Source organism: Schistocerca serialis, chromosome 4 (genome assembly GCF_023864345.2).
Source record: "Schistocerca serialis cubense isolate TAMUIC-IGC-003099 chromosome 4, iqSchSeri2.2, whole genome shotgun sequence".
Lineage (NCBI taxonomy): Eukaryota > Metazoa > Arthropoda > Insecta > Orthoptera > Acrididae > Schistocerca > Schistocerca serialis.
Window position 1 is genome coordinate 201,306,257 of NC_064641.1, and position 72,089 is coordinate 201,378,345.

General features: G+C 44.0%; 1 non-coding gene across 1 annotated transcript; it reads left to right on the top strand.

The window, feature by feature from the left end:
- Window positions 1-31,093: 31,093 nt before the first annotated feature.
- Window positions 31,094-31,168, top strand: Trnal-caa (transfer RNA leucine (anticodon CAA)). The gene has a single exon. It is a non-coding gene; the product is annotated as a tRNA-Leu (tRNA).
- Window positions 31,169-72,089: the final 40,921 nt, after the last annotated feature.

The following is a 72,089-nucleotide window of genomic DNA, read 5'->3' on the forward strand; positions in this document are numbered from 1 at the left end:
TTACATTTACGAAATCAGAGGAACCCGTGGATCTGTCACAATTTGGGAGAAACGGTGACCATGAATGGTTATAACCTCTACGTTGTATTCAGTGTAATTTACTCGGGCACTTTGACCCTTGTGCTGAATCAGTAGCAAAACTGCTTTACAAGCAGCTCTTTTGGGCACACGGCACTGTAGAGAGTCCAGGTTTCTCATGAGTAGGAAGAAGAAGTAATCTGATAAAACACTTCGGGACTAAAAGCTCTGTGCATATTGTTATGTTGTAGTGTAATCTTTATCGTGACTAATGGACGCCGAGGCAAAATCAGAGACAAGAGGTATCACCAGTGAAGAAGCGGTGCGGCCATTAGTGGGTCATGTGTCTCAGTTGAGAGCAGACAATGTGGTTCTGTTTAATGAACTAGCAGGAAAGAAAAGCGAGACAGAATTGTTGAAGTGACAAACTCTAGGAGTAGATCCGACTGTAGCGAATTTCGTGTCTCCTTTCCCTGATATAGAGTCGGAAGATGCGTTGGCATTTATAGAGGATCCTAATTCACCACCTGACATAGGGTGTTCGTCAAATAAGAATTCGTTCAGATGGCCACGGTACGTTTGTCGGGAGAAGCTAAATTACTCGTAAGCTGCACAGCTGCATTTGGAAATGTGGAAACTTCTGACCGGCTGAGACAGGAATTGGAACAACAACACATGGAGCATAATTCTGCACAGTTTTTTCGCGAGCAATTAGGGACGGTATTCTCGATACACAACGAGGCCGTAGACGACTTCGCGGATAGAATTAGGAAAATGAATTTTAGGACGTACGAGCTCTCATTAAACTAGGATACAAGTGAAGTAGTGCATGAAGAGGTTTAGCAACGAGCGCTCGATGTTTTTTTAGGGGTTTGACACCAGAAATGTCTAGGAGAGTGCGCAAGAGGACGCCTGTGGTCTTCATTGAGGGCTAATGTTAGCTTTGGAATACGAAGAAATCCACAAGTCGACAGGTGTAAGAAAGTGGAAACACATATTCACATCGACTGTGTTTTAACGACAGACAAACCAGACATGTACAAAGACGATTTTGAAAATTACGGAACCCACTTCACAATTGCAGTAACATGGGTCGCCTACAGTTTTGTGCAAATGAGAAAAGAGGAGGTTTTGGTCAATGTTAAAGTTATAAGGATTATGGTGAAGATAGTCCAAGGAATAGAAAGCGCTTGTTAAACTCGGGAGCCCCAGCACCACCGACTACGGTTCCTGGTAGGAGTAAGTTCAGTCAGAACTGGAGCAGAGGTAGAATGTACCATAATGGGTGTTGTGGATGCGAGAGAGTACTACGTATTGTTGGACACAGGAGCGTATGTGTCAGTAGCCACGAGAGAATTAGTGGGTAGGAGGCAGAGGAACCTGCAATGATATTATTTACTAGGGATAGGAGATAATAGGACAGCCAAGATTACACAGTGTGTGGAAGTGGTGTCTCATCTAAGCGGGGACTACAGTATGATCCTTGGGTTAAATAAGCTAATTAAACTAAATTATGCTCGGAACAACACACACACCAACGGCCGAGGGAGGACTCGAACCTCAGGCGGGAGGGGCAGCACAATCCGTACATGACGCCTCAAACCGCGTGGCTACTTCACGCGGCGAATATTAATCAGCCGCGAGGAGTGTCTAGTACACAAGACGGTTTAGTTAAACCTTGATCAATAGTATTAAAGCTGGTTTCGCATGACTCTGTTTCGCAAGGCACCGAATAATCACTATGAGTGAATGAAGAACCGAACTTACCATTAGTTGTAACATGTGTAATAGAACCATTCGAGGGTAGTGAAATATTAGACACAGCGTATTGTTTGATGTTATGTAGTATGGTACGCATACAAAAGGGTCGGAGGAAAAGTGGTAGCCTTCAATACGGATAATTTTGGCGCCGAAAATGTGAAGTTGTTGATGGGAAAATTATTGGCTACACTGGAGATTCTACAGGGTGATACAAAAAGGTACGGCCACACTTTCAGGAAACATTCCTCACACACAAAGAAAGAAAATATGTTATGTGGACATGTGCCCGGAAACGCTTACTTTCGATGTTCGAGCTCATTTTATTACTTCTCTTCAAATCACATAATTTATGGAATGGAAACACACTGCAACAGAACGTACCAGCGTGACATCAAACACTTTGTTACAGGAAATGTTCAAAATGTCCTCCGTTAGCGAGGACACATGCATCCATCCTCCGTCGCATGGAACCCCTGATGCGTTGATGCAGCCCTGGAGAATAGCGTATTGTATCACAGCCGTCCACAATACGAGCACGAAGAGTCTCTACATTTGGTAACGGGGTTGCGTAGACAAGAGCTTTCAAATGCCCCCATAAATGAAAGTCAAGAGGGCTGAGGTCAGGAGAGCGTGGAGGCCATGGAATTGATCCGCCTCTACCACCGAATGTATTGTTGAGAAGGGTACGAACACTTTGACTGAAATGTGCAGGAGCTCCATCGTGCATGAACCACATGTTGTGTCGAACTTGTATTCTAGCAGCACAGTCAGAGTATCCCGTATGAAATCATGACAACGTGCTCCATTGAGCGTAGGTGGAAGAACATGGGGCCCAATCAAGACGTCACCAACAATGCCTGCCCAAAAAGTCACAGAAAATCTGTGTTGATGACGTGATTGCGCAATTGCGTGCGGATTCTCATCAGCCCACACATGTTGATTGTGAAAATTTACAATTTGATCACGTTGGAATGAAGCCTCATCCGTAAAGAGAACATTTGCACTGAAATGAGGATTCACACATTGTTGGATGAACCATTCGCAGAAGTGTACCCGTGGAGGCCAATCAGCTGCTGATAGTGCCTGCACACGCTGTACATGGTACGGAAACAACTGGTTCTTCCGTAGCACTCTCCATACAGTGACGCGGTCAACGTTACCTTGTACAGCAGCAACTTCTCTGACGCTGACATTAGAGTTATCGCCAACTGCACGAAGAATTGCCTCGTCCATTGCAGGTGTCCTCGTCGTTCTAGGTCTTCCCAAGTCACGAGTCATAGGCTGGAATGTTCCGTGCTCCCTAAGACGCCGATCAATTGCTTCGAATGTCTTCCTGTCGGGACACCTTCGTTCTGGAAATCTGTCTCAATCCAAACGTATCGCGCCACGGCTATTGCCCCGTGCTAATCCATACATCAAATGGGCATCTGCCAACTCCGCATTTGTAAACATTGCACTGACTGCAAAACCACGTTCGTGATGAATACTAACCTGTTGATGCTACGTACTGATGCGCTTGATGCTAGTACCGTAGAGCAATGAGTCGCATGTCACCACAAGCACCGAAGTCAACATTACCTTCCTTCAATTGGGCCAACTGGCGGTGAATCGAGGAAGTACAGTACATACTGACGAAACTAAAATGAGCTCTAACATGGAAATTAAGCGTTTCCGGACAAATGTCCACATAACATCTTTTCTTTATTTGTGTGTGAGGAATGTTTGTTGAAAGTTTGGTCGTACCTTTTTGTAACACGCTGTCTATGAAGAAGATTGTCACACAGGAGGTGTGAGATACAAGGGGGACTGGACACTGCTGGTACTGCATTTCGTGCGAAGTTGAAGCACTTTAAAGGAGCTGTTGCTTGCCACGCCTGTAGCACAACACAAGATTACAACAGAAAATGGAGTACCAGAATAACGAAGACCATATCGAACACCACGGTCGTTGCAAACTGTTTTAGGGATTTTCATAAATCAACAATTAGCTGTCATAATAATAGAAGAAAGTAATAGTGCACGGGGTGGGGGGGGGGGGGGGGCAGGAATTGAAATTGTACCTAAGAAGTCTACAGAGAGGTCACAGAAGTATCAGTTTTGTTGCGATTATCGCTATTTGAACAGTAAGACCAAGACTACAACAGATGCATACCCTATTCCGAATATCACGGATACCATAGAAAACGTAGGCAAATGCAAACATTTCTCGACGTTGATCCTAAAGAGTGGATACCATCAGCTACAAGTGGCTCCTGAAGATTGAACAAAAACAACTTTTTCAGTAAATGGGGAAACTACCAGAATAAGGGAATTCCTTTTGGATCGAAAAATACACTGGCGACACTCCAACGGTCGTTGGACGGAGTACTGAGAGGACTGAAACCACATCAGTACTTATTATATCTTCATGACAAAATCGTTCATTCAAGGGATATGCAAGAACGTAGAAAAGGTCTAATACAAGTAATCAGGAAATTACGAGTAGCACGTCTCACACTCAAGGCTGAAAAATCTCATTTTGTGTAGGAGGAAGTTAACTATTTTGACCATGTCATAAGTATTTATGGTGTAACGACTAATCCAAGATTAATGCAGTTGTACAAAAATATCCAGTACCAGAAATTGCTAGGGAGCTGCAATTTTTCCTCAGTCTCGCGAATTGTTCTAGGATGTTCGTGAAGGGACTTGGAGAAGATACAGAGAGACAGGAACTGTCGATGACATGCCTCGCTCAGGCCGCCCACGGGCTGCTACTGCAGTGGATGACCGCTACATACGGATTATGGCTCGGAGGAACCATGACAGCAACATACCATGTTCAATAATGCTTTTCGTGCAGCCACAGGACGTCGTCTTACGGCTCAAACTGCGCGCGATAGGTCTCATGATGTGCAACTTCACTCCCGACGTCCATGGCGAGGACCATCTTTGCAATCACGACACCATGTAGCGTGGTACGGATGGGCCCAACAAGATGCCTAATGGACGGCTCAGGATTGGCATCACGTTCGCTTCACCGATGAGTGTCGCATATGCCTTCAGCCAGACAATCGCCGGAGACGTGTTTGGAGGCAACGTGGTCAGGCTGAACGCCTTAGACACACGGTCCATAGGGTGCAGCTAGGTGGAGGTTCCCTCCTATTTTGGTGTGGCATTATGTAGGGCCGACGTACGCCGCTGGTGGTCATGGAAGGCGTTGTAACTGTTGTACTATACGTTAATGCAGCCCTTCGACCTACAGTGCAACCACATCGGCAACATATAAACGAGGCATTCGTGTTCATGAACGGCAATTCTCGCCCCCATCGTGCTTATCTTGTGAACGACTTCCTTCAGGATAATGACATCGCTCAACTAGATTGGACAGCATGTTCTCCAGACAAGAACCCTATCGAAAACGCCTGTTGTAGATTGAAAAGGGCTGTTTATGGACGACGCGACTCACCAACCACTCTGAGTGATCTACGTCGAAATGGCTCTGAGCACTACGGGACTTAAGTGCTGAGGTCATCGGTTCACTAGAACTTAGAACTACTTAAACCTAACTAACCTAAGGGCGTCACACACATCCATGCCCGAGGCAGGATTCGAACCTGTGACCGTAACGGTCGCGCGGTTCCAGACTAAAGCGCCTAGAACCGCTCGGCCACAACGGCCGGCGATCTACGTCGAATTGGCATTGATGAGTGAGACCAACAGTGCCTTGATGAATTTGTGGATAGTATGCCACGACGAATACAGGCATGCATCGATGCCAGAGGACGTGCGAATGGGTATTAGAGGTACCGGTGTGTATAGAAATCTGGTCGACCACCTCTGAGGGTCTCGGAGTATGGAGGTATAACATGAAATGAGCGGTTTTCTTGAGCAATAAGGAGGGCGGAAATGATATTTACGTTGATCTCCACTCCATTTTTCTGTACAGGTTCCGGAACTCTCGTAACCTTGGTTATGCAAAACATTTATGGTTGTCTGTAGAAGTAGGAGCTTTAAACATACCATTATCTGTTGAGGTTCAGAAGCACTTTGATATTAAAAGAACGATCATCTGTATTGCGTGAAAATTACTTCCCGCCAACTGATTTGAGCGTTGTTGAATGGATTATTGCCTGGACTGGACCGGAGACGTACAACAGCATCTCAAATATCAACGACACTAACATCAAACTGCATCTGAATATCAATGGCGATAAAGACGTTGTGGAAATAGAACTGGGTACATACGATATCGATGATTTAAATGAAGTCTTAAAAAAGTCTGGAAAAGGTATTGAGCTACATGTAAACATAAATACACTTCAATCTGAAATAAGGGTTGTACGAGAGCAGTGTACGCAACTCACGGCACATCACTTCGCTGCCGAAGAGCAAAGTGGTAACACGTGCGAACTACGAGTTTCTTAAATCCGTTGGCTTGAAACTTCGCAATGACATCCTCATTCATTATAACCAGTCCAGTAGAGTATTATGAGCGAATACTTCTAGCATAAACCTTATGATTCAACCACATTTAACAAGAATGATGAAATTAGGATCGTCATCCAGCACCAAGACGCCCAGATGCTTCCGTGCAAGAGTTTTTATATTTAAAGGGGTCATTCGAGAAAACCGATGGCAGCGATATAGTGGGTCAAAGCTTACATGTAACGCATTACCATTCCTGTTTCAAGATATTGGCTGTGATCTCAGTGGGTCTGAGATCTACCGTACAAGCAGTCTCGGCATATCATGAACTCTTAAAGCATAAGTGCGTGCATCACCCACGGATTTGAATAGTTTAGAAAATGCGGGATGGTTCGTAGACGATCCAAAGGATACAGCAGTTGCAGAAGACAAGCGATTTACTGCATGCATACCTGTAAAAATGCTTTTGGGCAACTCTGTGGACATGAGGCAGATTATTATGAATGCTACACAGGAGCTCATTCTGGTACGGAGTGCGACGGATAATAACTCTTACATTCAGAGAGCTCAAGAGGAGAATAGGAGCAAAATCAGCAAGAGAATATGGAAAATGCCTCACGTCAGTGTATGAGATGAGGAGCGTTTGAAGCTTTTAAAAGTCCTGAATTCCGGTACAATTCTATCGCTAACATTTCGCTCGTGGGAGGTTTTCGCGTACCCAGTGCTACCGACTGCAAGAGGACGAACATGGGCTACTGAAACCTCTTCGCAGCTAGAGACCTACATTCTTCAGATTTTCGTTTCAGACTGATAGAAGACAGAATATAGCAAAATGATACCACTGTGTTCGACAACTGCAAGTTAACCCATTTGGTCAGGAATTACTTTTTCCCTGGAAAAAAATGATGTCTTTCATGTCCAGTTCTTCGAATTAAATTGATTTTTCGGATGTATAAAATATGCGGAGGTGCCAGCCAAGGTGGAATACAACGCGTCCCCGAATGGGTGCAGTGCAAGTCTAGAAGTCAAAGTATTTTATTTGATTTTATTTCACCAAAATACATAAATTACGCAAACCTTACTTGATGATTATATGCATAAACTATGGTTTTACACTTGTGAAGAATGACAATCAAAGAAACATTTTTTTTCCATACCGACATAAGTGAATGTTACATTTTACACAATAAAATTTGGGTTTGGCTTTGCAACCCGTTTTCTTGCACCTTTCAAATGATTTTTGGTCGCTGACCAATGACAGATGCCCAACGTTGTCCAAACGAACTTCAGCTTCTGCAGAAACTTCCGCTTTGGCTCGTTTTGAAGTACTTGGAGATGGAATTGGACTCTCACTAGTGTGACGCCTCCTTTTCCTGGTGCCTGGCTTATCTACTTTTGTTAGTACTTTGGCCACACTTGCCCTAAAGTGAAGCAAATGAAGGGTCTTATTTTTAGGATACCTAATTCTAAAGGCAAAGGGATCTCCAGAACCTATAAGAAAAAGCGTACATCTGAGTAGCCCTGATGAAATACCGCTCAATTCGTTCTATGTCAATTTTTTCAGCGTCTACATGATATAACACGTTTCAGGTTGCAGAAACGACTATAAACTGTTGAAAATGGTTGTCGAAAATCGTGTTCGCTTTCAAAAGGCAGCTAACTCTATGTTATCTTCGGGTGCAAAGCTAACTAAATTCCCAATAGGCGTGGCTTTTGCCCTGCCGTGTCCGGATGCAAAGCACGTGAATAGACATCAGACTTATCAATCTGGACATTCAAAGCTACCCGTTAGTCTGCTACTATTAGAATTGATATTTCTCTTATTCAGCTTTAGGTTGGCTGCGCTTTAACAAATTCGTACACAACAATAACATTCTCGCTGGCAATGCATTGTCGTTTGGATGGGACGAGTGTTCCGTGATTACCTCAGTATCATTTACCATGCAGTTAGCGAGCTTTGTGTCTACGCAACATAGCTTACAATATACCATGTTATATGAAACGTCTAACATTACTTCCATCATTGTCCTCTTCTTCAAAATTATCGCACGAATCATCGGATGGATAGTAAATTTCAGATGAAGTAAGGAGCTCTATAACTTCTTCATCTTCTGTAAGTGGCGTTCGTATATCTTGGACTCAGGACATTGTGAACCCACGATAAGATGACTAAAAAGACAGCGAAATAATGTCCTAAATTTCTATGATATTACAACCTTTCAATCACAATGTTCTTATTTAGAGACATGTTTAAATTTATAAATGTCACTTACCTTTCGTTCCAAAAGACACCTTCAGTTTTCAACTTGAAGAATGCACCTTCCTACCCCCAAATATATTTTTCTACCTAAACTCAGTAAATAATAACCGGCTGATGGGAGGTACAAAGATTACTGGGAAGCGTCCTGGAGGGACTATGCTAATTCAATTTTGTTTTGTGGTACCACAGATTGACAGGAGATGTCGACACTGTTCTCAAATAAACTCTCTGGTTGTATCAATCTGAAGACAACAATCGCAAATGGTAAACATTTACTAATTTTAATATACTAAGCATTTATTTAGTATGTCATTATATTAGGATGCCATGACTGAAAGGGTTAACTATTGATAAAGTCTATCTGAATTCATAATTCTTCCCACCTGTCAATTTACACCTCGAGTGGAATGAAAAGGTATACAGTATAGCATATGACATGTATGCCCGGCTTCGTGCTTCTTGCAATGAAAGTTCCGAAGAAGGAGGAGGAAAGTGTCTGTTCAGTCCACAGAAGTTCAAGGAGCTGTCATCGATGATCATAACAGGCTGCTCGAAACAGAACGAGGTAATTAAGTGTGGACCTCTAGATGTACGAATTGAATATGAATCTTCGAAAAATTTCCCAGAACACAGTGCTGCATATGCTCTTGTTCTACATGACCGTGTGATTAACGATTGCCCGCTCACCAGCGTTGTGCAACGAGCTGTACAGTATAAATGAACAGGTGCTGCGCCATACCTAGAGTATTCCACAACGGCATCTCAAGGTGTGAAGATCATTGTAGACTCTCAGAGGTTCAATAATGGTGAGCGTAGACAGTTCATATTTAAAGATATTGCATTCATAGCGTACACAGAAGATGCAGGAATAATTTATGATTGTCTCAGAAAACACTGCATCACCCAGGCCTTTCAACTATGTGAAGAGTGCTTAAATATGGAAGAGTGAAAAATGGTTAACACGCTTCTACCGTATTATTCACTGGGATGATCCTGACTTAGTCTTTAAAGATATGGTGACGTCGCTTCAATCATTCAACCACACGGATACCATCATCTACGTGAAGGAGAAGATGTCATAGATGCGGCGAATCTTCAAAATTCCTGCTATTCAAGAGCAGGAATTATACTGGTGCCCTGCTCTCCATCTACGGTACTCAAGAAGAAGACGAAGAAGAAGAAGAATAAGATGTGTGAAAATAGTGTCTGCTTGGGAAATATATAAATTACTTATAAGTTGGATGAGAAATAAATGAATTTTTCCCTCACAACCTCTGTGTTCGTTTTTTTTTTTTTTTTTTTTAACCCTGTTCCCCCTCTGACAGTGTACAGTTTTAACAAGATGCTATTTTTGTGGTTTTCCTCAAGCACAGGAGAAGTAACATTACACATGTCTGCTACATATCTTTGGAAGCGGACATGGTCACGTGCCTCCTGCTCCCATAATCCAATTCGTGCTGCATGACATGTGTAATCTCATCACCCTATTCTACATATTTTGTTATCTTCCATCTTAAACGTCATATAGGTATGAAAAGAGGGTCGCTACGTACGCACACAGAGGTTGCGAGAAAAAGTTCATTGATTTCTCAGTAACTTTACATTTTCATAAGCAGACACAGCAACCCTATTTTCACACTTCTTCTTCTTCTTCTTCTTCTTGAGATGAAGCAGAGCAGGACACCCGTGGAATTCCAGGTGTTGAATTGCAGTAATCTTGAAGATTTGACTCATCCACGAAATCTTCTCCGTCACATAGATGATCGTATCCGTGTGGTCCAATAATTGAAGCGACGTCATCATATCTTTATAGGATATGGCAGGATCATACCAGCGACTTCCATGGTAGAAATGTGTTACACCCTTTGAGCTCTTTTGTGACTTATTGCACTTCACATACTTGAAAGACCTTGGAAATTTGCGGAGAATGTGTCTATTATTCCGGCATCTTCTGTATACGCTACGAATGCAACATCTGTAAATATCCCCGCTGTTTAGCGCCCGTAAACCTCAAACACACACACACATCTGTAAATATGAACTCTCTACCCTCATTATCTTTAAACCCTACGAGTCTTCAGTGATGTTCACAACTAGAGAAGCCATTGTGGAATGCTCTAGGTATGGCGCAGCACCTGTTTGTTTATACAGCTCGTTGCACAACGTTGGTGAGCGGGCAGTAGCTGATCACTAAGTCATATATGGCTCTGAGCACTATGGGACTTAACATCTATGGTCATCAGTCCCCTAGAACTTAGAACTACTTAAACCTAACTAACCTAAGGACATCACACAACACCCAGTCATCACGAGGCAGAGAAAATCCCTGACCCCGCCGGGAATCGAACTCTGGCGTGGGAAGCGAGAACGCTACCGCACGACCACGAGCTGCGGACTAAGTCATGTAGAACTAGAGCATAGGCAGCAGTGTATTCTGGTAGCTGATCACAGCTAACTATATTTTACCTATGAAGGGTAACTTCATCATTCATTTTGTCAATTTCTGGTAACGAGTTGTTTGGGAAAATTGTCTGCTGCTGTATTATTAAAGGCGTAGCACTACAAATAATGATATTAATAAGTGTAATACTTGGACTATAATGAGAGAGGTGTGAAATAAAACAAAAATACATTTTGAGATTATATATGCATACATTATTTATTTAAATATCGTACACTGGATGCAATAACTCATTAAAATCATCAGGCTTTTTCTGTACCTTTTTCTTCACACCTGTACAGTATTTCCCAACCAAAACGTTTTGATATGCAATAAATCCTACGCGTATCTCTCTCAAGCCAATGGCTGTCTCACAGTATTCGGGTTTTCCACAAGCATATTTAATCAGTTTCTCTTTTGATTCTGCATTCATGTGCAAACAAAGGTACTGCTTCAGATCATCAACATGTACACCATGCACGCGTAGTAAGTTTACAACATTATTGTATTCAGGGTCTATGATCAGCAACTAACGACTCAGCCTCTGCAATGCGAGGTGTAGCGCAGTATTCAGATCATATAAGTTCATAACTGAGGCATGCTGAGATAAACACACTTGTCACCCAATTTCACCCATAGTGCAGAGCCATCATACACTGTAGTAATTGACACTGACACACCAGTAAGGCGAATGTCGGGGGTTTGGGGGTCGGGGTGGGGAAGGGGTGTACGAGATAGATAATACTCTGTAGTCATCTGCTGATTGATGTAGCTCTGTACACGACATATTTCATCGCAGCTGAACTCGGAAATAGGCACTTTAACATCCATCTAATCATTTTCAATTTCAGTTCTTGCATGCAAGTCCCAGTCGTGATGTGCTTCTATAACGGCGTTTACACGTTTCATTCCACTGGAAGTTAAGTGTATGTAGAACTGAAAATCATAGTTCTTCTTATCCACAGCATCTGCACTCCGTGCCTGCACTAGCGCAGGAAAGTTCTGCTGGGATGGGTCGTACGTCGGTGACCAGTATTGTCTTCCATCTTGCTGTTGTTTAGGACCACCTGCAGCATTCGATGTGTTGGGAGCAGAGTGCGTGTCCTCATCAGTTAAATCGATTAGTGGGACAGACAACATTAGCTTTGTATCCTGTTCCAGCAAGTGGACCATGTGCTCTACAATATCCCCCGTGTCCGCTACACATTCAGAGATGCTGGAGGTTGTTCCTGTTGCAGATACAGATGTCGGTGCAGGTCTCAATAAGATGGCAGCTGAGAATGCTGCAGGTCTGGACGTGGCAGAGGTCGACATGTAGGCGGTCATCCCTTCTGATGTGTTGGTAAATGTGCCAACACCTTGTAGATAGACGGGGCCGAAATGCACGCTATCTAACGCAGACGGGCGTGAATTCTGGAACAGGATAAGTAGTGAATTCTAACATGAAAAGTATGCAGCTCCTCGAATACTTAACTTTTATTTATCCTTGTTGTATACATCGTTCTTCTTGTTGAGACATTTCATACGATCACTATCAAACCATGTAAGGCTAATGGCGCCTTGCTAGGTCGTAGCCATGGACTTAGCTGAAGGCTATTCTAACTGTCTCTCGGCAAATGAGAGAAAGGCTTCGTCAGTGTAGTTGCTAGCAAAGTCGTCGTACAACTGGGGCGAGTGCTAGTCCGTATCTCGAGACCTGCCTTGTGGTGGCGCTCGGTCTGCGGTCACACAGTGGCGACACGCGGGTCCGACATGTACTAAATGGACCGCGGCCGATTTAAGCTACCACCTAGCAAGTGTGGTGTCTGGCGGTGACACCACACCTTCAGGCTAATATGTGTTGAATGTTACTGTTGAACAAAGTCGAGGAAGCATTACATGTGGACCAAGATGCAAAAACATCCAATAATAATAATAATGCTAACTGCAGACAAAGATGTGATGTGTAATACTTACTTTTCCGTTTCTTCCTGTTCTGCAGGGCAGTGCAGGATTGCGACTGCTGTTGACAACACATGGTTATTCTTCTCCTTCTTCTGCTGCTGCTGGCTGACTGAGCGAAACTCAGTGACAGAGCTGCTGAGCCTGCCATATACCCCTCCAATGCCATTACCAGATATCGCTATCCTACTGGCAAAAGTCTAATAACTGACTGGATTCAGGTTCAAATGGCTCTGAGCACTATGGGACTTAACTACTGAGGCCATCAGTCCCCTAGAACTTAGAACTACTTAAACCTAACTAACCTAAGGACATCACACACATACATACCCGGGGTAGGATTCGAACCTGCGACCGTAGCGGTCAGGCGGTTCCAGACTATAGCGCATAGAACCGCTCGGCCACCCCAGCCAGCCTGGATTCTGGGTTCCTATTGGTTCCCACCTTTTCCCCCCAGACCACCATCTAGGATTTTGTCGTGGGGAGTGGATAGGGGGACGGAAGGCAATGCCCTCTGGTGGTGGTGCTGTATGTTATGTCAATTGTACTCCGGACCACATGGTGAACTGACTGGATCGAACTACTGTCTATAACAACTTAATTAGCTTAAATAAACAACGCATGCATTCTGTCCAGCAGCCCAGCACAGGCTGAATCGTTTTCCCAACAATTCCAAGGAAGAAGTGGTGGTTGGATTATTTCGATTAGTGAAGGTCGTCTGATTGATCTATTTTTCCCGCTATAATTTGCACTTACCACCATGATGTCGTTGCGACGTCTATCTTCTTGGATCCGCCATCTTGAATAAATTTTGGAATAATGCAGAGTGGGTCACAGTGGCCTTCCCCTGCTACTGACGTTTGTGGCAACGTTCCCATGATTTTTTTTTCTTTTGCTTGTACTGCCTACCGAACGATTGCTGGAAACTTTAGATTCATTAAATAGCTAGGAATACTCGTGCGCAACGATTTGAAGTGCAACATTCTTAAGACTGTCACACTCTTTGAAGTGGTAGTCCACCTACTATAGATGTAAACGCGCAGAAGACTCATACAACCGATACTTCATTCTCGCTTCTCGTATTAGATTTGGCTGATAGAACAAATAATGAAGATGCAAAGTATACCGTCGTCTTGCGTGACGCGTTCGTGTAGTAATGGCAGAAACGTAGCAGAGACGATCACTCATCTCCCGTTGCAGACGCTACAAGAGAAGTATTATGGTGCGCCTTATTGTTCAATTTACGGTAGCATGAATTCCTACATATATCTCAAAAAATGACAATGTCGATAAAATTGGAGAGGTTCCAAGTTGTATGGAGATTTAACCAACAGTCGTTCTAAACTGAGATGACGAATGTCAAAGGACATCTCCTACTCGTTATATCGTTTCACACCTCCTATCGCCCGGCGTAGTGCATGTGCTTGAGATGGAATGAAACCTATAAGCCTTTGGAAATTCCCTGCAGAGATTCTGAGCCACGCTGTGACTAAGCCGTCCATAATTGCGGAAGTGTTGCCACTGCAGGATTTTTTTGCCCGAACTGACCTCTGGATTATATTCTACGTCTGTATCTGGGCTGCCAAATGTTTTTGTCTAACTGTCCACAATGTTGTTCAAACAAATCGCAAAAAATTATGGCCGAGTGACATGACGCACTGTCATAGATAAAAATTTCATCATTGTTTGGAATCTTGAAGACCCTGAGTGGCTGCGAATGACCTCCAAGTACGGATCATAAGCATTTCAATAATCGGTTCATTTGGACCTGTGGAACGAATCCGTTAAATGTAAACATAGCCCACACCATTAAAGTGCCACCGCCAGCCTTCACAGTGACTTGTTGGCAACTCGGGTCAATGTCTTGGTGGGGTATGCGCCACACTCGAACATTACCATCAGTTCTTATCAACTGTAATCGGGACTAATGTGACCAGCCCATGGTTTCCCAGTCGCCTAGGTTCCAACAGATATGCTCATGAGCCAGAAGAGGCGCTGCTAGAGATGACGTGCTGTTCCCAAAGACACTCGTGTCGGTCGTCTTCTCCCGTAGCCCATTAACGCAAAATATTGCCGCACTTATAACTGATACTTTCGTCGTACGTCACTACGATTGCTGCGTTATTTCACGCATTGTTGTTTGCCTGTTAGCACTGTCAACTCTACGCGGACGCCACTGCTCTTGGTCGTCAATTGAAGGCCGTCGGCCAATGCGTTACCCATTGTGAGAGGTAATGCCTGAAATCTGCTATTCTCGGCGCTCTCGTAACACTGTCGATGTTAGAATATTGAATTCACTAACGATTTCTGAAACGGAATGTCCCATGCTTTTAGCTCCAACTACCATCCCACATTCAAAGTCTTAATTCCCGTCGTAGGGTGATAATCACGTTTCACACCTTTTGAGCCGGACGGTGTGGCCGTGCGGTTCTAGGCGCTTCAGTCTGGAACCGCGCGACCGCTACGGTCGCAGGTTCGAATCCTGCCTCGGGCATGGATGTGTGTGATGTCCTTAGGTTAGTTAGGTTTAAATAGTTCTAAGTTCTAGGGGACTGATGACCACAGATGTTAAGTCCCATAGTGCTCAGAGCCATTTGAACCATTTGAACTCCTTTTGACAAGAATCACCAAAGGCGACGTGACAGCTCAGGCAATGCACAGCTCTTTCATCCCTCGTGTACCCAATACTACCGCAGTCTATATAATTGCAAATCGCTACCCCATGACTTATGTCACCGCAGTGTATGCGTTTACCATTCGCACCAGGAGCAAGAGATGGATGAGACGACAGTCGCACTCCGGTACGCTAAGCCTCGCAGCGTAATGTGTCTTTTGGAATATGCGTGCAGGTATAGTTGTTAATGCAACAGCGATGCCGATCACAGGAAGGTGCAGGCTTATGTCAGGCCCACAACGTCCCTAAGCTAATCCAGCATAAAGGGTGAAGACGAACTTCATCGACAACATAACGGAGGTAGTTAAGTTGTATTTTCTGAGTACATTGGTACAAGCAAGCTTTGGTCTCCTTTGGCTTGTGATTGAGTCATTTCAATTGCTATGACTTCTTAGAGTGATATATCTTCATATCTACACTAATTAATACATGTGCAAAACAGTCCAAACGTAGACGAGCTGTACAGCGTGTCTTGTCTGGGAAGAAACGTGTTCTTATCAGTGACGAAAATTGCTGTTTGTCCTCAAGCCTTCTTCATCACGACTCGATTATGTCTTGGAAAGTCATCAGAAGATCAAAGCCAATTGCAAAATCATTTAGGGAAGATATCTGTATTGTGGGAAACGAGGTAATTGACTTCAAATAATGAATATTATGAAGCCATCCTTTTGGGTACTAAAAGGATTCCGCTATGTTTCAGTCACACAAAACTGAAAGCTGTGAACTCAACTAAATACAATTTACAGTTACGATTAACTTAAACTATAATCTTCACAGATATATCATTGTGCATAGAGCGAATCAAAGACTGCAGTTTATTGGCAGAACCGAGAAGAGATCATCATTATAAAATACAGGAGTCAAAACTAGTACGAAAGGTTTAAGTGTTAGACTACCCCGCGCTGTTTGAGGATGGAACGGTAGAGAAATGGCTTGAAAGTTGTTCGATGAGCACCCTGCCAGACAATTGTGAATAGCAGCTTAATCATATACATGCAGATTTAGATGTAGGTATTGTCTTCGGTTTGCTTCTCCAGCCGAGTTAGTCGTACGTTAACGGCGATACTCACAGTATGGACAGATTTACTGAGGCAGAGTTTTCTGTTATGTACCTTCATCGCTGATTGCAGTGGAAGAGCAGGACAACAAGGCTGCACTCAGCTGTTGGATCAGCATCAGTAAACTACTACTCAGTACTTTTGCTTCTGAGACTATTGTAGTACTCTGCGTTTCTTGTTGTTCGTGTTGATGACTGTTACAGGCTTTTCACTGCTGTGAAAGCATTTTCGCGTCATCAAATGTAACCGCGAAAAATCAAGATACGTTCATAAGATTTGTCGACTTGGAAAAAAGGCTTTTACAATGTCAGATTGTGCAAGATTTTCGAAATTCGAAGAAGAATACGGGTTATCTATATAGAAAGACGGGTAATATCCAATATCTCCAAGAGCGAAGGCGGAACAGTACGAGTGGAAGACCAAGAACGAAGGGCTCGCATTAAAAAGGGTGTAAGACAGAGTTGAAGTCTTTTACCCCTACTCTTTACTCTATACATCGATAAAGCAATGACGTACATAAAGGGAACATTCAAGAGTAGAATTAAAATTCAATGTAAAGGTATAAAAATGATACGATTCGCTCATGTCACTGCTACCCACAGTAAAATTGATGAAGGCTTACAGGATCGGCTCGACAGAATGAACAGTCTAATGAGAAAATTGATTGAGAGTAAATCGAACAAAACGAAAGTAATCAGAAGTGGCCGGAATGAGAACAACGACAGACGGGTGATGATGAAATAGATGAAATTAAGAAAGTCATCTACCTAGTCAGCAAAACAGCCGGTGACAGACAGAGCACGGAGGACATAAAAAGCAGACAAGGACTGGCAAAAACTGCATTCCCTGCCAAGAGAAGATATTTTCGAGAAGGTACGTTTGAGGCACAGTATTGTGTGGTAGTGAAACATGGTCTGTGGGGAAACCGGAAAAGAAGAGAATCGAGCATTTGAGATGTGATTTAACAGAAGAATGTTGAAAATTAGGTGGACTGATGAGACAAGGAAAGAGGAAGTTCAATGCACCATTGGTGAGGAAGGGAATATACAGGGTGTTACAAAAAGGTACGGCCAAACTTTCTGGAAACATTCCTCACACACAATGGAAGAAAATATGTTATGTGGACATGTGTCCGGAAACGCTTAATTTCCATGTTAGAGCTCATTTTAGTTTCGTCAGTGAAGGAAGGTAATGTTGACTTCGGTGCTTGTGTTGACATGCGACTCATTGCTCTACAGTACTAGCATCAAGCACATCAGTACGTAGCATCAACGGGTTAGTGTTCACCACGAACGTGCTTTTGCAGTCAGTAGAATGTTTACAAATGGGGAATTGGCAGATGCCCAATTGATGTATGGATTAGCACGGGGCAATAGCCGTGGCGCGGTACGTTTGCATCGAGACAGATTTCCAGAACGAAGGTGTCCCGACAGGAAGACATTCGAAGCAATTGATCGGCGTCTTAGGGAGCACGGAACAATCCAGCCGATGACTCGCGACTGGGGAAGACCTAGAACGACAAGGACACCTGCAATGGACGAGGCAATTCTTCGTGCAGTTGACGATAACCCTAATGTCAGCGTCATAGAAGTTGCTGCTGTACAAGGTAACGTTGACCACGTGATTGTATGGAGAGTGCTACGGGAGAAGCAGTTGTTTCCGTACCATACACAGCGTGTGCAGGCACTATCAGCAGCTGATTGGCCTATACGGGTACACTTCCGCGAATGGTTCATCCAACAATGGGTCAATCCTCATTTCAGTGCAAATGTTCTCTTTACGGATGAGGCTTCATTCCAACGTGATCATATTGTAAATGTTCACAATCAACATGTGTGGGCTGACGAGAATCCGCACGCAATTGTGCAATCACGTCATCAACACAGATTTTCTGTGTACGTTTGGGCAGTCATTGTTGGTGATGTCTCGATTGGGCCCCATGTTCTTCCACCTACGCTCAATGGAGCACGTTATCATGATTTCATACGGGATACTCTGCCTGTGCTGCTAGAATACAAGTTCGACACAACATGTGGTTCATGCACGATGGAGCTCCTGCATATTTCAGTCGAAGTGTTCGTACGCTTCTCAACAACAGATTCGGTGACCGATGGATAGGTAGAGGCGGACCAGTTCCATGGGCTCCACGCTCTCCTGACCTCAACCCTCTTGACTTTCATTTATGGGGGCATTTGAAAGCTCTTGTCTACGCAACCCCGGTACCAAATGTAGAGACTCTTCGTGCTCGTATTGTGGATGGCTGTGATATAATACGCTATTCTCCAGGGCTGCATCAGCGCATCAGGAATTCCATGCGACGGAGGGTGGATGCATGTATCCTCGCTAACGAAAGACGTTTTGAACATTTCCTGTAACAAAGTGTTTGAAGTCACTTTGGTACGTTCTGTTGCTGTGTGTTTCCATTCCCTGATTAATGTGATTTGAAGAGAAGTAATAAAATAAGGTCTAACTTAGAAAGTAAGCGTTTCCGGACACAGGTCCACATAACATATTTTCTTTCTTTGTGTGTGAGGAATGTTTCCTGAAAGTTTGGCCGTACCTTTTTGTAACACCCTGTATATGAAAACGGTGACAAGAAGAAGTGACAGGATGATATAACATCTGTTAAGATATCAAGGAATACTCTCCATGCTACTAGAGGGAGCTGTAGAATGTAAAAACTGTAGACGAAGACAGAGACAGGAATACATCCAGCACATAATTGAGGACGTAGGTTGCAAGAGCTACTCTGAGATGAGCAGGTTGGCACAGGAAAGAATAGTTGTGGGTCGTGCCAAGCCAGTCAGAAGACTAATGAATATATATATAAAGTGAAGCGACAAATGCTCGTAATGGTACAAATTTTTCGTTCGTCGCTTCAGTTATGTATGAGACCTCAAACGCTCTTTGGAAACCACGGTTTCGCTTCATGATGACTTGCAATTACAATACATTTGGAGTACGTATCCGATGCTGTTCGAGTCAGAGGGAATACTAAGTGGGTATTTATGCGCCATTTGTAGTGGATTCGCACAGTTTATAGCATGTTCAGCATATGTAAACACTTGTGCTGTTGTGTACCGTGGTTGTATGTTGCAACAAGCAACTGTTAACATTATATTTATCGATATAGCCTTTTGCCAAATACACTTCTTGTTTTCTGAAAATTTTAGATATGACAAAGCTTTCATAATGTGCTTTCTTAACCCCTTGATCTCTTATGTGGTGTCAGCGTAATATGAACATGTCGTATAATATAAAGAATTTAATGTTATGTAAATGTACAGGACCACTTTCGGTTTTTGTAATACCAACAAATACTTTTATGTCAAATATTACACCTTAAATATGAGATAAATCCCTTGTGCATGCAATTTCTTACAGACATGAGGATGACAGCGTAGCCTCTTGAACCTGTATGTTGTAAATAAAAATATATTTTATGCTAACCTGGCTGTTCAACGGCTTTTAACATTTAAGCAGATCGCCTTTCAGCTCTCTCAAATTGAGATAATTCACTTCTATGAAAGCCAGCCGCGGGGGTCTAGCGGTTCTAGGCGCGCAGTCCGGAACCGCGCGACTGCCACGGTCGCAGGTTCGAATCCTGCCTCGGGCATGAATGTGTGTGATGTCCTTAGGTTAGTTAGGTTTAAGTAGTTCTAAGTTCTAGGGGACTGATGAGCGCAGTAGTTAAGTCCCATAGTGCTCACAGCCATTTGAACCAATTGTATGAAAGTGTTTTGATTTTTCTTCCATTATCAATTGAAACCGCAAAATTGTCTCCCTGATACCCTTACCTTTCGTAAAGCCAAACTGATCGTCACCTATCAGATTCTCAATTTTCTTTTCCTTTGTTCTCTATATTATTTTGAACTACTGAGCTTTTAAGCTGATTGTGTGATAACTCTCACACTTGTAGCCTGTTGCATTCTTGGGAATTTTCTGGTGTTATATCACCAGTCTCATACATTCTACACATGAACGTGAATAATTGTTCTCTTGCCACTTCCCCCAATGATTTTAGAAATACCGATAAAATGTTATCAATTCAGTCTGCCCTATTTCGTTTCAAGACTTCCAAAGCAGTTCTAAATTACGATTCTAAAACTAGACTCCTATCACTTCCCTATCGACTGCTGTTTCTTCATCTATCATGCCATCAGTTAACTCCTCCTCTTCATACTGGCGCTCTATGTATTCTGTCTTCCTATTCGCTTTCCCCTCTTCATTTAACACAGGAATTCTCATTGCACTCTTAATGTTGCAGCCCTGCTTTTAATTCCACCGAAGATTGTTTTTTACTTTTCCGTATGCTACGTCGTCCTCCCGACAGTAAATTTGTTTCCGATTTATCACATTTTTCATGCAGCCATTTCACCTTAGCTTCCATTCACATCTTATTTATTTCATTCCTAAGAGACATATTTGCGTATTCCTGAATTCCCCTGAACATTTTTACACTTCCTTCTTTCACCGATCAACTGAAGCATTTTTTCTGTTACCATTGTTTCTTCGCAGTTACCCTCCTTGTACCGACGTTTTTCTATCCAGGACCGAAATCAAGGACAGTAATGGTGAAAGGCTAATTAACTCAAAGATACGAAGCATCGCAGTGCAGAGAGGCAATGGGTCTCAGTGACATCAAGCACCTCGATGTGAACAGAAAATTATTACATCTACGTCGTTGCTGCAGAATCACGCTAAACGAGTTTCTAATCAGACATTGAAACAAATTTACAACACTGAAGGAAATTTCAAACATAAATATCAACCTCTGCAACGCAAAAGTCAACCACTGGAGCCGCGCGGTGCAGCCGCGTGGTCTCAGGTGCTCAGGTGCCTGCCAAGGTTCGCACAGCTCTCGCCAATTCCCCCCCCCCCCCCCCCTCCGGTGGAGGTTCGAGTCCTCCCTCGGGCATAAATGTGTGTGTTGTGTGGTGTGTTGTGTGTGTGTTTGTGTGTGTGTCTGTGTGTCGAACTTAGCGTAACATAGTTTAAGTTAGATTAAGTCGTGTGTGAGCCTAGGGACTGATGGCCTCAACAGTTTGGTCCCATAGGAACTTACCACACATTTCCAAATTTTCGACCATTAGGTCACAAATGTTTGCATTTACACCGTAAATAAAAATGCAGAATCATATACGTCGCTTCTTAATTGCAAGAACAGGCACACTTGATGTTGCTCGATTATAACGCCATCTCCCTCAAATGACAAACGATGACCTGTTTGGCGTAGAATCCGAATACGCAATCAAAAGGGGATGACAATGATTCACATTTCAAAACACAAAATTCGCCCCGACTACACAGGCTGGGTGGCTAGCAGTTGGCGAGGCAGATGTCCCTCAAATGGCGCCCAGAAATTCAGGATAAATTTCGTGGAAGCACTGGACAAGGGTTCACGTAAACATCATTCATAATTTACAAAACATTTCTTATAAAAGAGAGCAAACATCATGGTTTAGAACAGGCATTTCTGAATACACCCAATGGCTATTTCCGCATATAACGGACTCAAACCAACCAAAATTCTCTGGTAATTTAAGAAGAAGCCGACAGGGCACTTAAAACTTGAACAAGAAGTAACGGAATTTATTCTAGTTTTGAATTTACACATTTAGGGAAAAAAAGGAAAAAAAACTATCGATGCCAACATGCAGCGTAAACATTGTGATAAAGAAGACCAGTTGGTCTTCTAGAATCTTCTACCTCAATTCAGATCTACAAACGGGATCCTAACTAATGTGAAACTAAGAATGTGATGGGTAACAAAGTCAGTTAGTTATACTTGTAAAGGCATCCCATTAATATATTGTCTCTACATCAATAAGCCCATGTAGTTGAAAGAAATTGGCCACAGCCAGAAAATAAAACCCAAAAAGAATTTTAACAAATTAAGATAGGGTCAGTCAGAGATCTTCAAACATTTAAGCCTCGCCAGAGCCAGATAATAAAATTTAAGGAAGTCCAACAATCTGGGAACGGGCGTCCACGTGCCAGTAAAACATGAATCCAACAGTGTGTCAGTCTCCAACTCGCATTAATTAAATTCGAAATAGGATAATTAAAAAAAGCGAAAATAAAATGAAGTATTTACAGTTATTGTGGCAGAAGCCCAAAGCTGGGTTACACAACTAATCTCTGCGCCATGGTGTGGTGCAGGACGCTGCTGTCTTGGCGAAGACGATGTCGACAGTTGGTGCACGCTGTCAGCCAGTACACAAGACAGCGAAGGGACCAACAGCTTTGATGTCCCCTGTAGGGGACTACGGAAGCGTCTAAGTTGCGGCCCAGTAGTCCCTTTTATAACCTCATGTAATCGGGTGTTCAGTCAGAGGGACTCTTCTAGTGGGCTCTTACTTCGAGGAAGTCGACAGTTCTCTGTGTAAAGAGTCACCAATCGTTTATACAGTTTTAAATACTTTCAGCCTGTCGCGTTCAAAGCTGAGCATTTTTTTGTGTGTCATGAGGCTTCTGACTGGTTTGTTGCGACCAGCCACAAATTCCTCTCTTGTGCGAACCTCTTCATCTCAGAGTAGCACTTGCAAACTACGTCCCCAATTTGCGATGTATTCCAATATCTGTCTTCCTTTACAATTTTTCCCCATTGCAACTCCCTCTAGTAACATGGAACTAATTCACTGATGTGTTAATAGATGTCCTGTCATCCTGCCCTTCACCATGACAGGGTTTCGACATATTCCTTTTTCTCCGATTCTGCGCAGAATCTCCGCGTTCCTTACATCATAAGTACACCTAATTTTTAACATTCGCCTGTAGCATCACATCTCAAATGCTTTGATTCTCTTCTGATCCGGTTTTCCCATAATCCATGGTTCACTACCGTACAAAGCTGTGTTCTAAACATAAATTCTCAGAAATTTCTTCCTCAAATTGACGCCTGTATTTGAAACTATTAGACTTCTCTTGCAAAGGAATGCACTTTTTTCCAGTGCTGGTCTGCTTTTGATGTCCTCCTTGTTCCGTCCGTCATTTGTTATTTCGCTGTCTTGGTAGCAGAATTCCTTAACTTCATCTACTTCATGACCATCAATCCCGATGTTAACTTTCTTGCTGTTCTCATTTCTGATACTTCTCATTACTATCGTCCTTCTTCGATTTACTCCCAGCCCATATTCTGTACTCATCAGACTGTTCATTCCATTCAGCACATTGTGTAATTCTTATTCAGTTTCACTCAGGATAGTAATTTCATCACCGAACAGTGTCATTGTTAATTTCACCTTGAATTTTAATTCCACTGCTGAACCTTTTGTGTATTTCCATTATTTCTTCTACGATGTTGAAATAACCAGTGGGGTCGAAAGACTACATCACTGTCTTACAGCCGGCTGCGGTGGCCAAGCGGTTCTAGGCGATTCAGTCCGGAACCGCGCGACTGCTACGGTCGCAGGTTCGAATCCTGCCTCGGGCATGGATGTGCGTGGTGTCCTTAGGTTAGTTACTTTTAGGTAGCCCTAAGTTCTAGGGGACTGATCAGCTGAGATGTTAAGTCCCATAGTGCTCAGAGCCATTTGAACCATTTGAACTGTCTCACACCATTTTAATCAGAGCACTTTGTTCTTCGTCGTACACTCTTATTACTTCCTCTTGGCTCTTGTACATATTGTACATTACCCGTATCTCCCTATAGCTTACTCCTATTTTCCTCAGAATTTCGAACATCTTGCACCATTTTACGTTGTCGAACGCTTTTTCCAGTTCGACAAATCCTATGACCTTGTCTTGATTTTCCTTTAGTCTTGTTTCCGTTACCAACTGCAGGGTCAGAATAGTCTGTCTGGTGCCTTTACCTTTCCTAAAGCGACACTGATCGTCATCTAACACAAACTCAATTTCCTTTTCCATTCTTATGTATACTGTTGTTGGCAGCAATTTCGATGCATCAGGTGTTAATTTGCCTGTGCGGTAATTCTCGCACTTATCAGTTCTTGCAGTCTTCGGAACGGTATGGGTGATATTTTTTCGAAAGTCAAATGGTATGTCGCCAGAAACATACATTTTACACACGTGAACAGTCATTTTCTTGTCACTTCCTCAAGTGATTTTAGAAATTCTGATAGAATGTTATCTATCCCTTCTGCCTTATTTGATCTTAGGTCCTCCAAAGCATTCCTAAATTCTGATTCTAATACTAGTTAACCAATCTCTTCTAAATCGACTATTGTTTCTTCCTCTATCACATCTGACAAATCTTCACCCTCGTAGCGGCTTTCAATGTATGCTTTCTGCCTATCCGCTCTCTCCTCTGCATGTAACAGTGGAATATCCGTTGTTCTCTTAATGTTATCACCCTTGTTCTTAATTTCACTGAAGATCGTTCTGACTTTCTTATACGCTGAGTCAGTCCTTCCGACAATCATTTCCTTTTCGATTTCTACACATTCTTTAAGCAGCCATTTCGTCCTAGCTTCCCTGCTCTTCCTGTTCATTTTATTACTCAGCGATCTGTATTTTTTTTATTCCGAATGTAGCTGAACATGTTTGTACTTCCTTCTTACATCGATCAGATGAAGTATTTCTTCTGATGCCCTTGGTCGTTTCGCCGTTACCTTCCTTGTAACTATGTTTGTCTTTCAACTTCCCTGATTGCCCTTTTGGGATATTACCATTCCCCTTCGACTGCTGTGTCTACTTAGCCCTTACTTCTAGCTGTATTTGCAGCCGTAGAGAGCTTCAAGCGAATCTCGTCATTCCTTAGTATTTCCGTATCCCAATTCCTCCCTTATTAATTCTTCCTGACTAATTCATTAAACTTCAGTCTACTCTGCACCACTACTACTTTTTGTTATCGGAATCTATATCTGCTCCTGGGTACGCCTTACAATCCAGTATATGTTTTCGAAATCTCTGTCTGACCATGGTGTAATATACCTGAAATCTTCCCGTATCAATAGGCCTTTTCTAAGTATACCTCCTCCTCTAGTGATTCTTTAAAAAATTGGTTCAAATGGCTCTGATCACTATGAGACTTAACTACTGCGGTCATCAGTCCCCTAGAACTTAGAACTACTTAAACCTAACTAACCTAAGGACATCACACACACATCCATGCCCGAGGCAGGATTCGAACCTGCGACCGTAGCAGTCGCGCGGTTCCGGACTGCGCGCCTAGAACCGCTAGACCACCGCGGCCGGCTGTGATTCTTAAACAGGGTATACGCTATTATTAGCTGGCATTTATTACAGAACTCAATTAGTCTTTCTCTCTCTCTCATTCCTTATTCCTGTAACCTGTTCTTCTTCTCCTTCCCCCACAATTCCATTCCAGTCCCTCACGACTATTACATATTCATCCCCCTCTACCCAAGTATTACCCTTTCAGTATCCTCATATACTTTCTCTATCTCTTCATCTTCAGCTTGCGACGTCGGCTTGTATACCTGGACTACGGTAGCCAATGTTGGTTTGCTGGGGATTGTGATAATAACCAACCTGTCATTGAACTGTTCACAGTAATACACGCTCTGCCCCAACTTTAGATTCATAACGAGTCCTACTTCCATTATACAATTTTCTGGTGCTGTTGATATTACCCTATACTTATTTGACCATAAAGCCTTTGTCTTCTTTCCGTTTCACTTCACTGACCCCTCCCATTTGTCGAATGAGCCTTTGCATTTCCCTTCCCTACCACCTTCAAACTTTTGACATTCCATGTCCCAATTCGTAGAACATTATCGTTTCGTTGGTTGTTCAATCTTTCAATCATGGCCACCTCTCCCTTGGCAGTTTCCTCCAGGATATCCAAATGGGAGATTATGTTGGAGTCTTTTGCCAATAGAAAAATGATCATGACCGTTTTTCATTGCTAGTTCTTCCGCATTTAGGGGCAGTTTTCCACCCCAAGGAGAAGAGAGTGCCCTGAACCACTATGCTCTCCGCCGCCCTCTGAAAAGGTCGTTGGCAGAGTGAAGGTGATTTCTTAAGCTGGCGTCTGGTCACGATTCATGCGGCTCCCTCGTCGGAGGTTCGAGTCCTCTCTCGGGCATGGGTGTGTGTGTTGTTCTTAGCGTAAGCTCGTTTAAGTTAGATTAAACATTGCGTAAGCTTAGGGACGAATGACCTGAGCAGTTTAGTCCCATAACACCTTACCACAAATTTCCAATTTTCTTATGCTGGAAGTCTGCGGTCGCCAATGCTGAGCAAAAGAATCAACAGTACGATGACTAGAACGCCATCTCAGTCATTGCAGCCGCTTGATTCTGCCCAGCCGAGGCAAGAGCCTGGGACAGGAAACAAACCCAGACACCACCTCCCACCTCTATCTCCTTTTTCTGACTTAGCTCATCTAAAGTACTTAACGCGTTCGAGGCTCATTGTGCCGACGGACAGAACGGTAATCCCTTAACCCAATGGCCATGCAACTAATGAATCAGAATCTTCTAAACACCAGACCCTCCGTACATTTATTCATCCTAACTGAAACCCCAAATGAGAGGAAAACGACTTAAACGTACGAATGAAACAAATTTTGAGTTTCAAGGACCACAGAGGGCCAACACCGCATACAATGTTACGCACTCGGGAATAATGTCGGGGAACCACCGTGTCGAAAGACCTCGCACGAAATGCTAATGGCCAATTTGACCAAATACAGGCCGCACACAGCCCATCACTCCCAGCCGAGCCGCGTCCGGCTACATGCCCCAAACCACACTGCCGCTGACAGCAACCACACGGCCGCCCGCAGCGGCGAGGAATCTGTAGTTCTCTGGGAACGAAGGAAGAAGCCAAGGCTCGGCGCCCCGTTGATAATTCGAATTTTCTGCTACAACATTTTTATTCGTACAACGCACCGTTTTAGAGATATTAAATTTTTTGTACTTACGGATTTATTAAGCTGCCCCTTCCGATCGGTTTTATGCAACCCGCAGTGCCTTGGAAAAACACACGAAGGGTTTTCATAAACTCTAGCTCGCTATGCGCTAACTGTTAGCCCTGCAGCAAAACTGAATAGGACCTTTTTGTAGGAAATTTTATGTAGTAAGTTTTTGTATTTGGGTACGTTTTCGCTGGAGGCTACAGTTTTGGATTTATTCAAGAAAAACGCATTTGAAGGCCACTTTTATGGGTTTTCTTTTGAATAATTTTGAAACTGAGGCCTCTAACTAAAACATATCGCAGTGCAAAATTTAAGTACATTATATTTCCTGCAAGAAGGTCCTGTTCGTTTTTACTGCAGGAGTAATGATTTGGGTGTAGCAAGAGAGAGAATATGAAAGTCAGTCGTTCTGTATACACAGGGTGGCCCAACTGACAGTTCTAGCGCGAATATCTCTGGAACAACAATAGATATTGTAAAACGAATTTCACGGGTATGAATGTTAGGCAGGGATTCATGAAAGTAAATTGTTTCAGACATTCTAAAGCGTAATCAAATATTATTTTCAACACAAAATTACTTTTTAAAAAAGTAGACCCCCGTATTGTTTGTCACGTAATCAGTAACGTGAAAAATAAGATAAAGAATGGTATTGGTTGCATTGCAATGCGTCGGTTACACCCACAGAACTTGCAAAGCGAGGTTGACTCTTGAAATAAAGGAAACGCTCCGCTGTTGCACATACCGAGATGCAAGCGTGATGGCCACGTTGCAAGTTGTAATTGACATTCGTAATCGTACTGTCACTGTTATTTTGAATGCCGAAAATGATAATAGAGTTTTGTGCCACGAACAATGATAAAAATAACGGTTTTCTTGTTGCATATGTTATTTGTCTACGTATGCATTACGGAACAGTGCAGACCAGTGTACTAAATTCAGTTCCTAAGTCGATAGATAAGACGGGGCATTTCTGTACAGAGATTTCCAGTGCAGTCACCGAATCTCATGTCCATGAACTGTTTTGCCTGGAAACGCCTGAAAAATGTTGTGTATCAGAGGTTTCAAACGACAAGGACAGCACGCAATCCCGTAGTACGGCTGCACGTGTCGCAGTAACACCAGAACCACTGATAGCAGTCGATCAAAGTTGGAACGCGCTCAGCGGAGTTGCGATGTAACAGGCGATCTCTTCGAGCATAGGTTGTAGCGTTTCTACCGTGATATATGCGACTGCATACCGGCGTATATTTTGTGTGTATGTTTGTTTTGTAGGTACTGCTGTACATTTAAGTAATCGTTTCATCCTTTAAAGAAGTTCAACTCTAACGTATTCATCTAAAGCGTTCAGTGACATGTCGTGTACGTGTCATGCACCATTACGTACAACTAGCATCAGACTGATGATGTTGCTAGCTAGGCAGACTTGGCAAAGACTGGAACGTGTTTCATTTTATTTCTGACCTGAGCATAGCTGCTTTAAATTCTGAACATTGCTTTTTCGGAATGTAATTCTTCGGATTCCCAAAACCCTTAATAGGTGTCGAAACCTAGAACAATGTACCAAACAGTTATTTGAAATCAGTTGGCTTTATAATCCTATGTTGATCTTTGGTCAGCTATTAATTACGTTTACACTGGCGGATGACATTCGGTATTTCATTGCCTTTGTGTTCATTCCAGTAGAAAGCACGAACGACTACATCCTTTTCTTTCTTTTTTTCTTCATTGTGTGTGACTGGAAATCTCTGTTGTTTCTGTTGAATAGCAATAAGTACAGCGTTTGTCACATCGCGATTAAGGGCAGCTCTGGGCTCAGTCTTGCATCACAGGATGTGGAATAGCGGCGCGTTTCGTTTTCCTCGGGCGTCAGTTTCACTTTGCAATTTCTCGGGATCTTATTGAAGTATTGCTATGCACCCAACACCATTTTTTTGGATTCTTCAAGTTACTGATTGCGTAAGAAATATTATGGGTACTCCATCTAAAAAGCATAAGTTGTGTTGGAATAAAAATATTTGCTTACTCTTTAGAATTTCTCGTGGCATACTATCCACAAGTTCATCAAGGTACTGAACCAAGGTGATGCCAAACTTTTTTGAGAGATCAACTTGAACAGCATTACTGCCTTTTCACCGCTCGTGAAAACCAAACATTGCATGTAAGACCACCATACAGCGAGATCTTCATAGGTGGTGGTCCAGATTGCTTTACACAGATTGCTTTACGCAGTAGAACGTTCTCTTGCACTGTTGCCTGCCTGTATTCGTCGTGGCATACTATCCACAAGTTAACCAATGTACTGTTAGTCCAGATTGTCCCCTTCCTCAACGGCGATTCGGCGTGGATCCCTCAGTGTTGTTGGTTGGTCACGTCGTCCATAAACAGCCCTTCTCAATTTATCCCAGGCATGTTCGATAAGATTCATGTCCGGAGAACATGCTGGCCACTCTAGTCTAGCAATGTCGTTATCCTGAAGGAAGCCATTCACAAGATATGCACGATGGGGGCGCGAATTGTCATCCATGAAGACGAATATGCTGGCGATATGGTTGCACTATCGGTCGGAGGATGGCATTCACGTATCGTAGAGCCCTTAAGGCGCCTTCCAGACCACCAGCGGCGTACGTCGGCCCCATGTAATCCCACTCCAAAACAGCAGGGACCTCCACCTTGCTGCACTCGCAGGACAGAATGTTCTAACATACTGCGTGGAGTCTGTTTGTTCTAAGTCGTGTCTCCCTACCACTTTCGCGCAACGACGTTCTGAGCGTGATTTTTTAGGGAATTGACTAGTTAGAACCTGGGACCTGTTGCTGGTAAGGAGACGCCAGACCACACATGACATGTAGAGTTCTGAAGAGTTCAGTGAGACTAGCGATGATATAACCAAATACTTAATGATTTCAGCGTCAGCTCCACTGCACTCCCTGTAAAAGAAACTTAATACTAACTAAATTTAGTGGAAGGGGTTCAAGGCTTTCCTATTTTTAGTTAGCTGGTAAAATAACGTCGAAAAAGCAGTTAAGTTTACCATTGGAAATTTTATTCTACTCACAAAACATTGTTTAAAAATTGTACTATTGATAAAAGGAAATGTTTTAATACAGGATGATAAAAACCAACTGTGTTCAACAAAAATGTGAACGAATATTCCCTGAATGGGTTTCCAAGTTCTACAATGGATCGAAGGATGACCTATGCCCTATAACATCTATAATCCGGGTTTAAATTAAGTTTCACAAAAGAGAAAACTATCAAAATGATCTACAGTGACCTTCAATTATCTTTAATTACTTATCTAACTTGTCGTAAATTACAGTGGCTGATGTGGCTTCTCAATAATTATATAACAGAAAAATCATCGCGTTTCAGATTTTTACTTCAAGTAGCAAATGTGAACACCATGAGATTTAATTGACGATCGACACTAGTATTACGTAAAAAAGGGGTGTAACAGATGAGACTTCTGCAGTTCTGAGTGAAGCTATATGCGCTGTTATGTGGCATCGCGTACGTTCATTGCCTTGTGGAATGAGATTTTCACTCTACAGCGGAGTGTGCGCTGATATGAAACTTGCTGGCAGATTAAAACTGTGTGCCCGACCGAGACTCGAACTCGGGACCTTTGACTTTCGCAGGCAAGTGCTCTACTGGCAGAAGTAAAGCTGTGAGTACCGGGCGTGAACCGTGCTTCGGTAGCTCAGTTGGTAGAGCACTTGCCCGCAAAAGGCAAAGGTCCCGAGTTCGAGTCTCGGTCGGGCACACAGTTTTAACCTGCCAGGAAGTTTCATTACCTTGTGGTTGGTTAGGCAGCGTCAGGGGGCGGCGGGTGGCGCAGCTCCATACAGCTCGCTGTCTCGGTGGCAACTCTCTCCTAACTTCTCCTTACTACAATTTACCGAAGTTGGTTTATAAATAAACTGTCTGGCTGTGTTTTCATCTGACCAGTCAGGGTCTCAAAGTTAACCTTAAGCTCCGCCTACAAAAATTCTGTCTATCCAATGAGAAACGTTATACTTTTCGTGGTGGAGCAATGTTTTTAACGTTTGCAACGTAACAGAGACGCGAAAAAGTCTCACGCTAAAACTTGCAGCTGGTATGGCCCTTTTAGTGTTATCGTAAGATCTATACTGTTCTTCTGGGGGGCTCTATCTTTTAACATGGGCTGGGGGATGGTCCTGGCGGTTGGCTGGCGACGTGGGTGTCCGTCCCTTGCCGTAGGGCCTTCTAGCTTAACACGGTTCTGCTCTCGGCTTCTTTTCTCGTTTCTCCCCTCCGAACTGCGTCTGTTTCACGGTGGGAAGGTATGACATGCACTTACGCATTCTTGTGTTAGTCTGTGGTATTCCATTTGCTCACTCGTTAATCGTATTACTTTGGTTAATTTAATGTCAGGATTTATTCGGAGCTATGTGACATACTGCCGGATTTGCTATCATGTCAGGGTTTTCATGGAATTTGTTGGATTTGCCTGACACCTTACAATGTCTAGGGAGTGTAGCCTAAGCGGGTTGCCTCCAAACACGACTCAGACGATTGTCTGATTGATACTCATCGGTGAAGAGAACGTGATGCCAATCCTGAGCGGTCCATCCGGCATCTTGTTGGGCCCATCTGTAACGCGCTGCGTGGTGTCGTGTCTGCAAAGATGGACCTCGCCATGGACGTCAGGAGTTAGGTAGTGCTTTATGCAGCCTATTGTGCGCAGTTTGAGTAGCAACACGAAGTTCTGTGGCTGCACACTTTGGTTCACTCCGAGACGCCTGGATACTTCCCTTGTTGAGAGCCATTCCTGGCACAAAGTAACAATGCGGACGCGATCGAGCCGCGGTATTGACCGTCTAGGCCCGGTACCTCGTTTCTGGTGGAATGACTGGAACTGATCGGCTGTCGGAACTCCTCCGTCTAATAGGTGCTGCTCATGCGTGGCTGTTTACATCTTTGGGCGGATTTAGTGACATCTCTGAACAGTCAAAGGGACTTTGTCTGTGATACAATATACACAGTCAACGTCTATCTTCAGGAGTTCTGGCAACCGGGCTGACGCATAACTTTTTCTTTATATGTGTTTATATATATTCTTCGTGGAGAAAAATTGTGTCACGAAATTTTAATTATGTATAGCTGATGCCAGTAGAGTGCTAGCCTTCAACTCAAGGGAGCTGGGGGTGAATCCGCCCGAGTCCCGACACGTCCACTGTAGTTGCATGATGAGACGTACCGGCAACCAATTCGTCAGAATCTGTTAGTTGCCTGCAGAAAGTCTTCTACAAATTGTGTCAACCCTGAAAAGGGTAGTTTTTGTAACTAGGACATTATTTGCTCGAAGTAGGTGCTCGAACTGTCGACCCTCGGACGCGATACAAGCTTGGTAACGTCGAACGTTGTCTTGTCGAACTGTTTCAAAGATTCCTGGCATTGCCCTGATGTGATTGGTGGCATGCTGAATGCGGTTAATTAATTCGTCTTCGTTTCTAGGTGGTTAGCGTCCGGTTGGGTGCAGTATCCTTGAAGAATCCTCACAGGACCAAGTCCGGTGGCGTGAGATCTGGTGATGCCAGGATCCATCCTGATGATGTCCAACGAGCACATCTGCCAATTATCCGGCCGTCGAATAATTCCATGAAAAATCCACGCACAGCACGACTATTATGAATGGACGCCCCATCATGCTGCAGCCACGTGCTTCGCCGTATGTCATGGGAACACCTTCCAGCTGGCCGGCTAGAATTTCTTCCAAAAAGTGAAGATAATTTGCCCCAGTAAGTCGAGGAGGTAGACGGACCGACAAAATCTTACGGTCACCGAGAATACCTGCCCAAATGTTGAATGAGAATCGTTCCTTGTGTCCGTGGACGTGCGTGTAGTTATGGCGGAGAAGTCGGGATCTCGTGCAACATGTCGCAGAAACTATCGGCAAAAACCCTAGCCTGTGTTCATAGTGCGCCACAGGATTTCGGTCTTGGAGTGGGTGAAAACTAAATGGTTTCTGGCCATCATCCCTCAAAACCTCCCAGACTAACCGATGAGTGACCCCCATGTCGTATCCGACCACCTGAGTACTTGCCGTAGGTGTTTCATCGAAGCGCTCGAGAACAGTCTCTTGAAATGCAGCATCCCGTCGTGTTCGAGATCTTCCAGCTTCCGCTAACGGACATGTTTCGCCAATTCGCCGGTGAATTGCTGTAAACGTTTGCGGGTGTGGGTGGTGTCTTGCTGGGTACCGTTCCTCATACAACCGTCGAGCGTCATGCTCATTACCGTCGGCTAGTGCATTAACAAAAACCACATCTCGTTGTTTTTCAAACGAATCCTGTGGCGCAATGATTACTGTAAGACCAAATCGCAGATGACGTGCACGTGCTCCGAAGCGAAGCTTACGTGTGAATGCCTCTGACGTGAGGTTGAGACAAACGGCAAGACCTATTCGACACGTGTGCGTACCGCGTTGGGGCAGTGACAGGGTGAGGGCCGTTTGTATGTGTGAACCGACAACCATGGCGCTGCCCGTCAGCCGATGGACGGCTACAAGCAATCCCACGAACAATCGGAGCGAGTGGCGACAAGTTTCCGTAATTTCAAAATGGTGCGTTGTCGACTTACACAACATTACTAATTTTTTTTCTACTGGCATCAGCAGTCTAGGGTTAAAATTTCGTTACACAGTTTTTCTCCATCATATTATACACTCCGGGAAATGGAAAAAAGAACACATTGACACCGGTGTGTCAGACCCACCATACTTGCTCCGGACACTGCGAGAGGGCTGTACAAGCAATGATCACACGCACGGCACAGCGGACACACCAGGAACCGCGGTGTTGGCCGTCGAATGGCGCTAGCTGCGCAGCATTTGTGCACCGCCGCCGTCAGTGTCAGCCAGTTTGCCGTGGCATACGGAGCTCCATCGCAGTCTTTAACACTGGTAGCATGCCGCGACAGCGTGGACGTGAACCGTATGTGCAGTTGACGGACTTTGAGCGAGGGCGTATAGTGGGCATGCGGGAGGCCGGGTGGACGTACCGCTGAATTGCTCAACACGTGGGGCGTGAGATCTCCACAGTACATCGATGTTGTCGCCAGTGGTCGGCGGAAGGTGCACGTGCCCGTCGACCTGGGACCGGACAGCAGCGGCGCACGGATGCACACCAAGACCGTAGGATCCTACGCAGTGCCGTAGGGGACCGCACCGCCACTTCCCAGCAAATTAGGGACACTGTTGCTCCTGGGGTATCGGCGAGGACCATTCGCAACCGTCTCCATGAAGTTGGGCTACGGTCCCGCACACCGTTAGGCCGTCTTCCGCTCACGCCCCAACATCGTGCAGCCCGCCACCAGTGGTGTCGCGACAGGCGTGAATGGAGGGACGAATGGAGACGTGTCGTCTTCAGCGATGAGAGTCGCTTCTGCCTTGGTGCCAATGATGGTCGTATGCGTGTTTGGCGCCGTGCAGGTGAGCGCCACAATCAGGACTGCATACGACCGAGGCACACAGGGCCAACACCCGGCATCATGGTGTGGGGAGCGATCTCCTACACTGGCCGTACACCACTGGTGATCGTCGAGGGGACACTGAATAGTGCACGGTACATCCAAACCGTCATCGAACCCATCGTTCTACCATTCCTAGACCGGCAAGGGAACTTGCTGTTCCAACAGGACAATGCACGTCCGCATGTATCCCGTGCCACCCAACGTGCTCTAGAAGGTGTAAGTCAACTACCCTGGCCAGCAAGATCTCCGGATCCGTCCCCCATTGAGCATGTTTGGGACTGGATGAAGCGTCGTCTCACGCGGTCTGCACGTCCAGCACGAACGCTGGTCCAACTGAGGCGCCAGGTGGAAATGGCATGGCAAGCCGTTCCACAGGACTACATCCAGCATCTCTACGATCGTCTCCATGGGAGAATAGCAGCCTGCATTGCTGCGAAAGGTGGATATACACTGTACTAGTGCCGACATTGTGCATGCTCTGTTGCCTGTGTCTATGTGCCTGTGGTTCTGTCAGTGTGATCATGTGATGTATCTGACCCCAGGAATGTGTCAATAAAGTTTCCCCTTCCTGGGACAATGAATTCACGGTGTTCTTATTTCAATTTCCAGGAGTGTATGTACAGGGTGTCCCATTTATCTTTCCCATCGTAAATAACTGATTGTCCGTATACATATTACAAAATGTTTCAGGCAAATGTTCTTTAGCCGTCAGGGGAACGTCAATCAAAATGTTTGCCTTCGCTGTAGCTTTGTTTTTTAGAAAGATATGAGAAGCGGTAAGACTTTTATAAATGGCACTCTGTATTTTTTATTCGGTAATTCATTTCTTCTTCTAAAGCCTTTTGAAAAATGTATCACAGTGTACCATTTACAGAAGCACAATGTTATTAATTACATATCACAACACTGACTTTGAGCCCGGGATCACAAACTTGTCCACTTGCTGAAGTTGTCTAAAGACAAATGAAAACCAAGTAAAAACGTAACACAAAATTTACTTCCACTTTCCTGTACCTTTGCCCAGGAGTAGAACATTCGAAGGTGCTCAAAGTGGTGACCCTGGACACCGATACGCTGGTGCACTCGTAGAGTGAATGAATTATTTACTGCTTCCGGTGTTGTCTGCTGAAGAAAATTACAAGCAAGCGCCATATGTTCCTGCATTTCCTCTGGAGTTGTTGGAAAATCGCGATAGACATCGTCTTTAATGTATCCCTAAAGAAAAAATTCCAAAGGACTTAAATCAGGAGACCTAACAGGTCAAGTAACTGTTCCTTCTCGACCAATCCATCTGGCAGGATACCTTCGGTTCGAACACGACGTGCACGCAAGGCATTATGTGCTGGACATCCATCGTGTTGAAACGACATAAGCATTCTGGTTCTTAGCGGCACTTCATCCAGAAGAGGAGTAAGAACTCGTCTGAGGAAGTTGGCACACGCTGTGCCGGTTAGACTACCATGGAAGATATAAGGGTCAATAATTGTTGTACCAAGCATCCCATACCAGACGTTAACTCTCCATTGATGCTGATGTGCCATCTGTCTAAGCTATCGTGGGTTGCCGTTGGACCAATAATGCGTGTTCCTAGTATTTACCTGTCCTTTGTTCGAGAAGGAACATTCGTCGGTAAATAGAACATTGGAGAAGAAGTTCGGGTGGGCGAGAATTTGCTGCTGTGCCCACTGACAGAACTGTTCACGCTTCTGGAAATCATTCCCATGCAATTCTTGATGTAGGTGTACGTGGTAATGATGGAACAGGTGAGATGTAACAATACGATTATGCTGGTCTTAGGAATGCCAATCTCGTGTTCAAGCTGTCGTGTGCTCACATGTGGATTCATAGCAACGGAAGCGAGAACACTAACTTCGGCAGCTTTGTCTGTGCGAGTGCTACGACGATTGCGTAGTCGTGGGCTGAAACTTCCCGTTTCCTGAAGTGTCGCAACGAGACGAGAAAACATCCATCGGGAAGTTGGGTTCTTGTCAGGATATTGCTCTCTGTACACTTCCGCTGCCTGCGTAGCATTTCGCCTACCTTCAAAAGCAACAATAAAATAAACGTTATGTCGATGCAGTTTGTAGGAAGGGCAGCCTTCACTGTATGCCTTCTCTACATCAGTATTTAAAAGAACTAAACTACTGTGCTAAATGTACCTGTACATGAGAAAGTAGTATTCCAATTACTGTTCGGATAACTTAACATTCGCCAAAGATGAGTAGTATTTGTACCTTCTCTTCGTTGGTGAACATTATACTCACACAACTCTTCAACTGACGATGTTTGACGGAATTACAGGTGTGCATTCTACTTACGTTTACACTTTTCCACTGTCAACTTCAACACGTGGATGTGTTCCATTACCCCGCGTACCTGCACTAAGCGCTGGGAGCGTCTACGTCAATGTTGTGTTATGTAATTAATAACGTTGTCTTTCAGTGAATGGTACACTGTGATACATTTTTAATAAGGCATTAGAAGTGGCAATGAATTACCGAATAAAAAATGCAGGGTTCCATTTAAAAAAGTCATACCGCTGTTCACAACTTCGTAAAAAACAAAGCTACCACGAAGGCAATCATTCTGATTTGTCCCCCTGACGGCTAAAGAACATTTGCTTGAAACATTTTGTAAATTGCAGCTGGGCAAATAGTTATTTAGAGTGGTCAAGATAAATGAGACACCCTATATAATGTTAGGTTTGCAAACAACAGATCTCTCGCCTGTGCAAGGCCACTGAAACACAATCAAGCAGTGTGCGCACATATACACATAGGCATGCAAATACACACAGACCTACTGAACGACTGATACACAGGATGTATCAAAAAGAATAGTCATCCGATTTGGCTTGTATATATTTCTGAAATTAATCAACATATACAATGAATTTTGTTTTTTTGATGAACGGAAAACTGAAAATTTTTTTCATACGTTTTCATATGTAGTCAATACGCTACCTTAAGATGCACGGCTTACGTCAATGCGGTTTTCAGATTGCTCCCACACTGCGGCGAGGATGTCTTGAGATACAGCTTCGACCGCTGTTTTTATGCGATGTCTCAGTTCATTCATTGATGTAGGTAATGGAGGCACATAAACAGTCTTTTATAAACGCCCACAAAAAATGGTTACATGCGGTCAGGTCCCGTGACGTTGCAGGCCAGTAACGTAGTGGTCAATCATTTTGTTAAGTGCAAGCGATCCATCATTCAGTAATCCTTTCATTTCTAAATTCCCGCACGTCCAGATGCCAGTGTGGTGGAACGCCATCCTGTTGGTAAATAAAGTCGTTAGAATCAGTTCAAATGGCTCTGAGCACTATGGGACTTAACTTCTGAGGTCATCAGTCCCCTAGAACTTAGAACTACTTAAACCTAACTAACCTAACGACACCAAAAACATCCATGCCCCAGGCAGGATTCGACCCTGCGACCGTAGCGGTCGCACGGTTCCAGACTGTAGCGCCTAGAACCGCTCGGCCACACAGGCCGGCTTCGAATCAGTCTCCAACTATGTCGAAAGAAAGTTTTCAAGCACATCGAGATATGTGCTTCATGTAACAGTGTTCTAGGCAATGAAAGATGGACCATACACCTTTTCCCGTGAAACTACGCAAAAGACATTCAACTCTGGAGAGTCCCTATCATGTTGTACAACTTTATGTGGTTGTTCCGTGCACCATATTTTCTCATTATGGTGATTCACATTTATACTTAAACTGAGTGTTACATTGTAATATATCTGGCTTAGTCAGCCATCATATTAGGCTCCAAGAAGCTGTTCCCAGAGCAGTGGAGATGCAAGAAGTATATAGATGACGGAATGTGGTGTGAGGTACCAGCGACATATGTTAGATTCGGTAGCATTCCCGTGGGAAAGACCGCCTGCGTAATGCTACTGCTCTGTGATTGGCTGCTGTGTTCGGAGCAAGGGCGCCAAAACATTAAAGTATAGCTATTATTTTTAGTTAAACTACTCATTGGAATGACTTCACTTTTTAATATAAATATCTCTCAACGGCTGACTATCAATCAGTCATTTTAGAATTATTAAAAACAATTTAAATCAAAAACAAAAGACTGACGAAATAGCAGACGAAGCACTTCGGAAGCGTTCGGCTCACGCCTTTTCTGCTATGGCGCGCGAAGTGTTTCGGGCTGTTCGTCACTCTGGATTAGGCAGTCCAGAAAACACATGTTGTCTGTCGTAGGATGTATTTCCAGTTGTTATTTAAGTTCCTGTTCGTCACTCTGGATTAGGCAGTCGAGATGTAGAGTCATGTTGTCTGTGACGGCATGTGTATGCCAATATTCGGTATTAAAAGATTCGCTCCGGTAGTAATGAGGGACAAATAGTGTAAAGATTCATTTTCGTAAACATTGTGTTTGATCATGTACTTTGCTGTATCAGAAGGTGTTGTATTAAAATCATTGAGTCCTCTCGTGTGGCTATATTAAAATACGCGAGTGGCATCCCAAAGAAGGGATACATTATTTCAAAACAGAACCTTGCTAGAAGTCAGTTTCAGGCTCAAGATATAGAACATACAACCTGCGTGCTCTTTTCTGCGCTGGGGACATCAACTTGAAATCAGCAGGTTAGTGAACTATAACAGAACCTTTGTATTCCACACAGTGCAGTGGAACAACTAGGCGCCTCACGTGTACTGCATGCACAGAACAGATGTGCTCAGTGACACGTTATATGCAGTAATGCAGAGGATGTAAAGGAGGTTGATCGCCAACAATCAATTCATTCTTCCTTTCTTGCCGTAGCCTCCTCACTACAAATCATGTGTGGAAGAAAACTGTCATCCTCCATCATGACATGAACGAAATTACTGATCTCCTCAAGTTGTTGTTTGTCACCTTCATGGATAGCTTGCAGTAGCTGAGTTTTATATGGTTTTATGTGTTAACGTCGACGTACCATACACCAGACGGACATCGGGGGCATGCTGACCAGTCGAACTGCGCGGCAAACGGATATCTTTCGACTCGTTGTGAAACCACGACGGATGCGTTCGACATTTGTGTCAGACACTCTGGGACAACCCGGTGATTTGCCTTCACACGGACAACCTCTATCTCGGAACTGTTCATGCCATCGTCTAGTGCTACGTGCTGGAAGGGGATCCACACCATACCCAGTACGGAAGTGACGCTGAACAGTTATTACTGACCCACGCCGCGCAAAACGTAGAACACAAAACGCTTTTGTTGTCCCGACATTATTTTTATTAGATCTCAAGTTAGGGCACACTGCTGCTACCTAGCGGGAACCTTGTAAAAACTCGAAAGTCTGCCCTCTCCAACGTTACGTGACATAATAGTTAGTATTTTTTTTTTAAATCGGCTGATCCTTGTTGATACACCCTGTATATATGCACAAGCGAGAAATCAGTTTCGTAATACGAGTCACGTAAACGCCGAATGTAGGAAGGTGTCACTTCAGTATGGAGGTCGTGGGTGACCCGTGGCCCCGGAACACAGCTGAGCAGGCGGTCTGGCGGGCCGTCCCACGTGGCGGCCGGCAGCCGGCGGCGGGCAGGTAATGGCCTCGTTCCGCTCGGCGGCGACAGCCGCTGAGGTCGTGACGGCGGGCCGCGTCACCGTGGCGTGTCTGCGGTCTGGCGCCCCTCTCCCAGGGGCCGGGCGGCGCAGCTGCGGCCGCACTCGCCGCACCCGGACCCCTCCCTACCCGTGAAACGTCCGCAGCCCGCACTGACACAGCCGGAAAGGCGGCGTTTTCCATACCGGATCCGGAGATTCACTCTTTCTGTGCTGCCTAAGAGGTTTATCGTTATTAAGTCCTACCCTTATGAAAGAAGTTGAAGTAGCAAGTACAGAAATTAAATGCGAAAAGGCAGAGGTTGAAGATGATGTGATTGAATCCGTTTCGCCTAGGAAAAGCGGAAACAATGCAATCGCGTAATAACACACGTCTACTAACGTGTTGCGTCACCCAGATATGTCGTGCGTGTGTGTTGCTATTATGACTGTTCCTGTACTGCTCCGAAGGTTGCGACAGATATTTTTTGTAAGCATGAAAGCATTCACCATCAGCACTATCTACGGGTAAGCCGTTGGCTCACGGACCTTGCTGTCGAACTTTAACGTTGAGCGTGCCAAGTTCAACGTGCTGCTGAACGCTCAGGAACGATGCGACCTGGACTACGGCACGTGGGCCTCAACGTGGTATACGCGATCGCAACGCACTCCAGCGGCAGTTGAGGGATGTTTCTAGTCGTAAATCACACTGTTTCCTCAACCGGCGCGCGTAAAATTCCCACGTTAGCTCTATTAAAACGCACATTTCCTTCATCGTCCACGAAAAGGAAAGTATCATGTCTAGTCAATAAGGACACTGGCTTATAAAACAGTGCGGTACAAATTTGGAATACTTTATTTCATCATTCCCACATTTTAGTAAAACCCCATGGTCAGTCTTACTTGATCACTAATCCTACCCAGTAGCAGAATCTTTGTAACATGTGAATTCCGAAGCGTAAAAGAAAAAGGAGCAGAATATCTTTATACAAGTAGCGCAAGGTGTCCCGTAGATTAAACCAATCGAACAGTCACCCCCTCAAAAGAAGGTGAACTTATATTTACATAACATCAAATACTAATAATAAATTATCAGAACCTAATAAAAATGCGAATGTTAGGGAAAAAATTGCAACTGTGTCAACGCGAACCACCGCCCCAACAAGCAGATAAACTGCGGGCAGCGACGCTACTCATTACGCTAAACCAACATTACTGAGTTTGAAATTAATCATATTTATTACTCCTTGCTGAAAACCTTAATCGTAGATGTGGTACTAATTGAAATTTAATTAATACAAACTGTACCAAGAACAATGCGTTTTGGGTGGATATTCAGTTTGTCGCTGCTTTCAAATAGCCTACTCTCACAATACGGAAGTTACAGTAATTCTTTTGCCACGAATGTGACGGTTTTCATTATTTTATTCGAACGAATCACACAGTTAACAACGGGTTTTCCAGTGATTCTCAATTTGCTGTTGCTCAGAAACGGCATATATGCATATAGGCTTGAAATGAATGCCGATATGGCGCCTCACAACTCTGTACTGAAGGGAGACGGCGTGCGTGTCACGTAGCTGGCGTTGTGCCATCTCATTGGTCAACGCTCAGACGTACGCTCAGAATATCTGACATGCCAGATATTGCTCTGCACGTTCGGAAAGACTTCCGAATGTGCTATTCCACGCTATGACGTCAGAAATTCGGCACGCTCAACGCTCAACGCTCGGATGCACGGACCGTGTGCCGACGTTCTTAGGACTCAGTACTCGAGTGGACTACAGCGTTTAAACTGAAAGTAAGCACCAGTAGTTAACTATTTGAGATGCATGTGAAATACATTGACCAAAAAAAGTCGTAACACCAAAAAGTAACTAACATAATTTTGGGAATACTCTTGTCCAGGTGATATATTTAAATGATTAACATTGCAAAATCACAGATTAATTTAAGCACTTGTTAACCCATTGCAAATATGAAATGTTGAATGTAAGGTTGCAAACGTGCATGCATTGTGTTGTACAGGTACCAGATGTCTGCGTGTGGGATGGAATTCCATGCCTGTAGCACGTGGTTGGTCAACACAGGGACGGTTAATGCTGGTTGTGGATTACGCTGGAGTTCTCGTCTGACGGTGTCTATATGTGCTCGATTGAAGACAGATCTGGTGATCAAACAGGCAAATGTAATCTGTAGACGCTCTGTAGAGCATGTTGGGCTACAATAGGGGTATGCGGGCCAGTGTTACCCTCTTGGAAAACATCCCCTGAAATTCTATTCATGAATGGAAGCAAAACAGGTCGAAGCAACAGCTTGACGTATAAATTTGCAGAGGTTTCCTGCTGTCGCACAAAATTACATGCCACCATACTCTGGGTGTTAAGTCCAGTGCGTTTAGCGTGCAGACAGGGTCGATGTTGACCCTCAACTGTCCTCGGAATTTACACACGGCCTTCACTGCAACAACCGCAGAACTTGCTTCCTTACTTACTCCTCAGCTCTATAGCCCTTGAAAAGCCTTGGCCTGCATCATAATATCCTGCTATTCTATCGGGACCATGGCTTTCCGTCTCCATCCTCGAAAAGCAAATTTTTTCATTCTTCTTCAATTCTGTCCATCCATCTCTTTCTGGGACGTCCCATTTGTCACCTGCCTTACCATCAAAAATGTTCTTAAACGTTCTTTCTTACTTTGTTCTGATCACATGTGTTGTCCACTGCATTTTAATGGTTCAAATGGTTCAAATAGCTCTGAGCACTATGGGACTTAATATCTGTGGTCATCAGTCCCCTAGAACTTAGAACTACTTAAACCTAACTAACCTAAGGTTGGTTGGTTGGTTTTGGGGAAGGAGACCAGACAGCGTGGTCATCGGTCTCATCGGATTGGGGAAGGATGGGGAAGGAAGTCGGCCGTGCCCTTTCAGGGGAACCATCTCGGCATTTGCCTGGAGTGATTTAGGGAAATCACGGAAAACCTAAATCAGGATGGCCGGACGCGGGATTGAACCGTCGTCCTCCCGAATGCGAGAACTAACCTAAGGACATCACACACATCCATGCCCGAGGCAGGATTCGAACCTGCGACCGTAGCAGTCGCGCGGTTCCGGACTGAGCGCCTAGAACCGCTAGACCACCGCGGCCGGCGCATTTTAATGGTAGGGACAATGTCAGGCTCTTCAAATAGCTAGTTCTGCAACCATCTCGATTGTATATTGGGCCAAATAAATTCCGCAGAACGTTTCCATCCTAAACGATAAGGATCCTTACGTCATTTGCGGTCATGGTCGACGTCATCTTATAATTATTTTGTGAATGAGGATTTAGCTTCCATCAGAAAACACAGCAGACTTCCACCTTGCACTTGACACCACTGAAGTCGCAAATGTTGGTGGTTTGGGGTCAATGAAATGCACGTAACAGGCCCTCTCGAACGAAACTTTCCTTGAAGTAACCTATTTGGAACAGTTAGTTGCTTCACTGCGACAAAGGCTGTTCATATTGCTAAATGCAGTATGATACGCAAAACCATATGCCGAAAATGACTGTCTTCTCTTTCCACAATTCCATGTGGCCGTCCAGAGTCTGGTCTTCTTGCAACCGTAGATTCTCGTGACCACCGCAGCTAGCAGTCACGTACAGTTGCTACATTCGTGCCTTTTTGCAATATCGCAAAAAAACATCCAGCTTCTCGTGCTGGATTACACGACCTCGTTTAAACTGGGTGAGGTGTTGATAATGGCATCTTTGTCGCCTTAAAGGCATCCTTGAGCAACATCAACTCACCGCGTCCAACTTTAAAAGTAACTAACTGTCGTGACCGTTACACAGTGTATTTAAAGCAAACCTAATTTTCATCCTCACAGTGCCACTACTAGCGATTTTTTTTCCGTCGCTGTAGTAGAGTGAACATCCATCATGTGCGAAAGCGGTGACCAATTGTGGGATCCCCATCATTGGGACATGTAGAAGATTTGTTAACGAGGGAGGTTGCTCCAAGTGAACAACAGAGTTGAAGTAACGCGGTACGAATGTGGAATCTGTCCACAGTTTACAGGAAGTGTTCATGGCTTACATAGCACTGGCTGTACATTTTAGACGGTTGCACAGGATGATCGATATGAACACCTTTTGTTTCAAATGAGCCGAGGGCTGAGTGCTCCGGATCTGAATTCAGCGTTCGAAGAAACTACAAGACGTCATGTATGGGCCAAACCTTTATTATACAGTTGCATGCCTTGAATTTCAGTTCCCCACGTCAGTGGAGAACACCACGTCATTCATCACAACACAATAAACACCGTTTAAAATTGGCAAGAGATCACACGCAATGGACCCCACAGGATGTGCATCAGCATTTGTTTACGGGCGAAACTTAGATCTGTTTGTACTCTGATAATCATAGACAACGTGTTCCGAGAGAACCAGTTAATATCGAAAGCATCCACCAGTGTGCAACAAGGTGGTGGTGGAGTGACGTTCAGGGGTTGCGTTACATGCGACTCCCCTGCGGGTCTGGGGGTAAGAATAGGCCTGCGGTATTCCTGCCTGTCGTAAGAGGCGACTAAACGGAGTCTCAAAAGTTTCGGCCTTACGTGATGGTCCCCTGTCGGGTTTGACCTCCATACCTCAAAATTCTTCCGAACAGCGAGCCGACTGGGGAAGGGCGACTTACTTGGTGCATTGTGTCCATCTTGCAATCAGACCTTTCGCCAGCTTATTCGTCACTTTATTGCAGTCCTGCCCGCTCTCCATCTCTTGGGCATGGATACGTTCCTGCGTGCACTTTCCACCTTGCGCTGTGCAGTGCCACTTTCTGCACTGACAGCGACCATTGACCACATGTCACCTAACATCCAGCATGGTAGCCAGTCCGTTGTGGTGGGGCCGCCATGTACCCTGTTGGTTGTAGCCCCCTGAGAACACAGGGATCGCTCTACTGATGCCTGTGCCATTTACTGACCATGTATACCAAGGAGTAGATGCCCATCTCCCTGGGGCATCAGGACTCCTGGTAATGGCCATCCTGCCAGGTGGCCCTTGCTGCGGCTGGGTGGCGCCCGTGGGGAGGGCCCTTGCTCGGAGTAGGTGGCATCAGCCAGATGACCTGCAATGAAGCGTGGTACATCATCTCTCGCTGGTGGCCAGCCACCAGCAGTCTCTAAACATTCTCGGGCTCAATTTAATGCTCAGAAGTACGATCCGAAAATGTTCGCCTCCCTGGCCACATTGCGGGAGGAGCGTAATTCTCAGGATGGCAGTAACAGTTATTCGCCTCGGTTCCTAGTTTGTACGAGGGCTGATGGGGAGTCTTTTATATCCACAAACCCTCGGTTCTTTGTCGAGCATTTAGAGGACAAGTTTGGGGAGGTGGAGGGCTTGTCCAAATTGCACTCTGGGTCAGTACTGATACAAATGGAATCCTCTGCCCAGTCATGATGGTTTCTTGCTTGTGACAAGTTGGGGGATGTTGCCATTACGATCACACCCCATAAGAGTTTAAATATGGTCCAGGGTATTATTTCCCATATGGACCTTCTTTTGCTGTCTGATGACGAGCTGTGCGCCAATTTATAGGGCCGACGTGTACATTTCGTCTGGCGCATTCATCGGCGTCGAAAGAATAATTGGATTCCTACCGGTGCCTTCATCTTGGCCTTCGATGGTGATACATTACTGGAGAAGGTCAAGGTGATGGTCTACCGATGTGATATCAAGCCCTATATCCCTCCCCCGATTCAGTGCTTTAAGTGCTGGAACTACGGCCATATGTCTTCCTGCTGCACTTCCAGCCTCACATATCGAGATTGCGGACGCCCATCGCATCCCAATACTCCATATGCCCCACCTCGCATCTGAGTCAATCGCGGAGAGCATCATTCACCTTGCTCGCCAGACTGCAGGATCTTACAGAAAGAGCGCAAAATCATGGAATATAAGACCCTGGACCGACTGACCTATACTGAGGCCAAAAGGAAATATGAACGACTACATCCTGTGTGAAAGACTTCATCCTATGCTGCTGCAACGACAACCGTGTTAGCCCCATCAGTTCAGCATATTCCTGACAACTCACAGAGCTGTAAAACTCCACATTCCCCTGTGCCCGTGGGGGGCTCTCCCAACCCCGTAGCTCCTGCGCCACCTTCCAAGGGAGCAACACCCTCCCACCCATTGGGGACGTCTGTCCCCACTTCTCAGCTGGAGAAGCGTCCAACTTCTTTGGCTACTCTCGCTTGGAAGGGGTCCCTTGGGTCCATCCCTTCCCAGGTTTCCACCAGCGGGAAAGATGACGCCAGTCAGTGGCATAAGTTCCGACCAGTGGCTGGTCATAGGGCTTTGCGACCCTCTTCTGTCCCAGCCGGTGAAACCCAAGGTTCGGCGATAGAAGTCAAAGAGAAAGACCTCTAAGGCAAAGAACTTCCAGTGGCACCTACCCTACTGCACCCTTCAAGCTCGGCATCTGAGGATGAGGTCGATCTCGCCGGTGCCTCAGACACGATGGATGGCACTCGCAGGTGACCCAGCGGCGTAATCTGCCTCCCCAGTCCCTTCACGCCTTTTTCTGCCATGGAAAATATCATTTGCCAGTGGAACTGCAGCGGTTTCTTCCACCATTTTGTTGAGCTCCAACAACTTATCATCCTTCACCCTTTCCTCTGCATTGCTCTTCAAGAAACTTGGTTTCCGGCAACGCAAACCCCGCCCTCCGTGGCTATTGGGGTTATTGTAGGAACTGGGCAGCTTGAAAGGGTATCTGGTGGCGTCTGCATCTACATCCTTCACTTCCTTCACAGCGAGTCTGTCCCACTACAAACTCCTTTTGAGGCGGTCGCTGATCCGGTGTGGAAGCCACAGGCTGTTACTATCTGCAGTCTTTATCTTCCACTGGATGGTGATGTCCCACAGCATGTCTTGGCTGCACTGATAGCCCAATTGACACCACCTTTCCTGTTACTGGGTGACTTCAATGCCCATAACCCTCTGTCGAGTGGGTTAGTGGCCACAGGTCGAAGTGCCACCATTGAGCATGTATTGACACAGCTCGACCTTTCCATTTTAAATGATGGTGCCTTCACGCATTTCAGTGTGGCGCATGGCACGTACTCTGCCATCGACCTTTCAGACTGCAGCCCTAGCCTCTTTCTGTCTATCCAATGGAGAGTACATGACGACCTGTGTGGTAGTGACCACTTTTCAATATTTCTGTCACTGCCACAGCGTCACTCTTCTGGGCGCCCTTGCAGATGGATTGTGAATAAGACTGACGGGGACTTGTTCTCCTCCATTGCCGCTATTGCGTCTCTTTCTAATGAAGCCATTGATGCGGTGGTTCAGTCGGTCACCACCGGCATTGTTACTGCCACAGAATCTGCCATTCCCCATTCTCTGGTTCCCCTCGGTGGAGGACTGTGCCTTAGTGGTCGCCTGAGATCGCTGAGGTGATTAAAGATCGCCGGCGGGCGCGCCAGCATCACAAGCGACATCCCTCAATAGAACACCTCATCGCCTTAAAACGGCTGTGTGCACAGGCCCACCGCCTTAATCGCCAACGCAAGCAGGAGTGCTGGGAACGGTATGTCTCCACCATTGGCCTCAATATTTCTCCATCGCAGGTCTGGGCCAAGATTAGACACCTCTATGGCTATCGGGCCCCTGTCCGTGTCCCTGCGCTGTCACAGAATGGAACAGTTTGTACCGACCCCGACATCATTGCAAACCGCTTTTTTGTTTTTTTGGTCATCAGTCTAATGACTGGTTTGATGTGGCCCGCCACGAATTCCTTTCCTGTGCTAACCTCTTCATCTCAGAGTAGCACTTGCACACTACGTCCTCAATTATTTGCTTGACGTATTCCAAGCTCTGTCTTCCTCTACAGTTTTTGCCCTCTACAGCTCCATCTAGTATTCCTTTCCTCTCCGATTCTGCGTAGAACCTCCTCATTCCTTACCTTGTCAGTCCACCTAATTTTCAACATTCGTCTATAGCACCACATCTCAAATGCTTCGGTTCTCTTCTGTTCCGGTTTTCCCACAGTCCATGTTTCACTACCATACAATGCTGTACACCAGACGTACATCCTCAGAAATTTCTTCCTCAAATTAAGGCCGGTATTTGATATTAGTAGACTTCTCTTGGCCAGATATGCCTTTTTTGCCATAGCGAGTCTGCTTTTGATGTCCTCCTTGCTCCGTCCGTCATTGGTTATTTTACTGCCTAGGTAGCAGAATGACTTAACTTCATTGACATCGTGACCATCAATCCTGATGTTAAGTTTCTCGCTGTTCTCATTTCTACTACTTCTCATTACCTTCGTCTTTCTCCGATTTACTCTCAAACCATACTGTGTACTCATTAGACTGTTCATTCCGTTCAGCAGATCATTTAATTCTTCTTCACTTTCACTCAGGATAGCAATGTCATCAGCGAATCGTATCATTGATATCCTTTTACCTTGTATTTTAATTCCACTCCTGAACCTTTCTTTTATTTCCATCATTGCTTCCTCGATGTACGGATTGAAGAGTAGGGGCGAAAGGCTACAGCCTTATCTTACATCCTTCTTAATACTAGCACTTCGTTCTTTATCGTCCACTCTTATGTTGTACATATTGTATATGACCCGTCTCTCCCTATAGTTTACCCCTACTTTTTTCTGAATCTCGAACAGCTTGCACCATTTTATATTGTCGAACGCTTTTTCCAGGTCGACAAATCCTATGAAAGTGTCTTGATTTTTCTTTAGCCTTGCTTCCATTATTAGCCGTAACGTCAGAATTGCCTCTCTCGTCCCTTTACTTATCCTAAAGCCAAACTGATCGTCACCTAGCGCATTCTCAATTTTCTTTTCCATTCTCCTGTACATTATTCTTGTAAGCAGCTTCGATGCATGAGCTGTTAAGCTGATTGTGCGATAATTCTCGCACTTGTCAGCTCTTGCCATCTTCGGAATTGTGTGGATGATGCTTTACCGAAAGTCAGATGGTGTATCGCCAGACTCATATATTCCACAAACCAACGTGAATAGTCGTTTGGTTGCCACTTCCCCCAATGATTTTAGAAATTCTGATGGAATGTTATTTATCCCGTCTGCCTTATTTGACCGTAAGTCCTCCAAAGCTCTTTTAAATTCCGATTGTAATACTGGATCCCCTATCTCTTCTAAATCGACTCCTGTTTCTTCTTCTATCATATCAGACAAATCTTCATCCTCATAGAGGCTTTCAATGTATTCTTTCCACCTATCTGCTCTCTCCTCTGCATTTAACAGTGGAATTCCCGTTGCGCTCTTAATGTTACTCTCGTTGCTTTTAATGTCGCCAAAGGTTGTTTTGACTTTCCTGTATGCTGAGTCTGTCCTTCCGACAATCGTATCTTTTTCGATGTCTTCACAGTTTTCCTGCAGCCATTTCGTCTTAGCTTCCCTGCACTTCCTATTTATTTCATTCCTCAGCGACTTGTATTTCTGTATTCCTGATTTTCCCGGAACATGTTTGTACTTCCTCCTTTCATCAATCAACTGAAGTATTTCTTCTGTTATCCATGATTTCTTCGCAGCTACCTTCTTTGTACCTACGTTTTCCTTCCCAACTTCTGTGATGGCCCTTTTTAGAGATGTCCATTCCTCTTCAACTGTACTGCCTACTGCGCTATTCCTTATTGCTGTATCTATAGCGTTAGAGAACTTCAAATGTATCTCGTCATTCCTTAGTACTTCCGTATCCCACTTCTTTGCGTATTGATTCTTCCTGACTAATGTCTTGAACTTCAGCCTATTCTTCATCACTACTATATTGTGATCTGAGTCTGTATCTGCTCCTGGGTACGCCTTACAATCCAGTATCTGATTTCGGAATCTCTGTCTGACCATGATGTAATCTAATTGAAATCTTCCCGTATCTCCCGGCCTTTTCCAAGTATACCTCCTCCTCTTGTGATTCTTGAACAGGGTATTCGCTATTACTAGCTGAAACTTGTTACAGAACTCAATTAGTCTTTTTCCTCTTTGATTCCTTGTCCCAAGCCCATATTCTCCTGTAACCTTTTCTTCTACTCCTTCTCCTACAACTGCATTCCAGTCGCCCATGACTATTCGATTTTTGTCCCCGTTTACATACTGCATTACCCTTTCAATATCCTCATACACTTTCTCTATCTGTTCATCTTCAGCTTGCGACGTCGGCATGTGTACCTGAACTATCGTTGTCGCTGTTGGTCTGCTGTCGATTCTGATTAGAACAACCCGGTCACTGAACTGTTCACAGTAACACACCCTCTGCCCTACCTTCCTATTCATAACGAATCCTACACCTGTTATATCATTTTCTGCTGCTGTTGATATTACCCGATACTGATCTGACCAGAAATCCTTGTCTTCCTTCCACTTCACTTCACTGACCCCTTCTATATCTAGATTGAGCCTTTGCATTTCCCTTTTCAGATTTTCTAGTTCCCTACCACGTTCAAGTTTCTGACATTCCACGCCCCGACTCGTAGAACGTTATCTTTTCGTAGATTATTCAATCTTTTTCTCATGGTAACCTCCCCCTTGGCAGTCCCCTCCCGGAGAACCGAATGGGGGACTAATCCGGAATCTTTTGCCAATGGAGAGATCATCATGACACTTCTTCAATTACAGGCCACATGTCCTGTGGATACACGTTACGTGTCTTTAATGCAGTGGTTTCCATTGCCTTCTGCATCCTCATGTCGTTGATCATTGCTGATTCTTCCGCCATTATGTGCAATTTCCCACCCCTAGGACAAGAGAGTGCCTTGAACCTCTATCCGCTCCTCCGCCCTCTTTGACAACGCCGTTGGCAGAATGAGGCTGAATTCTTATGCCGGAAGTCCTCGGCCGCCAATGATGATTATTTATCAAAAATTTAAGCAGTGGCGGGGATCGAAAACGTTTTGATTATGAATCAAATACGCTACCCCTAGACCGCTTAGCAGACCATTTTGCTGTTATTTCCGCTTCTGTGAATTACCCGCTGTCCTTCCGCTCCATTAAAGAGCGGGTGGAACGTCAGAGCCTTTCATTTCACACCCGCCATTCTGAATCCTACAATGTTCCATTCAGTGAGTGGGAATTTCATAGTGCCGTAGCTGCTTGCCCTGATACAGCTCCTGAGCCAGATTGCATCCACTGTCAGATGCTGAAACACCTCTCAGTGGACTGCCAGCGACGCCTCCTCGACCTTTACAACCGTATTTGGGTCGAGGGTGAGATTCCGTCGCAATGGCGGGAAAGCATTTTTATCCCCGTTTTGAAACCTGGCAAGAACCCATTGGAGGTGGAAAACTACCGTCCCATTAGCCTCACCAACGTTCTTTGCAAGTTGCTCGAATGCATGGTGAGCCGGTGGTTGAGTTGGGACTCGAGTCTCGGGGCCCTAGAGCTGCGTCTCAGGGTGGGTTCTGTAAAGGCCGTTCTGCCGCCAACAATCTGGTGAACCTGGGGTCAGCCATCCTCACGGCTTTTGCCTGTCGTCAGCACCGCGTCGCTGTCTTTTTTGACATGCAGAAGGTGTATGATACGACATGGCTCCATCACAATCTCTCTACGTTTCATGGTTGGGGTCTTCGGAGTCCACTGTCGATTTTACCACGAAATTTTCTGTCGCATCGTACCTTTCGCGTGCAAGTCGCGGCCTCCCATAGTTCCTTCTGCCTCTACTATAGCTCCATTGGCATTGCAGCTGCTGAACGTTAGCTGCAGGGCGCTATCCACAAAGCGCAGTCTTGGGCTGTAGCGCATGGCTTCCAGTTTTCGGCTGCCAAGATCTGCGTTATGCATTTATGCCGGCGACGAACAGTTCACCCTGAGCCGTGGCTTTATCTTGCCGGCGCATTTCTTGCTGTGGTAAAGACACATCGGTGTTTGGGTGTGGTTTTTGATGCCTGGTTGACTTGGCTCCCACATATTCGGCAGCTTAAACAGATGTGTTGGCGGCATCTTAATGCTCTGCGGTGCTTGAGCCACATCAGCTGTGGCGCCGACCGATCTACCCTCTTACGGCTCTACCAAGCGTTAATGCAGTCCCGTCTGGATTATGGGAGCCTGGCTTATGGTTCAGCATCCTCATCTGCGTTGCAGGTGCTGGACCCAATCCTACACAGCAGGATCCGACTTGCGACTGGTGCTTTCCGGACCAGCCCTGTAGACAGCATATTTGTGGAGGCAGGTGTCCCTCCACTGCGGTTACAGCGCCAATGTTTACTGGCCGCTTATGCTACGCATGTTTGTAGCTTGCCCAGGTATACTAATTATCGTCTCCTGTTCCCGCCGTCGGTCGTCCATCTCCCAAAACATCGGCCCCGGTTGGGTTGTACAATCATGATCCGCTTCAGAGCGCTTCTCTCCGGGATTGGGGTTTTCCCTCTTCCACCTCCTTTCCGGGCCCCTCTGCGTACACCCCCGTGGTGTGTGCCCCGCCCTTGCCTTCAGCTCGAATTGGCACAGGGCCTGAAGGACTCAGTCCCTCCGGAGGCCTTCCGCCGCTGCTTTCTTTCCATCCTTGCCGTGTATCAGGACTCTGAAATTGTTTACACTGACAGCTGGATGGTTGCTGGTCGTGTCGGTTATGCTCTGACTCTAGGGGACCATTACGAACAATATTCATTGCCGCCTGGCTGCAGCGTTTTCACTGCTGAGCTGGTCGCCATCTTCCGGGCCCTAGAGTATATCCGCTTCTGCTCAGGTGACTCCCTCGTTATCTGTAGCGACTCCCTGAGCAGTTTAAGAGCTATCGCCCAGTGCTACGCACGCTCTCGTCTGGTGATGGCTGTCCAAGAGTCCCTCCATACTGTTGCCTGTTGCGGCCGCTCTGTGGTCTTTGTGTGGACCCCAGGCCATGGTGGGATACCTGGCAATGACATGTTGACAGCCTGGCCAAACAGGCCACCAGCGAACCATCTCAGGACATTGGCCTCCCAGAGACTGATTTGCGAGCGATGTTGCGCGGCAAAGTTTTCCAACTTTGGGACACTGAATGGCGCAACCTGACCACGCCAAACAAACTCCGTCCTATCAAGGAGACGACGGGTGTGTGGCGGTCATCCATGTGGGTCTCTCGCAAGGAGTCTGTAGTTCTATGCCGGCTGCGCATTGGGCACACACGGGTGGCGCACGGTCACTTATCGCGCCGTGAGCAGCCACCTCTATGTCGGTGCGGATCCGTTTTGATGGTGGTCCACATTTTGTTGGAGTGTCTCCTTTTAGCTATGCTCAGGCAGACGTTCGCGTGGCCTGACACGCTCCCTGCCCTTTTAACAAATGACACTGCCATGGCCGGCTTAGTTTTGCGTTTTATTCGGGCAGGGGTTTTTTATCACGTAATCTGAGTGCTAGTTACGTCTTTTTTGTTTTGAGTGTGGCATTTGCCCTACAATTTTCGACTGAGTTTTAGTGTGTTTCTCGGCGGTTGGCTCTTCCTTTTTTATCTCTATGGTCGGCCAACTACCGTCACACTCTGTGTGATTTTAATTCGTTTCGTCTGGTCTCTGTCTACGTCTTTCTTGTCTTGTGTCGTCTGTCGTGTTTTCCATTGTCGTTTTTATTCTCTGTGAGTGTTTTCAAAAAGGTGGGAATTTAAGGAGATGGGACCTAGATAAACTGACTAAAGCAGAGGTTGTACAGAGTTTCAGGGAGAGCATAAGGGAACAATTGACAGGAATGGGGGAAAGAAATACAGTAGAAGAAGAATGAGTAGCTTTGAGGGAAGAAGTAGTGAAGGCAGCAGAGGATCAAGTAGGTAAATATACGAGGGCTAGTAGTAATCCTTGGGTGTCAGAAGAAATACTGAATTTAATTGATGAAAGGAGAAAATATAAAAATGCAGTAAATGAAGCAGGCAAAAAGGAATACAAACCCCTCAAAAATGAGATCGACAGGAAGTGCAAAATGGCTAAGCAGGCATGGCTAGAGGACAAATGTAAGGATGTAGAAGCTTATCTCACTAGGGGTAAGATAGATAAAGCCTAAAGGGAAATTAAAGAGACCTTCAGAGAAATGAGAACCACTTGTATGAATATCAAAAGCTCAGATGGAAACCCAGTTCTACGCAAAGAAGGGAAAGCAGAAAGGTGGAAGGAGTATATAGAGGGTCTATACAAGGGCGATGTACTTGAGGACAATATTATGGAAATGGAAGAGGATATAGATGAAGGTTAAATGGGAGATATAATACTGCGTGAAGAGTTTGACAGAGCACTGAAAGACCTGAGTCGAAACAAGGCCCCGGGAGTAGTCAACATTCCATTAGAAATACTGACGGCCTCGGCAGAGCCAGTCCTGACAAAACTCTACCATCAGGTGAGCAAGATGTATGAAACAGGTGAAATACCCTCAGACTTCAAGAAGAATATAATAATTCCAATCCCAAAGAAAGCAGGTGTTGGCAAATGTGAAAATTACAGAACTATCAGTTAAATAAGTCACAGCTGCAAAATACTAACGCGGATTCTTTACAGACGAATGGAGAAACTAGTAGAAGCCGATCTCGTGGGAGATCAGTTTCGATTCCGTAGAAATGTTGGGACACGTGAGGCAATACTGACCCTACGACTTATCTCAGAAACTAAGACATGGAAAGACAAACCTACGTTTCTAGCATTTGTAGACTTAGAGAAAGCTTTTGACAATGTTGACTGGAATACGCTCTTTCAAATTCTGAAGGTGTCAGGGGTAAAATGCAGGGAGCGAACGGCTATTTACAATTTGTACAGAGACCAGACGGCAGTCATAAGAGTGGAGGGGCATGAAAGGGAAGCAGTGGTTGGGAAGGGAGTGAGACATGGTTGTAGTCTCTCCCCGATGTTATTCAATCTGTATATTGAGCAAGCAGTGAAGGAAACAAAAGAAAAATTCGGAGTAGGTATTAAAATCCGTGGAGAAGAAATAAAATCTTCGAGGTTCGCCGATGACATTGCAATTCTGTCAGAGACAGCAAAGGACTTGGAAGAGCAGTTCAATGGAATGGATAGTGTCTTGAAAGGAGGGTATAAGATGAACATCAACAAAAGCAAAACGAGGATAATGGAATGTAGTCGAATTAAGTCGGGTGATGCTGAGGGAACTAGATTAGGAAGTGAGACGCTTAAAGTAGTAAAGGAATTTTGCTATTTGGGGAGCAAAATAACTGATCTTGGTCGAAGTAGAGAGGATATAAAATGTAGACTGGACATGGCAAGGAAAGCGTTTCTGAAGAAGAGAAATTAGTTAACATCGAGTATAGATTTAAGTGTCAGGAAGTCATTTCTGAAAGTATTTGTATGGAGTGTAGCCATGTGTGGAAGTGAGACATGGACGATAAATAGTTTGGACAAGAAGAGAACAGAAGCTTTTGAAATGTGGTGCTACAGACGAATGCTGAAGATTAGATGGCTAGATCACATAACTAATGAGGAAGAATTGAATAGGATTGGGGAGAAGAGAAGTTTGTGGCACAACTTGACTGGAAGAAGGGATCGGTTGGTAGGACATGTGTTGAGGCATCAAGGGATCACCAATTAAGTATTGGAGGGCAGCGTGGAGGGTAAAAATCGTAGAGGGAGACCAAGAGATGAATACACTAAGCAGATTTAGAAGGATGTAGGTTGCAGTAGGTACTGGGAGATGAAGAAGCTTGCACAGGATAGAGTAGCATGGAGAGCTGCTTCAAACCAGTCTCAGGACGGAAGACCACAACAACAAATCGTAGCTAACATAACCTCATAGTATTCTACGTGACGTTGAAGTTCAATAATCTACGAATCGGAAACCGCGGGCTGAAGTCTGCAACACGGGAACTTGTATGAAGATGGGAAACGAACGCTAATTAGAAATCTGCGACATGTATCTGATGAGCGTATGGCCACCCCACTTTAACGGTGGAACTAACGAAGAAAAAAGACGCACTGTCCTGATGTAATCAGTAATATCTTATGGAGTAACTCCACTGTTTGACATAGAATAATAAGTTAGATATCACATTCCTCAGAAATCCTGATACGCATAAGGAATTGGAAGAATAACAGTTCCGTTCCTATAATGACAAAGATACACTAGAAACAACTGCATTGTAAGGAACAGTTGTGGAAGTTCCATAGAAAAGGGTACACATGTCTGTGCAGTTTTTTCTCATTCCAAAAACCCCTTTGATAAGATAGGAGTAACTTTTTGATATTCTGAGCTAGACTAAAGTTAACTGGGAGACTAATAGGCAGCTCACATAGGACGGTGATAAAAATCAGAATAGGACATGAGGTGACAGAAGCAATTAAACCTGTGTGAGAGACTGTTGTGTTTCGTTTACCCTGTTTACATTATTTGATTAAAAACCGTTTCCAACAGAAAATAAATTGTATGAAAATAGCAGATAGAATAGTGAAATGTAGTCTATTAGTATGAAACATAAGCCTTCATGTAAGGAACAGTTTTATGAGAATGTTCGTTTGGAGCACAGCAGTGTATGGTAGTGAAACACTGATTGTGGGAAAACTGGAGCCGAAGAGATTCTAAGTATTTGAGATATGGTGGTACAGATGAATGTTGAAATTTAGGTGGACTGATAAGCTAAGGAATATGGAGGTTGTATGCAAAATAAGAGAGAAAAGGAAGATGTAAACACTGAGAAAGAGAATGAACAGGATGATAAAAGGTCTGGGAATGACTTAAGTGCTACTAGAGCAAGCTATATAGGGGAAAAACTGTAGTGGAAGACAGGGACAGGAATACAGCCAACACATAATTGAGAACATAGGTTGCAAGTGATACTCGGAGATGAAGAAGTTGGCACAGGACAGGAATTCGTTGAGAGACGCATCAGACTGCTCATGTGATCAAAAATAAGAGGTGCCGGATCTTAAGAAGGGGCAGGTTGAGGCAGTAATTGATTCACGTTAGTTGGAATCCACGAGAGAAACAAGGTTTCACACAAATTCGTGTCCGTCACATCGAAAGATAAAAAAGGTTGTCTGAGTCTTCTTTCGTTAGCGAGTCAATCCTAGGATGAACAATCATATGGAATAAAAGCGAGTTAATATAGTGGTGGGGCAGTAACCGGTCTTTTAATGGAAGCCGACAAAGTGTTCACAGCCGAAGCAAAGTGTTCACTCAAGGCCGGTAGCATGATGTCCATAATGTATAAATCTGGTAAAACCGGACATAAATGTTGCAAAAGGGGACACCATTCTAAATTATTCGCCAGTTGTATAGTAACCAAATAATACTTGAGACCCATTCTAGTAACGCAAATATGGTTTTAGTCATGAACCTCAAAACAATAACAGAAAACCGCCTCTCGTGGATCCACAAACGAGACACAGATGTGAACGGTACACTGGAAAGACATAAAAGAGAATCATTCAGCGCTGCTCCGCGAATATACACACGCGAGTCGCCGGCAGACGGCGCGGCAAAGACATCACCGCACGCACGCCTCCCACAGACAGCCTCCAGCGACCGGCCCGCTCTGGTACATATGGCGGCCGGTCCAAACACACTCACGCAGCTACATCACATTCGGCATACAGCACCCACTAAATTAGTATTCCGATAACTTCGAGGTACAATTGGTATTTATTCTACACTGGCTGTGCAAGAGACAAGAGGCCTTTAATTAGGGTGTGTCTTTGTGTTGTGTTCATATCCAATTCAGACTCTGACATTCAACCAAATAAACAAAATTCTATTACAAAAATATTAAATATGTACTGACGTTATTCCAGTGTATCATGATCGAGTTTGAGCTGTAGATATTCCTTTCAGCAGCATACAGCGCAACTGTATCTCTGCCGCACTTGCGATGACATATTGCGCAGCGCTACAGCCCTACTCGCCACAGAAAGCCGATAACGAGTATTTCATGGCAACAGAACAGAACAACCACAACAGATCATACTCCTTAATAATCCTTCATATATAATACAGCTGTAAACTTCGAAAGAACTTTCTCCTCAACCCCACCAAAACACACAAGTATGTACACCTGTTCATATAAACATGAAACTAGTATGAGATTTTCCTATTAATCAATTGGATCCTTTGTTTTGGAATTCTTGCCAATAAAATATCAGAAAACCTCGTACCCCCTCACCTGTGCCCCAGTCAAATAAACGAGTGTTTACAACATAAGCGCTTTTAGTAAATAATAGATTAACGTGAAAACAACTTCAGTTATTAACATTACAATTGTTGGGCTGTTGACTACTACATTTTCTTGTTTCTTCATCAGTATTCAACATAATGACGTATATTACATCCTTTCCTCTTTCTTTCAGATCAACATTAGCCTGTATGTTTTACGTAAGGAAATCTACATATAAGTTGGTTCACCAACACAACATCATACAAATGGATCAACAGTTAATTACGAAGACAAAAAAAAAGAACAGAAAGCTCGGATGTCCAATGAGATATGGCACTTGCACACAAAATTTGATAACATTCAGGTCAAATTAGTCTTTGGGAGATTTATAATGTTTTTAACCCTTGAATGCATGATGGGCGCCTCTCAGGACCAAGAGTGAATTAATCATCCCTTTAAGCACTTTATAATCGTGTGAAATTGGACCCTGCTTTATGTCATCCTCAAAAATACGTCTAGGGTTAAGAAACATGATGAAATTGTATTTAATTTTGCAAAACTGTATTATAGCAGTGTTTTCTTAATGCTGTGAGGCTGAACATGGCTTTTCAAGAGTGTTGTAATCTACTGCTTTAGCAAGCGATTTTCTGCCAGTCTATGAATGTGACATATTTATACTGTCAATTGTTGCATGTGCTAGACTCTAGCAACAACAGTAATGGACTTCCTGCTTGTTGTTACAGTTGACCTCAGAAGTGAAACGTGTTGTTCTCATAGCTGATGTAAGTAATTATGTTTGTTATTCTCTCTAGTTTTTGTTCTCTCTTTCTCTAACAAAGTAAGTCTTAATACTTTCATTGTAACCACGGAAAGTAAGTTTCTCACAGTATGGAATCATCTAGGACTTCTGGAAAAAGACAACCTCCTTACGCCATAAATGTAGATCCTTCAAACGCTTCAACGATTATTTCTGAATGCTTGGACGAATGCGAAACTGGAATTGCTTCCATCAATCAAATTGGCCATGCGTATAGAACTATGTCACATAGCTCATAATCTGAAAACCAGTAGTGATGAATCTTGGGATGTAAATGATGTAGACTTACCAAGGACAGCCCTACCTGATAATACAGCACAATCTGCAATTTAAAATAATGCAGCGAGTACATACCAGCCTAGAAATACAAATATAAGTAATATATCAAGCACAACCCATCCTAAAAATGCAAAAAAGTAGCATGCCAAGCCCATCCTGCAAACTTTTCTATCGGACACAATGGAAATCAGTGGATCGAAACACCACCTTCTTATGGCAGAAAGCTTACTCATAGTATAATGAGAGTTTCTCTACCTCCTGTTAGGAGAACAAATACACAAGGTGATTAGAGTTACTTCACCACAAATAATACTGTGGACGAAACACTCCATTGCACAAATCTGGAAGGACGATGCTCAGCAATTACACTAGGACAAACGTGGCGTAATGTCACAAACAAAGAAATCAATGCATCAGTGCATCTTAGCTAGCAGTTAGAGAAGCTTGGGTGTTCCTGTAAGAAAATTATTTTACGACTCTACTGCCAACCCTGTTTACATGAAAACGTATTCTTTAAGTAGGTTAGAAGAAATAGAGTTATAAAACTGAACGATAGATGCACCTCACAAACTAGGAGCCAAGATGATATGGTAGCTTTCTGCAATGTGTGGGAACTATTTATAAACAACTGTAGACAAGGATTTCATCCAGGAGAGAACTAGGCAATAGATGAACAGCTAGTGTCCCTCAAAAGGCGTTGAAGATTTCTATAATTTATTCCAAGAAAGCTGTGTAAACATGGAATAAAGACATTCTGCTCAGCGACTCTTTGATGTCTTATGTTGTAGATGGGCTAATGTACTCAGGAAAAAATACAGATTACCCTCCTCAAGCTAATGCTACAGCTCTTCTGATAAAGATGCTTAGAGGAAGCACAAACTATATCACTATGCACTAATGTTTCCCTGTTTGAAGGTTTATTAAAGGATAAAATTACAACAGTCCGTTCTCGTCAACATAAAAAAACACAAATTCCACCTGAAGTGAGGCAGTGTCAGACTCGAGAGGTTCTGTTTCCACATTAGGATTCAGAGATGATTTGACTGCTGTGAAATATATACCAAAGAAGGATAAGAGTTTGTTGCTACTACGTTCCATGCATCACGGCCTAAAAACTGATCGGACACAAGAAAACAGGAGCCAGAAATGATTTTATTGTACAGAAATGCCTGCTGTGGATTCTCTTGACCAAACGATACATGCTTACACTTGCAAAAGAAAGACATGTAGATGGCCGTTTTTTTATGGGCTCTGTAATCGATATTGGAGCCATAGAACGTTTTGTTTTTTCACAAATCAGCAGAATATCACTATGGAAAATCACATAAGAGGAGGATTTTGTTGAAAGACTTGACACAGCAATTTATTCGTCCGTATATGGCATGCAGAGACAAAAATAGAAATCCTCAAAAAAATGTCCTAGAGGCATAGACTGAATGTGGTGTCAAGAGGGACCAGGAAATGGATATCATCTACCAAAGCAAAATTGTTAAAAGAAAATGTTCTTTACGTCTACATAAACTGGAAAGGAAAATTCGTCAGTGTTGTACAATAGGTTCTAACAATGCATGCATTGAATATAATGTGCTTGATTGTGAAGATTTTTCCCGTACTGTGTAGATCTTTCTAACATTCAGTCTAATCTTCCTTTGATAAAATGCTGTGTAGTTTAATTTTTGGTGCGTCTGTGTAATGTGCAACTTAGTCATTTTCATTCTCTATGTTTTTTTATATAGATGCTTTAAGCATATCGATTTGCATTGTACCTCACGAATGTGGAATTAGTAATTTTTCTAAATGCTAATATAAATAATTATATTCCAAAATAATATTTAATGTTTTCCTAATTTAATCTAGGTACAGATATGTTTTCTAAAATTTTATTCACTTGTTTGTAATAATAATTTTTTACAAACACTTAACTAGGCTGCAATTTGTAGAAAACGTAGTGGAGGCCTCTGAGGCCATCATGCATTAATTTCACCTGAACATTCTTGCATCAAAGGGTTGAAGAACTTTTCACCAATCTTAAAATGTCTACATTTAAGACTAGTACAATTAATAAAAACTTACATTTCCAGTCTTATTATGATACTGTCTCATACCGAGTGCAGTTACCAATTAAAAGTTAAACTACTAGAGGTGCAAATCCTTAAAAAAATACATAACTATTTACTCTTTAATTCTCCCTTTTTAAATTTCCCACTCTAAATAACAAAGAGAAAATTATACTTTTGTGCCATCAGTAGGTTAAATATTTTGTTGTTGTTGTGGTCTTCAGTCCTGAGACCGGTTCGATGCAGCTCTCCATGCTACTCTATCCTGTGCAAGCTTCTTCATCTTCCAGTAATTACTGCCACCTACATCCTTCTGAATCTGCTTAGTGTGTTCCTCTCTTGGACTCCCTCTACGATTTTTACCCTCCACTCTCCCCTCCAATGCTAAATTTGTGATCCCTTGATGCCTCAGAACATGTCCTACCAACCGGTCCCCTCTTCTTGTCAAGTTGTGCCACAAACTTCTCTTCTCCCCAATTTTATTCAATACCTCCTCATTAGTTATGTGATCTACCCATTTAATCTTCAGCATTCTTCTGTAGCACCACATTTCTAAAGCTTCTATTCTCTTCTTGTCCCAACTATTTCTCGTACATGTTTCGCTTCCATACAAGGCTACACTCCATACAAATACTTTCAGAAACGACTTCCTGACACTTAAATCTATATTCCAGTATCATTGTACCAAATATTGTAGCCAATGAGTAAGACATTTATAGAGAAGGGACCAAGAGTAGCTTTATGTTGCGTTCAATTTTACACTGAGGAGCCAAAGAAACTGGTACACCTACCTAATATCGTGTAGGGCCCCGCGAGCACGCAGCAGTGCCGCAACACGAAGTGGCATGGACTCTACTGATGTCTGAAGTAGTGTTGGTGGGAGCTGACACCATGAATTCTGCAGGGCTGTTAACTAATCCGTAGAAGTAAGAGGGGGTGGAGACCTCTTCTGAATAGCACATTGTAAGGCATCCCAAATATGCTCAATAATATTCAAGTCTGAGGAGTTTGGTGGCCAGTGGATGTGTTTAAACGCAGAAGAATGTTCCTGGAGCCAGTCTGTATCAATTATCGACGTGTGGGGTGTCGCATTGTCCTGATGCAATTGCCCAAGTCCGTCGGAATGCACAAGGGACGCGAATGGATGCAGGTGATCAGACAGGGTGCTTACGTACATGTCACCTGTGACAGTCGTATCTACACGTATCAGTGTCGCACATCACTCCAGCTGTACACGCCCCACCTCATTACCGAGCGTCCACCAGCTTGAACAGTCCCCTGCTGACATGAAGGGTCCATGGATTAATCGGGTTGTCTCCATACCCCTACATGTCCATCCGATCGATACTATTTGAAACGAGACTCGCCCGACCAAGCAACACGTTTCCAGTCATCAACAGTCCATTGTCGGTGTACACTGCTCCAGGCAAGGCGTAAAGCTTTGTGTCGTGCAGTCATCAAGGAAACACGAGTGGGCCGTCGCATCCTAAATCCCATATCGATGATGTTTTGTTGTGTGGTTCACATGCTGACACTTGTTGATGGCCCAGCATTGTAATCTGCAGCAATTTTCGGGAGTGTTGCCCTTCTGTCACGTTAAACGATTCTCTTTAGAAGTCGTTGGTCCCGTTCTTGCAGGATCTCTTTCCGCCCGCAGAGATGTGGGACATTTGATCCTTTACGGGATTCCTGATATTCACGGTACACTCGTGAAATGGTCCTACGGAAAAACCCCCACTTCATCGCTACCTCGGAGACGCTGTCTCTCATCGCTCGTGCGCCGACTATAACACCACGTTCAAACTCACTTAAATCTCGATAACCTGCCACTGTAGGAATAGTAACCGATCTGACAATTGTGCCATACACTTGTTGTCTTATATAGGCGTTGCCGACCGCAGCGCCGTATTGTGCATGATTACTTGCCTCTGTATTTGAATACGCATGCCTATACCAGTTTCTTTGGCTCTTCAGTCTATTACTAACTACATTAATAATATTTCTGATAATCTCTTGCACGAGGTTTCGCACTACTAAACAGTAATTTCACACAGTAAGCTGTATATTATAAAATACTCATTCCAGGGTAAAAGGTAAAAGATTTTCAACACTATGAACAGTCATTGTTTTTCCTCAGCTGTTACTTCAATCCACACTTAGAACGCAAACCATTAATCACTATTTGGGTTAAAAGAAACTTTATAAAAAATGATATAACATCGACTGATACACCGCCCAACATAATATATCGGATGGTTAGATTTCTTATGAATATCAGAATCAATATACACTTCGCAATAAAAATGTATTATATTGTGTACATTGATATTGATTCCGTTTGCTATGGCATCCATTTACAAAATATATTCTTATTACTGTAGTACAGTGGTAGCAACTTTTAACTATTTGTCAACTACAAAAAAAAAAAAAAAAAAAAAAAAAAATTCCTTTTCACGCTGATACAGAATCTTATTTAAATAATTGCAACCTTACTTTTTTCTTAATGAAACTGTAACCCCTCCACGAGAGCCCTGTAAGTAGTCAGTGAGCCATTGGTGAGGTCGGTACCTCGATCCAGGCGATCTTGATCATCATATTTGTGTACCTGGAGATCTATCGCTCCCTCGCATAGATATGCTGGAGGTGCCAGTCAGGCCGAGGGCTGAGAAGAGACTTGAAGCAGATGGAGCACGTGGTGGAGCGTACTTGTTTTGGGTTAGCGTGGCATGCATTCCCACCACGCACATGTCCGAGCAGTGTGCTCCGTATGTTGGCACTGATGGTATAGAGCTCTGCGACAATTGCTGCTGCTTTCCAGCAATTACTAGTGTATTCCGGCGAGATCATGAGATGAGTAGTTGGTCAGACATTTGTCCAGCTTGTTTGCCATGCTTGGTCGAGGACAGAGATTGGATTTTTTCCCCCAACTGTTTTAAAGTTCAACTTTCTGTTACACTCATTCTGGCGATGGCACATGTTGTGCTTCAACACTTTAGTGATAACTGATTACTTAGTGCTCAGCTCTCCATCTCCGTTCGGCAATCCTGTTTTGGCAATGTCTATTTCTGAACTTTCATCACGCGTGCTCAACCCTCTACTTCGTAGGCAAACTACTGAATCTTTTGACTAATTTCTCCTAAACTAAAAATGTAAATACAGAAAGGAGATCGTTTTAGTTGAGTCACTGTTAACGCCATGCCTTGGCACTGTGGATCAAGTGCCCAAGGTCTACCGTGGAATGCTTGGACTCTGATCTCGTACTGAGATGCTTTCTCCTTATTCTTTTACTGTGTTCTAAGGAACCTCCTTGAGCAATTTGTTAGGCCAGAAATTTTTGAATCACAAAGAATATATAGATATTATACTATTTTAATAAGAGCAGTTTTAAAGCCTGGACAACGGCCTTGCCGCAGTGGTAACACCGGTTCCCTTCAGATCACCGAAGTTAAGCGCTGCTATGCTGGGCTAACACTTGGATGGGTGATCATCCAGTGTGCCGTGCGCTGCTGGCAAGCGGGCTGCACTCAGCCCTTGTTAGGCAAACTGAGGAGCTGTTTCATTGAGAAGTAGCGGCTCCGGTCACAGAAACTGATATAACGGCCCTCCATATCCACATCCAGTGATGATGCCTCTGAACTGAGGATGGCACGGCGGCCAGTCAGTACCTTTGGACCTTCATGGCCCTTTGGGGTGGAGTTAAGTTCTTTAGTTTTTAGTTTTAATGCCTGCATCTAGTAAACTGTTTTGTAATGCATTTGTAACATAATGCAGCATTTGGATTCGCAATGTAGATGAACTTACCCTAATGTTGTCCTGTTTTAATAGAAAAAAATTAATCCTTGCATTTAGTAAATGATTTACAGTCAAAAGAAAGGAACAAACGAACTTATGAATATTTCTAACATACAGTTGAAATGTACTGTGAAATTGCGTGCTTATGGAATATCGTCTCAGTTATGTGACTGGATTTGCGATTTCCTGTCACAGAGGCCACAGTTCGTAGTAATTGACGGAATCGATGAAGATGTAGATGTAGATTGAATTCTTGGCAGATTCTAATTCCTCTCATTTGCAAATGAATCGCCTACAGCCTCAGATAAATTATTTATCTAACCAAGTGGAGGATTTGGGATCTGCAATCTCTGATGTCCCGTTCAGAGCTAAAGATTACTGCTTGGAATAGTGACTGTGCAAAGAAAATTGACGGACTTACAATGCTGTCATTGATCCCAGGACGGAGAGGGGCAGCCATGCGATGGAAGCGGGGAAAGGGGCAAGTCATACTCCCATGGAACAGAATATGTCTAATAAGGAAACCTGTTTCGCCAAACTTCTTAATCCATTCCTTATTGATGTTGCTATAGATACTTTAAGCAGTTCGCCAAATTTTTGTGGTTGTCGGTAAATCTGGAGAAATAGGTTCCTGGTTTCTAGGTAGCTTTGGATTTGGTTTTTCAGATTATTTACCCCTTGTGTACAGATTCTTTAACTGAAATGGACAACTGTGTTCTTGCCCATATGGGTGATTTACTTGAGCTACGCTCAGTGATCTTTATGCAAAGATTATAGGCCCAGGGCTGGAAAAAGTTCGTTAACCAATAATTTTTCCACGTATAGCAGGTTGGCGAACTTCTTACTGATTACATGTGAGAACTGTGTACTGCATATGCAGTACTGCTTTCGATTGCTGCTTTCAGAAGAGGAGGTGATGGCTACTATTTTGTAGGATATTAATAAAGAGGTTCGCTTATGCATTTCGTTTTCAGAGAAGCCTACCACGCCATTGCTCTAACAGGTGCCAGGCAAGAGCAGGCTGGGGGAGTTGGGCGTCTTGCGGATCACAGCGTTATGATTAATTATGTCAGTCACAAAAATGGGCACTGTTCCCATTGTCGGAAGCCAGGGCATTTTGTCCGTTCGTGCCACCAAAAACCTAAATTTATGCGGAACAACTGACATTAGAGATTAAACAGAGGCCGTCGTACTTCCTCTATGGCTAGCGCCTTTAATCATCTGTGGGTAGTTCGAATCCTTTCGCTTACGACTGTGCAAGCATCAATCACGAACAAGTATGTGGTGCTTTAGACTCTGGAAGCTCAGTTTCGTTGAGTTACGAGTGGTATCTTAGACTCCTTACCATTTGTAAATTGTCTACGGTTACCGGGTGGCCAACTGATAGTGGACAGCAGCTAACCATAGTGGGTTCATTGCGCAGTTCTACATCTACATCTACATCCATACTCCGCAAGCCACCTGACGGTGTGTGGCGGAGGGTACCTTGAGTACCTCTATCGGTTCTCCCTTCTATTCCATTCTCGTATTGTTCGTGGAAAGAAGGATTGTCGGTATGCCTCTGTGTGGGCTATAATCTCTCTGATTTTATCCTCATGGTCTCTTCGCGAGATATACGTAGGAGGGAGCAATATACTGCTTGACGCTTCGGTGAAGGTATGTTCTCGAAACTTTGACAAAAGCCCGTACCGAGCTACTGAGCGTCTCTCCTGCAGAGTCTTCCACTGGAGTTTATCTATCATCTCCGTAACGCTTTCGCGATTACTAAATGATCCTGTAACGAAGCGCGCTGCTCTCCGTTGGATCTTCTCTATATCTTCTATCAAACCTATCTGGTACGGATCCCACACTGCTGAGCAGTATTCAAGCAGTGGGCGAACAAGCGTACTGTAACCTACTTCCTTTGTTTTCGGATTGCATTTCCTTAGGATTCTTCCAATGAATCTCAGTCTGGCATCTGCTTTACCGACGATCAACATTATATGATCATTCCATTTTAAATCACTCCTAATGCGTACTCCCAGATAATTTATGGTATTAACTGCTTCCAGTTGCTGACCTGCTATTTTGTAGCTAAATGATAAAGGATCTATCTTTCTGTGTATTCGCAGCACATTACACTTGTCTACATTGAGATTCAATTGCCATTCCCTGCACCATGCGTCAATTCGCTGCAGATCCTCCTGCATTTCAGTACAATTTTCCATTGTTACAACCTCTCGATACACCACAGCATCATCCGAAAAAAGCCTCAGTGAACTTCCGATGTCATCCACAAGGTCATTTATGTATATTGTGAATAGCAACGGTCCTATGACACTCCCCTGCGGCACACCTGAAATCACACTTACTTCGGAAGACTTCTCTCCATTGAGAATGACATGCTGCGTCCTGTTATCTAGGAACTCCTCAATCCAATCACACAATTGGTCTGGTAGTCCATGTGCTCTTACTTTGTTCATTAAACGACTGTGGGGAAGGGTATCGAACGCCTTGCGGAAGTCAAGAAACACGGCATCTACCTGTGAACCGGTATCTATGGCCCTCTGAGTCTCGTGGACGAATAGCGCGAGCTGGGTTTCACATGACCGTCTTTTTCGAAACCCATGCTGATTCCTAAAGAGTAGATTTCTTGTCTCCAGAAAAGTCATTGTACTCGAACACAATACGTGTTCCAAAATTCTACAACTGATCGACGTTAGAGATATAGGTCTATAGTTCTGCACATCTGCTCGACGTCCCTTCTTGAAAACGGAGATGACCTGTGCCCTTTTCCAATCCTTTGGAACGCTACGCTCTTCTAGAGACCTACGGTACACCGCTGCAAGAAGAGGGGCAAGTTCCTTCGCGTACTCTGTGTAAAATTGAACTGGTATACCATCAGGTCCAGAGGCCTTTCCTCTTTTGAGCGATGTTAATTGTGTCTCTATCCCTCTGTCGTCTATTTCGATATCTGCCATTTTGTCATCTGTGCGACAATCTAGAGAAGGAACTACAGTGCAATCTTCATCTGTGAAACAACTTTGGAAAAAGACATTTAGTATTTCGGCCTTTAGTCTGTCATCCTCTGTTTCAGTACCATTTTGGTCACAGAGTGTCTGGACATTTTGTTTTGATCCACCTACCGCTTTGACATAAGACCAGAATTTCTTAGGATTTTCTGCCAAGTCAATACATAGAACTTTACTTTCGAATTCATTGAACGCCTCTCGCACAGCCCTCCTCACACTACATTTCGCTTCGCGTAATTTTTGTTTGTCTGCAAGGCTTTGGCTATGTTTATGTTTTCTGTGAAGTTCCCTTTGCTTCCGGAGCAGTTTTCTAACTCGGTTGTTGTACCACGGTGGCTCTTTTCCATCTCTTACGATCTTGCTTGGCACATACTCATCTAACGCATTATGTACGACGGTTTTGAACTTTGTCCACTGATCCTCAACACTCTCTGTACTTGAGACAAAACTTTTGTGTTGAGCCAACAGGTACTCTGAAATCTGCTTTTTGTCTCTTTTTCTAAACAGAAAAATCTTCTTACCCTTTTTAATATTCCTATTTACGGCTGAAATCATCGATGCCGTAACCGCTTTATGATCGCTGATTCCCTGTTCTGCGTTAACTTTTTCAAATAGTACGGGTCTGTTTGTCACCAGAAGGTCTAATATGTTATCGCCAAGAGTCGGTTCTCTGTTTAACTGCTCAAGGTAGTTTTCAGATAAAGCACTTAAAAAAATTTCACTGGATTCTTTGTCCCTGCCACCCGTTATGAACGTCTGAGTCTCCCAGTCTATATCCGGCAAATTAAAATCTCCACCCAGCTGATTTTACATGGCCAATTCTGATCATGTCCACTGAGGGTATGAATGCTGATTATCTCCTGGGTGTTGACTTGATCAGTAAGGCCGAATTTGTTTCGGATTATGGGCAAGGGCACCTTTATTTTAGGACTGCCCCTTCAGTGGGATTCCCCTTTTGTCAGTATGCTCATATGTTTGATGTTTGTTTGCTTGGGAAAGGGTATGTGAAGTTTCATTTGAGTTCCCTTTAGTGGAGGAAGCCCCAGCAAGTGTGGACAGTGTTGTGGCAATTCCCCCACGTCCTTAACGACAAAGTGAAAATAACAAATAAAATCCTACATTGTATTCAGTTGACAGGTCAGGTCCTTGTTAAGCAAGCACCTCCGAAAATGAATGCGCTACCTCAGGAAGTAGAGGAGAGTTTATTTGGCCATCCATTCACCCAACACTTCTTCCATTTTTTTTATTTTTTTTAAATCTTATGACTGGTTTGAGGTGAAGGCCTATCCTGTGCCAACCTCTTCATGTCAGAGTAGCAAATCCAAGCTATATCCTCAATTATTTTCTAACTTCACCCTCTACAGCTCCCTCTAGTACCGTGGAAATCAAATGCTTCAAATGGCTCTGAGCACAATGGGACTTAACATGCGAAGTCATCAGTCTCCTAGACTTAGAACTACTTAAACCTGACTAACCTAAGGACATCGCACACATCCTTGCCCGAGGCAGGATTCGAAACTGCGATCGTAGCAGCAGTGCGGTTCCGGACTGAAAGGCCTAGAACTACTCGGCCACAGCGACCGGCGTGGAAATAATTCCCTGATGCGCAGAGTGTCGTATCTTATTGTCCCTTCTCTGTGTTAGTGTTTTCCACATATTACTTTCCGCTCAGATTCTGCGCAGACCTTCTCATTCCTTACCTTACCAGTCGACCTAATTTTCAATATTCCTCTGTAATACCACATTTCAAATACTTCGATTTTCTTATGATTCGGTTTTCCCACAGTAAGTGTTTCACTATGATACAAAGCTGTGCTCAAAACGTACATTCTCAGAAATTTCTTCCTCATGTTAAGGTCTGCGTTTGATACGAGTAGACTTCCGTTGGCTGGGAATGCCATTTTTCCATCGCTAGTGTTATTTTGAAGTCCTCCTTGTGCCATCCGCCATTGTTTATTTGGCTGCCTAGGTAGCAGCATTCCCTAACTTCATCTACGTTGTGACCCTCAATTCTGATGTTAAGTTTCTCGCTGTTTCCATTTCTGCAGCTTATGTCTTACTTCGATTTACTCTCGATCCATATTCTGTACTCGAAGAGACTGTTCATTCCTTTTAGCACATCATGTAATGCTTCTTCATTGTCACTCGAGATAGCAATATCATCAGCCAATCGTATCATTAATATCGTTTCATCTAGAATTTTAATCCCACTCTTGAAAATTTCTTTATTCCCATCCCCTTGCTTCTTTGATGTACAGATTGAACCGTAGGGGCGAAAGACTGCATCCCTGTCTTTTCAATTGGAGTACTTCTTTCTTGGTTGTTCAGTTTATTGTTCCTTCTTGGCTTTCGTACATATTGTGTATTACCCCTTTTTCCCTTTAGCTTACCCCTACTTTCCTCAGAATTTCGAACATCTTGCACTATTTTACATAGTCGAACGCTTTTTCCTGGTCGACAAATCCTATGAAATGACTTGATTCTTCTTTAGTCTTTCTTTCATTATCAGCAGCGACGTAAGAATAGCCACTATGGTGCCTTTGACTTTCCTAAAGTCAAACTAATTGTCAACTGACAAGTCCTCAATTTTCTTTTCCATTCTTCTATACATTATTCTACTGAGCAACTTTGATGCATAAGCTGTTAATCTGATTGTGCGATATATCTCGCCGTTGTCAGCTTTTGCAGTCTTCGGAATTGTAGGTTGACATTTTTCCGAAAGTCAGATAGTATGTCGCCAGACTCATATATTCTACACACCAACGTGAATAGTCGTTTTGTTGCCACATCGCCCAAAGATTTTAGAAATTCTGATGACATTCGTTATCTATCCTTTCTGCCTTATTTGTACTCGAAAGCTCTTTTAAATTCTGGTGCTAATACTGGATCCCCTATCTCTTCTAAATCTACTTCTGTTTCTTCTTCCATCGCATCAGATGACTCTGCCCTTCATACAGGCCTTCAAGGTACTCTTTCCACCTGTCTGCTCACCCCTCGGCGTTTAACAGTGGAATTTCTCTAGATGTTACCACACTTGCTTTTACTCTCCTATATGCTAGTCAGTCGTTCCGACAACTATTACTTTTTATTTCTTAACATTTCTCATGCAGCCATTTCGTCTTAGCTTCACTGCAGTTCCTATTTATGTCATTCCTCAGTGACTAATATTTCTGTGTTTCTGGATTTCCCTGAAAACTTTTGTACTTCGTTCATTCATCAATCAACATAAGTATTTCTTCTGTTACCGATGGTTTCTTCGCAGTTACCTTCCATGTATCTATTTAATTTTCCAGCTTCGGTGATGGTCCTTTTTAGTAATGTCCAATCCTCTTTAATTGTAATGCTTGCTGGGCTAGTCTTTATTCCAGCATCTTCAGCCTTAGAGAAATTCAAGCGTATGCCGTCATTCCTTAGTACATCTGTAGCCCGCTTAGATTGCATATTGGCTCTTCCTGCCTAATCTCTTAAACTTCAGCTACTCTTCATCACTACTACATTGATATCTGAGTCTATATCTGCTCCTGGGTACGCCTTACAATCCAGTATCTGATATCGGAATCTCTGTTTGACCATGTTGTAATCTAAAGTCGTCCAGTATCATCCGA